At 40.5% G+C, this 59,951-nt stretch overlaps 3 protein-coding genes and 1 pseudogene across 5 annotated transcripts; 1 reads left to right on the plus strand and 3 right to left on the minus strand.

Moving 5' to 3' along the window:
* Window positions 1–2,071: 2,071 nt before the first annotated feature.
* Window positions 2,072–19,903, plus strand: slc35f1 (solute carrier family 35 member F1). Of its 3 annotated transcripts, XM_085432974.1 has the most exons (9): window positions 2,072–2,489; window positions 4,290–4,465; window positions 7,331–7,458; window positions 9,200–9,359; window positions 9,602–9,758; window positions 10,894–10,946; window positions 12,596–12,750; window positions 18,254–18,310; window positions 18,635–18,690. In XM_085432974.1, exons 1-8 carry the CDS (start codon window positions 2,401–2,403, stop codon window positions 18,266–18,268), a joined length of 933 nt encoding a protein of 310 aa, XP_085289100.1. In that variant the 5' UTR covers window positions 2,072–2,400; the 3' UTR covers window positions 18,269–18,310; window positions 18,635–18,690. The 3 variants fall into 3 exon arrangements, with proteins under 3 accessions (XP_085289100.1, XP_085289099.1, XP_085289098.1); XM_085432973.1 differs by having other exon boundaries at window positions 18,254–18,702; XM_085432972.1 differs by lacking the exon at window positions 18,254–18,310 and having other exon boundaries at window positions 2,091–2,489; window positions 18,635–19,903.
* LOC146692787 (uncharacterized) lies at window positions 16,756–18,233 on the minus strand (annotated as a pseudogene).
* A 1,786-nt stretch (window positions 19,904–21,689) lies between the features above and the next one.
* Window positions 21,690–32,540, minus strand: serinc1 (serine incorporator 1). The gene is made up of 10 exons (XM_085432970.1): window positions 32,393–32,540; window positions 31,696–31,857; window positions 28,940–29,133; window positions 27,322–27,401; window positions 26,965–27,102; window positions 26,501–26,670; window positions 26,123–26,213; window positions 23,272–23,413; window positions 22,911–23,135; window positions 21,690–22,664 (listed from the first exon to the last, which is right to left on the minus strand). Exons 1-10 carry the CDS (start codon window positions 32,429–32,431, stop codon window positions 22,526–22,528), a joined length of 1,380 nt encoding a protein of 459 aa, XP_085289096.1. The 5' UTR covers window positions 32,432–32,540; the 3' UTR covers window positions 21,690–22,525.
* Window positions 32,541–38,875: 6,335 nt separating this feature from the next.
* Window positions 38,876–58,813, minus strand: hsf2 (heat shock transcription factor 2). The gene is made up of 12 exons (XM_085432976.1): window positions 58,439–58,813; window positions 57,934–58,042; window positions 52,224–52,351; window positions 50,785–50,909; window positions 49,958–50,033; window positions 49,556–49,617; window positions 48,284–48,362; window positions 46,846–46,976; window positions 45,406–45,693; window positions 41,789–41,891; window positions 40,890–40,956; window positions 38,876–40,207 (listed from the first exon to the last, which is right to left on the minus strand). Exons 1-12 carry the CDS (start codon window positions 58,529–58,531, stop codon window positions 39,873–39,875), a joined length of 1,596 nt encoding a protein of 531 aa, XP_085289102.1. The 5' UTR covers window positions 58,532–58,813; the 3' UTR covers window positions 38,876–39,872.
* Window positions 58,814–59,951: the final 1,138 nt, after the last annotated feature.

The raw sequence follows: 59,951 nt of genomic DNA on the forward strand, positions 1-59,951 counted from the left end.
TTTCACTCACACAGACACACCACCACCATCAACTTTGCTAAATTGCTAATGAAAAACATTGATCAGGCAGCTGTGACTGAGCAGCAGTGTCGATCCAACTATTTTCACGGTTGTTGTGGTCGTGATCATTTTGTGATGCCACATCGAAAAGGCTCGGATGAGCTTTCCAAAGTTCTCCAAGTTGTGCCTCCGTCGCTTGTGTCCAGATCACACGCTGCACAGCCGTGCTGCTCCGTCTTTTTCACCGACGTTTACGTGTTTGCGCGTGAGCAGTGAGCCCCTGTGGTGACACCCTCACGAGCGATTGATGATCGGGAGCTGGTCGTGAGGTGTTAATCACTTCTCGTTACCCCACGTATACTACACGACGCACGATGAAGGCCAAAATCGGTCCGATCACTCAAAAATCGTCTCAAAATGGGCCTAAAACCGCACAGTGTGAGCCCAGCGTTAGAGCAGCAATGTTTGTTCCCCTCAGAGAAAGGGAAGAATGGGAAAAGGAAAACACCTGGCTGGAAAAAGTTAATATGGGCATGTGCAATGAATATCAGCGCTATGTGGCCAGAAGTGTGATAATATAATTTATTTTGTGTAATAAACAACTGCAAGGATAGATGATTACAACAAATTGATGACTAATACATAAAAGTAATACATAGATGAATAATGATGATGAGTTATGATGCGTAATCATGGGAACAAGCGGGTTTACAAACAGGAGCAGCTGATTAGCATTAGAAAAGCTGAAATAATACCTCAGCTGAAGCCAATTGTACTAAATGCACTAAATGTGCACTGTTACAAGAATATTTTTCTTTCTATTGTTTTCTATTATTTTAAGTTAAGCAGGACAGAGTTCTTTTAAAGAAAGATTTACTTATATTCTCAAAAGTTAAGCATGACAGGCTTCTGTTTAAGAAAGAGACCTGTTTTACTGTGTTAATGTTGTCATTTTGAGCTAAAAATAAATGGCTAAATGATCATTTGTTTCACATGTGTTCATATCACAAAGAATACACATCTACTTAAATCAAATTCAAGTCAAATGGTTAAAAAAATAATTTCACACACAAAAAAAGAGCTAGAAAATTCACCACACTGGGAAGGGTGAAGACAACTGGGTCGCCCGGCCCTGGCCACGAGGTGTCCCTTATTTATTTTTCAGGGAGTTGGCAACCCTAGACTTGGCCCATGTTATCAATGAATGCTTCACATACCATCTGGAGATCACACCTGCTATTTTATTATTTCTCATCACAGTAATTTTACTTAGTAAAACTTGATAATGAATGCAATATTCTAACCTCACTCATAATGTAACAGCAGTCTGGCGAGGAAGGAGCGGCTAGCCGGTCCAGCGGGCATGTGGTGTGGAGGTTAGCCGGATAACACGGAGCCAGTCAGTTAAATTAAACAACAGACCTTTATTCCTTGTCAGCAACATAAGACCATACAAGCCAGGTCTCCACGGCTCTACACTGTCCGTACATACATGTGCGGGGATCGGTAGTCGCTGAGGTCTATCCTGAGAACAGAACACGAGCAGCATGTAATGGCTGCCGCTAACAACTCACACACCCCCTAGGAGACTCCCATAGCTACTACAATAGTAGGGCAACCCCCCCTAGTGGTGCTATAACCCAAAAGGGTTGTTACAATAAGTAAGTAATTCGTTACTGTTACGTCTCCAAGAAAGTAATCCCATTACTTTAAAAAAGTAATCAGATTATGCATTACTGTCCCATCTCTGCTCATAATACACTGAAACCCTTAGTAACTCTCTAGGGTTACATTCAATATAGAAACAGCTTTAGTGAAGGTTACAAATGATCTTGTGGACTCATCTCTGCCTGTCATGCTAGACCTCTGTGCAGTGATCGAAAGTTGATCACATTTTATTACAGCGATTAGCGCCAGCTGTAGGCATTAAAAGGCACCGGGCTATACTTGTTTGAATCATTTAATAGATCTAATATGATCACGGAGATGGAGAGTCCTCTTCACACATTATGGAATTCCACAGGGTCCCATGTCAGGACCAATTCAGTTTACATTATACACGCTTCCCTTATTAGAAGGCATATTTTCATTACTATGCAGATAAAGAGCTCTGTCTGTCCACAAAGACGGATGACACACACCAATAACTTTTTAATAAATCTTAAAAGATTTATGCAGTTAGAGGTCAGCTCCTGGATGATCTCTAATTTTCTACTTCTAAATTCAGAAGTAGAAACAGCGTCGTTGCTTTTGTATCACCTGCGAAGTGCATTGCAACCTGTGCACTGCTGCCCGCGGGACGGAGACCAGTAGCTCCGCAGCTTCTCTGCCGACGCCCCTCCTTCTCCTCCGGTACTCCTCCGAGCACAATGCGCTGATATCCGCACGCTCGGTAAAAGAATGATTTCTTTTGTGTCGACAGTACAGGGTGTTCCCAGAGATACGGGCACCGCAAGCCTTTACCAGCGGATCAGAAAGGTCTTGACGAGGTAAGATGATCGTGATGGCGCTGAACAATTTCCATTCACTCTGCGCTCCAAACACAGGCTCTCCATCACACCCGTCAGATTCTGCTGCATACTGAGCAACAGATGTCATCGTAGCATCGTGCAAAGAGCTGTGTGTGTGGAGGGTAAAGCATTCGAGAAGGAGCGTTAATACATTTATAATACATTTCGTTTTATGTTGGTGTCCAGGGCTAGACAAGTTGTGTTGGGTCGGTGTCTGCTGCCGTGCTGCGTTTATCTTTCCGCTAAATTGCTGCTGTCCAGTCCCCGTGTCTGCTAAAGCCTCCGTCACCTCTACTCATTGGCCTCACTCACTGCATCCTTCAAACTCCCTTTGTATTTGCCTACTACATGCCTACCAATACCAATATGTAGGACTGCTCGCTTCCATTTTCGAAACATCTCCAAAATTATAAATATCCCTGTTCACAGTGACGCTGAAAAACTAGTAGATGGATTTATTATTTTTAGGCATGATTACTGTAATTCGTTATTATTAGAATGTCCTAAAAAACTCCCTGGAAAGCCTTCAGTTAATCCAAAATGCTGCAGCGAGAGTACTGACAGGGACTAGAAAGAGAAAGCATATTTCTCCTATATTGGTGTCGTCTATTAGCTTAAACTAGCTCGAATTTATGTGCAACACATCAACGTTTCAGCTGTGAAAACAACGTGACAAAGTGAAAGAGTCACTTGTAGTAACCTACAGAAAGGCTTAAGTTGATCCTTCTTTTGCAAGATGCGGAAAGTAATCGAATGGGTTCAATAGGTTCTTCCTTTTCTCATGTCCCACATCTCCACCAAGTTTAATCAACATCCTCTTGGTAATTATTGCACAAATAGTTATTTCTGTCTTGGTGGAGGAGGACCATTTCAGTTTTACATAGCTTTATGGTAAGTTCAATTCTAATTCTATTCTATTCTACTTCTAATTTTTAGCTGCCTTCCTTGTACTGTTTTGATTCATTCTCTGTCATTCCAACAGTGGACAACCTTATCAGACACAAACAGTAAGATATCAAGTGATGATCATTTTTGGTTTCCATGGCCGAGCAGCTACATTTAAGCATTACATCACTAAGTACAATATAAAGCATTGGATGCAGTGGTTGGTGTAAACTGGGTATTATGGTCTGGGGTTGTTTTTACAAGCTCCAGTGAAAGGAATTCTTGTTTGTTTCAAACAAACTATTTTATCTGTTTTTGTCTATTTGTTTCTACCTCCCCACCTGTTGTATTTTTTTTATTGTTTTGGTGTCTTGCCTGTCTTGCCTTAGACATCATTGTACTATTCCACATATAATGTAATGTCTGAAATAAAACAAAAACAAACAAACAAACAAACAAACAAACAAACAAACAGATAAAAGATTCACATGAACAAGAGGAGCCTATAGAGATTCTGTATAGCTGTTGTTGCAAAGGCAAAATGTGTTCGGCACCACCGTGCACTCAGATCACAATACTGACTGCAGGACAGGTTTTCTTTTTAAAAAAAGTTCACATACTTGTGAAGGCGGACAAGCGTATACTTTTGACAAAATATTGTGGGTCACTGTGTGCTTCTTGGTACATTCAAGTACTCCTGGTGGCCAAAAACGGTTATTGCATTAGTAAGTATGATTTCAGGTATTTAATTTTATAAGTCATCTCTTATGACAGAGAATGATGTAACAAGCAGAGAACGTTAGAGTATATTATTGCCTTATGATTATAATAATCCTTGCCATTCATGCTCAGTCATAAAACTGACTTTTTGTCCGTGTGTGCTGTCCTCCACAGGGACCTGCTGGTGACCTTGGCCCTGGGTCAGGTCCTGTCCTTGTTAATTTGCGCTTTAGGTCTGACAAGCAAATACCTGGCGAATGACTTTCACGCTAACACTCCAGTGTTTCAGAGCTTCCTCAACTACATCCTGCTGTTTCTGGTGTACACTACCACGTTGGCAGTCAAGCAAGGTAAAGCCACAAGCTAAGATGTGTGAGTGCATAAATCAATATCAATATTCTATCTAGCTATCTAATTATAATAAGAATGATAATAATGAAGATGAGGCAACTGTCTATGTCAATGAATACCAGGGTCTATACAGTCTTTTTTGTGTTGACTTTTAATTCATGTTCAGTTTGAGTACCATCAGGCCTGTTTTATGTTTTGTTTTTATGTTAATATTGTCACAGCCTGCGGAGACAGACTGTGTGGAGTGTGTGAGGAGGACCCAGGTGGAGACACAGATGAGGAACCAAAACTAAACTTGAACAAAAAGCAAGCCTTTATTTTGGGGCTGAAACTCACAAACATAAGACAAGGCAAAATGAGAGAAAACCGAAATTTACACTGGGCAAATTTTAACTATGACTTTAAACTATGATTCTCACTATGATTTTTAACAAGATAACTATGAAAACTGTGAGATGATGTGGGTAGCACAGACACAAGACACTGAAGTCAAGAAGACAGAGGGCTTAAATACACAAACGAGGAGATCAATGGAAGTGGAGACACATGAGGAAACAGCTGACTAGAATGAACCTAATGACACCATGGAACACAAGACCCCTTCAAAATACAACAGGAACTATAAATAGGACGCAGACGTGACATGAGCTTGACAACATGAACCACGCAGACATGAGACATGACAGACAGACACACTAACCAATATGGGAGACTTAAACACAGGGGTGGGACATAAGGGGAACGTGATAAGCCATGAACTTACACTGTAACCTAGGCATGACAGAATTTAACCAGATAAGCTGAAATGAAACTAGATTCGCAAATAAATACCAAAATGAAGAGCAGGGATCCAAGCACAGAACCTTGAGGCACATCTTGGTTAACTGGAGTAGACGTGTAACAGACTGGGTGGCTGTAGCTCAGGCGGTAGAGCAGGTCATCTGCTAATTGGTTGTTCAAACCCTCCAGTCTGAATCCTAAATATCCTTGGGCAAGATACTAACCCCAAGTTGCACTCCGATGCATCCACTGGAGTATGAATGTGTGCCAATGTTAGTTAGAAAGCACTTGTATAAAGTGCTTTCTAACTAACTGTCTGTGCAGTCAGCAAATATGCACTTTCATATTTGCTGACTGCAGGTTTCTCCAACTGTATATAGAGTAGAAAAGTGCTTTATGTCCATTTACTGTTCACAAACTATTGCGTGTTGGAGAGATAGGACTGAAAGCAAGAGAGTAAAGCACCGGTTAGTTAGATGAGAAACCGGTGTTGAAGGCTAGAGAAAGGTCCAGGAGGATGAGGATGCTGAGTTAGAGGTTAGTGGTCAGAGTCCACTCCAATAAGAGTGGACATTAGTTATTTTGATGAGAGCCACTCATTTAGCTTGGGAGTCACTTCACCGAGCGCTTCGATTACCACTGGGATCACTGTTACCTTCACCCTCCACATCTTCTTGAGCTCTTCGCTGAGCCCTTGTTACTTCTCAAGCTTCTCATGTTCCTTCATGCCTTCCTTCTGTATTGCTACATCTATCACTAAGGCCGTCTTCTTCTGCTTGTCCAACACTATGTCGGGTTGGTTAGCCACCACCATTTTGTCCGTCTGTATCTGGAAGCCCCTCGGTCATTCTCCACCACCCTTGGGGGAGTTTGCCATTTTGACCTCGGAACTTCCAGGCCATATTCGGCACAGATGTTTCTGTATACTATGCCGGCCACTTGGTTATGGTGTTCCATGTATGCCCTGTCTGCTAGCATCTTGCACCCTGCTGTTATGTGCTGGATTGTCTCGGGGACATCTTTACACAGTCTGCGCCTCGGGTCTTGCCTGGTGTGATAGACCCCAGCCTCTATGGATCTTGTGCTCAGAGCTTCTGACTACCTTCCCCTCTTTTTGTTATCATCTGACTACACTTCTCCAGTCTGAACTACATTCCGATGTCATTGCTGTATATCCTGGTGGTGTGGATCAGTGAATCGATGTCTTGTTCACTCTTGGCATACAGCTTAATGTCATCCATGTAGAGGAGGTGACTGACAACTGCTCCATTCCATAGTCGGTATCCATAGCCAGTGTTGTTAATGAACTCACTGAGGGGGTTCAGGCCTATGCAGAACAGCAGTGGGGACAGAGCATCTTCTTGGTACATCCTGCACTTGATGGCGACTTGTGCTATGACTTTGAAGTTGGCCTCTAGTGTTGTCTGCCACGTCCCCATTGAGTCCCTGATGAAGACTCTTAGGGTCCTGTTGATCTTTCACATTGATGTGAAAGACTCACTGTCACTTGTTGCAAACTTCTGTGTTGCAAGATCCTAACTTTATTTGATAATGACAAAGTTGTGGAAATGACTTTCATATTTGATCTTATGGTATAAACTACTTGCACAATTTTCACGAAATATAAACAGAAAATAATATTTTTGGCTGACTGACTAAATAGGACATTTGTAACTTTGTGTGTGTGTGTGTGTGTGTGTGTGTACACAATGTTTACATATATTTGTGGGGACCAAAAATTTGAATATTACTAAACTTGTGGGGACCAGTAGCCCTTATGGGGACAAAATGCCTGTCCCCAAGAGTTTGAAGTCTTTTTGACACTCAAAATGTGGTTTTAGTATCAGGGTTACAATACGTTTATGGTTAGGTTTAGGCTAAGCAGTTAGGGTTATCCTTCATTTGTGATGGTTAGGGTAAGATGCTAGGGAAAGCATTAGATGTCCCCACTAAGATATGAAAACACGATTTTGTGTGTGAGTGTGTGTGTGCACATGTGCTGTAATGGAGTGAATTCTTGTCCCTATGTTTGGAATACTGTTGTGAGATTCTTTCCTTTTGTCCCTTTCTATGTTTCTCACCAGGGGAAGGGAACTTGCTGGCCATTCTAATGCAGCGCTGGTGGAAATACATGATTCTGGGTGTCATAGACATTGAGGCCAACTATTTGGTCCTTAGGGCTTACCAGTACACTACACTGTCCAGTGTACAGGTTGGTATGTGTGAGTGCTTCTGTGCGTGTTTGCAGACATTACATCAAAGCCAGCTGTCCTCATAGTACCCATAGAGTTTTTGTGAAGTCTGACAAAATAATGTTGATGTTTATGGTACAAAGCTTGTTTGAGGTTTTTTGTTTTTTTTTTAAATAAAAAAGCCCTTGAGTTCCATTATGGAAAATCAGTGAAGAATCAGGATACCTTGACTTCTGCTTCGCCAGTGTGGCATGGTGGTGCCATGCTAGGTGTTGCTGCATCAGAGCAAGCAGGTCCTTGGTTGGATATGTGGGATTTGCAGTTCAGAATTTAGTTACTCTGGCTTCCTCCCACATTTCAAAGAAATGCATGTCTTTGAATTTCAAAGACATGCATTTCTTTGAAATGTAATAAGTGAATTTAAATTAGCACAAGGTGCAAGGTATGTAAAGTGCTTAAAGTGTATAGAATAAAGTAGGGCTGGGTGATGAGAGGAAAATCTAATATCAAGATATTTTTTGGCCCTCTCATGATACACGATATATATTGCGATACTCAGGAGGGGAAAGTGGTGCTCTACCTGCACTGTGTATAGTGCGAGTGGAGCACTGCCGACTTCAGTTGAATTCAATTTTATTTATACAGCACCAAATCACAACAACAGTTGCTTCAAGGTGCTTTATATTGTAAGGTAGATCCTACAATAATGCATACAGGGAAAAACCCAACAATCATATGACCTCCTATGAGCAAGCACTTTGGCGACAGTGAGAGGGAAAAACTCCCTTTTAACAGGAAGACACCTCCAGCAGAACCAGGCTCAGGGAGGGGCGGCCATCTGCCGAGACTGGTTCTGGAGAGGGAAAGAAGACAAGAAAAATCATATGCTGCGGAAGAGAGCCAGAGATAATAAAAGTATGATTCAATGATGGGTGATGTGAAGGAGATGTGAAGGAGAGTCCGTAGTTGGATACAGGAGGAACAATGCGGCTTTCATCCTGGTCGTGGAACACTGGACAAGCTGCTTTGTGGACTTGTGGAAGGCATTAGACTATGTCCCTGGTAGTGTCCTGTGGGAGGTGCTTCAGGAGTATGGGGTGTCATAAATGGAAACTTTAACGGCCTTTGAGCCTGTTACCAGCTTAGGTGGGTTGCCGAACTGGCGGTGAGGTGACAGTGAAGTTGGCCATAAATAGCCTCCATTGATTGTCCAGATCTAACTCTAGGTGCGCTGTCCAGTTGAGAGAATGGTAGGCCCGCCCCAAGGTGGTTACAGGAGGCAGGGATCCACACCAGCTACACCCACCTGCTCAAATGGACACTTCTCTGCTTAGGCTGCTGCTCCCACGACCCAGATCCGGATAAGCGGAAGAAGATGGATGGATGAATAATTATTCCTGCAGTCTTACTATTTATATTATATTCCTGCAGTTTGTGTGGGTCACCCACAATTTCATTGTACATCTACAATGACAATAAAGGGCTATTCTGTTCTATTCTATTTGATTATTAATCTTTGGGTCTCTTAAACATTAAATTGGTATCCTCTGACAGTGATGCGGATCTAATCTGCATTGACAGACCACTAGGAACTCTACTGAAATCACTTATTGCATTGTTTAGAATACACAGTAATGGAGCCACTAGTCAACAGTAACAAAAAGATAAGTCTGATTAGAATGAAACAACACTTCCGGTGTGAACGAAAAAGAAATCATCACCCTGTTTATTTTTTTCTCTGTGCACGATTCTTTCTCTCAGCTCTTAGACTGTTTTGTCATCCCAGTGGTATTGCTGCTGTCCTGGTTCTTTCTCCTAGTGAGATACAAGACTGTCCATTTTGTTGGGACAGGTCTATGTTTGCTTGGCATTGGCTGCATTGTAGGAGCTGACATTCTTCTTGGTGGACAGCAAGGCTTTGGCAAGTACCAAGTACACACTGTCAAGTACACATAAATACTTAAAAGATGACACTCAACAAATTTACATTTGATTGCAAGCAGCTCATCAAGGCACAGATCCACTGGTAATTTGATATGATAAAGAATGCATTATTGTGGCCCACTAAGGGTGCATGCATGTGTGGGTGCTGTGAGTTTGTTGGGGTCTCTTGGTCATTTGTGAGTGTTGATTCCTCCTCTCTTTCTTCCTGAATCTTTCCAGGAGAGCAGAAGCTGTTTGGGAATCTGCTAGTTCTGGGAGGAGCTATGCTGTACGGAATATCCAATGTATGCGAAGAGTTTATTGTAAAGAACTTGAGTCGTGTTGAATTCCTGGGCATGTTGGGACTATTTGGATCCTTCTTCAGCGGCATTCAGCTGTGAGTTTGTGTGGAGGAGAAACATGCTTCATAAATGCAAGTGGTCAAAATTTAATAAGTAACAAGCTAGGTATATTTAGCACAGTTTTGATGTAGTTTTCTTTAATTTCTAAATTTAAATTTAAATTTAATCAAATTTTAGACATATTGTACTTTTAACTGAACTATGTGTATTTTACAGCATTTGTTATTAGCCTTTAAGAGAATACATTTTACCTTTAAAAAATTAAGTATTAATGCATAATGATAACACAGGTACATTACAGGTACAAATGGTGAGAGGATGTAAGAACAACACTTTCTGAATGTAACTTATAGGTAGGCTCAGGTATTTTAGACAAATTTTCACCAGGAAATGAAATCTAAAACTTTGAGGCACATGGACTAGTTCTTATATAGAACTTCTTTTACTCCACCTGAGCACTCAAGCCAGTTTATACAACTTAACTTATTCACCCATTCACACAAGCACTTTTTTAATGTGTTTTCTAAGTAAGTGCTTTCTATCTAACATTCATACTCCAGTATATGCATTGGAGAGAGCAACTTGGGGTTAGCATCTTCCCAAGTATATATGGCATGCACAATAGAGCAGCCAGGAATCAAACCACCAAACCTTCCAGTTGGTATGCAGATTACCTGCTCTCCCTCCTGAGCTACAACCACCCCATTTATCTGCAATTTGAACCTTTACACAAAAAGCGAAACACCACTGAAAGTGTCTTGATGCATGGTCAATCATCCAGGTAAGGAAATCCCAAAAGGTTCATTCTGTTCATTTGAACATAGTGTTTTCAGTGGGAGAAACGTTTTGTCACTCATCCAAGTGACTTCTTCAGTCTCTGCTGACTGCAGGTTTCTCCAACTGTATAATGAGTACATTTGTATAATGACTGAAACTAGCACCACTGGCAAACAATGGGCCATGAGGTCAGTTTCTTGATCATTAATATGCAAATTGTTATGTTACGTCCAGATGAACAGAATCAACTTTTTTGGGACCACTGAAAGTGGTTTTGGCCATACTAAACTAGAATAAACATTCTTTGTCCACTGTGCACCAAGACCCTAAAGGAACTCTGGTTCTGTAAAAATAAGCCAGTGCTATTAAATCTCTGTGTATGCTTTGTTGCAGGGCTATCATGGAACACAAAGAGCTTCTAAGAGTATCCTGGAACTGGCAGATAGGTGACTCTGAACACACACACACACACACACACACACACACACACACACACACACACACACACACACAGTTGTGTGCGTGTGTGTGTGTGTGTGTGTTAGTTGACCCTCGGATACAGGTGGAACAATGCAGTTTTCGTCCTGGTCATGGAACACTGGACCAGCTCTTTATCCTCTTGAGGATACTCGAGGGTGCATGGGAGTTTGCCCAACCAGTCTACATGTGTTTTGTGGACTTGGAGAAGGCATTCGACCATGTACCTCGGGATGTCCTGCGGGGAGTGCTCCGGGAGTATGGGGTGTCTGGCCCATTGCTACGGGCCATTCAGTCCTTATACGACCGCTTTCGAAGAGCTTGGTCCGCATAGCCAGCAATAAGTCGGACTTGTTCCTGGTGGGTGATGGGCTCCGCCAGGGCTGCCCTTTGTCACCGATTCTGTTCACTATTTTTATGGACAGAATTTCTAGGCGTAGCCAAGTGGTGGAAGGCTTTCACTTTCTCAGGATCTCATCTCTGCTTTTTGCAGATGATGTGGCTTTTTGCAGAGATGCTGACCTACAGCATCTCTGTATTGACCTAGAGGTCAATGAAAATGCAGTTAATGCATTTACTCACACTTCCAAGCACATGGGTCCTCGTATTGAAGTATGTAATGAAGCTCATCACTTAGGAAAACATGGGAAACCATCACTCAAGGATAAAAAGTCAAAGCATTTGTTTCTCAAACTTTATCAGACTTTCTCAAGCTTTCTCACAAATAAGACTTCAAAGATTTGCACGCTCTTCAGCTCCCTTCTGTAAGTGACAGAGTCAGAGATGGAACCAGTGTGCTTTATCAAGGGATGGGCTTCTGAGAAGAAATTTTCAAGCTACATGCTTGCATTATAAGGTAGCCCTCTCTAGTGGCTGCTGCCAGTCACACAAGATGGCATTTTGATGGTAGGTACATCAGCCATAAAAGAGGAGGCAAAACACCCTGAAACCTCTCATTCTCAGATCTGCTCACATGGATCTTGGTCAAAGTGGCAGGAATCACATTCAAGTTAGTTCAATTCAACTGTATATGTGTATAGAGACTATTTACAAAAGTCCCTTAAGGCACTTCATTTTAAGATAAAGACCACATAGTATTGGAATCAGACAACCCCCTATGAGCAAGCACTTAGAGACTCTGTGAAGAAAAAACTCCCTTGTAATAGAAAGAAACCTCTAGTAGAATCAGGCTAGAATTTAAATATAGATCACATTGAGGCACCTGTTGTTGTGATTTGGTTCAATATAAATACAACTGAACTAAAATGAAAAATATTGGAGAAGTACCCTGTTCACTTACAAAAAGACACAAAATGTGTTAGGAAATCCCATAAAAGTTTTTTGCCTTGGTTTGTCTGGAGAAAAGGGCTTGTGACTATGCCTCAGTATGTAAAAAATGTTGGTACACAAATGTGTTTTTCTGCATCTCTACAGTGTAGGTTGGGAATGAAGAGTTAGCAATAACTCATAGCATGATCCATAAGATCACAATAACCACTTTTATGGTAAATGGTACATAGACTGGTTCTTATATAGAGTTTCTCTACTGTATTTGAGCACTTTATAATGAAATAAAAGTAAATCCTATTAAAAACGATACCTCTTTGTGTGTTCACAGGTCTTCTTTATGTTGGTTTCAGTGCCTTCATGTTTGGCCTTTACAGCTTCATGCCTGTTGTGATGAAGAGGACTAGTGCCACCTCAGTCAATCTGTCTCTGCTCACAGCTGACCTTTACAGTCTCTTCTGTGGCCTCTTTCTCTTTCACTACAAGGTAATCAACTGCCAGGAATCATTTATGTGATGATGTGCAGTTTAAAAGATATATATATAAGAGTAAAGCACTATTTAGTTTGACTAGACTAATTGATTTAGTTGATTAAAACTAAAATAACTGAACTGCATTGTGGTATAAATGATGTACACTGTTGTGACTTATGAAAATGCTAATGATACTTGTGGCACTTAGAAATATTTTTTTGCTCATAAAAAGTGATATAAAGTTAAGAATGGATGAGGTGAACACAAAAAGGCAAGAGCTATGCTGGCAGGCAGGTGGCACAGGTCTGATGGTGGAGGGTGAGTGGGTTTGGTGACATGGGCAGCAGGACATTCACACAGGCTCCAGAAGTAATACAAGGAAAACGGAGTTTATCTTTACTGTATTCGGTGATGCTATAATGAGAAATGTATCTTCAAAGCTGAGAACTTGAGATGTGTTGTAAAAATTTGTCAAAGCATATTTTAAAATGCCACCTAAGAGTTTAAACTGAGCAGATTTTCTGGAAACTGTTTTCTTACAACCTTAGAAAAAAAAAAAAAAAAAATTTTTATAGTAAATTTTTATCGGAAGTCTCGTAACTGACGGTCTTTATGCCACATTTATTTACGTTGTAGCTTAGTTGTAGCATATAAGAAACTATCAATAGCTTAGTTGCCATTAACCATGTCCACTAGAAGGGAAAACAGGTAATCCCAAAACTGGGAGCTGAAATGCTTAAATAATGCCTTTAGAGAGTTTATTTGTCAGATGATTGTTTTAGCACAGTATAGGGGGTAAAATAAGTATTGAACGCTTCATCTATGTTCTTAGTAAATATATTTTTAATGGTGCTATTGACATGAAATATCACTAGATGTCGGTAACAACCCATACAATCCACACATGAAAAGAAGTCAAGACATTGTATATGACCTCAAAAACGCCATCCCAACACCGAAGTTTGGAGGTGGGAACCTCATGATGTGGGGCTGTTTTTCAGCATAGAGCACTGGTATGCTTCATGTAATTGAAGAAAACATGTATTGAGACGATCATGATAAAAAGCTGCTGCCATCTACCAGGATGATGATGATAAAATGAAGGTGGATGTATAAGCAAGAGAATGATCGCAAATACACAAAGTGTGGAGCATGAAATTGTCTAAAATGTCTTGGTATGCTGAACTATTAAGAGTTCCTGGGAACTAAGGGGCTAAGCTCACTTCCTGAAAAACACCCCCACACCATATTTCAATTCAATTCAATCTTATTTATATAGCACCAAATCACAACAGCAGTTGCCTCGAGGTGCTTAATATTTTAAAGTAAAGACCCTACAATAATGTAGAGAAAATCCCAACAATCAGATGACCTCCTATGAGCAAGCACTTTGGTGGCAGTGGAAAGAAAAGCTTTTAACCTCCAGAAAGAAACTTCCACCAGAAGCAAGCTTAGGAAGGTCATCTGCTGCAACTTATAGAGGTGAGAAAGACGGGACAAAAAAATGCTGTGGAAGGGAGAAAGAGATGAATAATAATGCTTAATTAAATGCAGAGTGGTGTATAAACACATAGTGAGTGACAAGGGTTGAGAGAAGGAGAAATACTGGGCCTATGGCGCAATCACTAAGGGAGGATTCAGGGATACCTGGTCCAGCCCTAACTATAAGCTTTGTCAAAAAGGAAAGTCTTTAGCCTAATCTTAAGTTAGAGATAGTGTCTGTCTTCCAAATCCAAGCTGGGAGGTAGTTTCATAGAAGAGGGGCCTGAAAGAAGGCTCTGCCTCCCATTCTACGTTTCAATACCCTAGGAACAACAAGTAAGTTTCCAGTGTGAGAGTGATTGGGGCTGTTGGGGTGATATGGTACTATGAGGTACCTAAGGTATTTAAGATAACATGAGGTCTGATTTTGGTCAAAATCTTTTGACTTATTTGAGCTACACTGCCAGTCAATTTGTCCAGTTTGTTATTGAAAATTATCCAGTTTAATGTCTGATTGAACTCTGAAAGGAAAGCACAGTACAAATAAGTATTCTAAACTGTTGACTCGTCAAAGTAGCCACCCTTGCAGATATAACAGCTGAACACACCTGTGGCATTCTTTCTACAATACAATCAAATATTTGTCAGAAAGTTCTTCCCATATCTGTTTTTTTTTTTGTTTTTTTTTCAAGTTTTCAAGTCAAGTTGGCTTTATTGTCACTTCAACCATATACAGTTAGTACACAGTGAATCGAAACAACGTTCCTCCAGGACCAAGCTGCTACATGCAACATAAATTTACAACATAAATAAACAGAAAACACTAAACTAGCTAACTAAGAGGCCTAGTTAGCTGGCTAGCAGAGACAAGACAGACTGACCTAACATGAATTACAACATAAATTAACAAAAACTAACTATCTAACTATCTAAGGAAGACTGTTGCACAAGTTCCCATAAATGTGTGGCACTTGTAGGTTACTTTGCTTTCACTCTTTTGTCCACCTTGATGGGGTTTAAGTCTGGAGACTGTGCTGGCCATTCCATGTTTTCAAGCTTACCATCTTGTTCTTTTTTCTGTTGTGGTTTATCAGTTGTGGCTTTGGGTCTGTCAGACCTCTTCCTGTCAGAGTGTTCAGAGTGAAAGGTTGGAACAGCTGTAGGAATTAGTATGAACAGCTTTCAAGGCTTGATGAGCCTCTATTGCTGCAGAACAGCTTTAAATTGTTAACCCATTTTGTGTTCCCTGAAAAAGGCATTTTTGTATAATTCTGAAATAAACATTATCTTTCAGTTTTTGGTAACCTTACCTTTTTTAACCTCTGGCAGTTCACCACTTACCCATTCATTAGACTTGAACGACTTGAATTGTAAGAAATAACTGGAAAAATTGGGGTGTTCTGAACCTTTTGACCTGTAGTGTACCTTACTAAGTACTGATGTACTAAAGAGAGGACATCCTATGCTTTCCATTGATATGTCATGTGTTTTTTGGTGGGTACTTTTAGTTCCCCAGAGGAAGGAAAACACAAAAAAAAAATTCAATGGGAAGATTCTACTAGTTATTACTAGTTAATGTTAAAGCTCAACAGAGCTAAGTTATCTTTTTCAGAGGAGCCAGAGTATCCAGGGTCATACTGACCAAAGATGTAACATTATTAACGAGATAATCGACCACTGTGGGAGTAGAATTTAGCTAGCTGCTCTCTGTGTTGGTATATAACATTGAAGAGAACGGTGGAGGAATTCTTTCCGTACTTACCAGACTTTCAAAAAGACATCTACTCTGATATTCCCCTACTGCTGTGTAATCCATTAATCTAAATTTAAATGTTATTAGGAAATGATCAGACAAGAAAGGGTTTTCTGGAAACACTTTTAAACGTAAAGTTTCTATGCAATATATTAAAACAAGATCTAGAGTGTGATTAAAGTGGTGGTGGGTTCTTTTAAATTTTGAGAGAAGCCAATTGAGTCTAATAACAGATTAAATGCAATGTTTATGCTGTTATTTTCAGCATCTACATGGTTGTTAAAATCACCCACAATATAATTATTTTATCTGAACTGAAAACTAAATCAGTAAGGGCTAGGGTGGACAATAGATAACAAATAAAACTGTTTTTTGAGTTTTCCAGTTAGGGTGAAGAAGGCTAAGCATCAGGCTTTTAAATGAATTAAAACTCTGTCTGGGTCTTTGGTTGATTAATAAGCAGGAGTGGAATATTGCGGCTGCTGCTCCTCCTCCTCGTCTTGTGCTTTGAGGATTCTGAGCTAGTATAACTCAGGGGTGTTGATTCATTTGACCAGTTTTCTGTAACGCAGGGTACATCAATATGCTGATCAATTATTAAATTGTTTTCTAGCCTGGGCTCAGAAAGACAGACCTAATGCTTAATGATCCACATTTAACAGTTTTACTCGTTGGTGCAGTTATAGATACTAAATTGGTCTTTCTTTGTGATTTGTTTATGTTTAAGTTGTCTTTTGCTGAGTTTTGGTTTGTTTTTTGTTGGACTGGGAGCAGATACAGTCTCTAAGGGGATGGGTTTTTGGGGAGATAACGGGAGGAGAGAAGCTGCATAGAGGCTTTTAGCACTGCAACTCTGCTTCCTGGTCCCAGCTCTGGATAGTCATCTTTTGGGGGCTTTAATACATTTCTAGAAATGAGAGCTGCTCCATCCAAAGTGGGATGGATGCTGTCTTCCATGCTAAGATCAGGTTTTCCCCTGAAAGTTTCCCAATTATCTATAAAGCTCACATCATTTTTTGGACACCACTCAGACAGCCAGCAATTTAAGGAAAATATGTGACTAAACATGTCATTCCTGGTTCGACTGAGGAGGGGACGAGAGAAAACTACATCTACGTCTGACATTGTTTTGGTAAAGTTACACACTGGTTCAACATTAATTTTACTGACCTCCGATTGATGTATCTAGGTTTTAATTGCTGCCGATGTGAATTAGAATTTTACCAAATCTGTTTATCTTTAGCCAGCAATTTCAGGGTTCATTGAATGTCCCTGCTCTGGCCTTTGGAAGACATGGTGTTTGTAACGACACGTTTCTCAAAACAGAATGACCCAAACCAGAGTTTGTTCCTTGGCGGGTGTGCCACAGAGTGGGGAAAAATTTTAGATGTGAATGGTTGGTGTACTAGGGGTTTCTGTGTAGGACTACTTGGACTAAGGTGCAGGAGGGACAGTTGAAGACACTGTACTGCTAGTAAGTTGGCTAAAAGCTAAGCTAATGTAATGAATCCCTAAAGACACGGTGAATGAATACTGTAAATATAATTAGCCAGTTATTCAACAAAGAGTGTGCTTTGAATAAAGCTTTGGGACACTAGGAAATAAGTCATTTTCCAACAGTTTTTACTTAAATGGGCTACACAGATAAGCTACACCATTGTGTAACAGGAACAGGAAGTGATACTGTTCCCAACACTGGACCAACACCGAGTGAGAATGCCACCACCCTCGACCAAACCTTGGCACAGTACAGTCAGATCTTTCTCCTGGTAACCACCAACCCAAATTCATCTATCCGATTGCCAGATAGAAAAGCGAGATTCGTCACTCCAGAGAAAATGCCTTCACTCCAGAGAACAAGCCTTCCTTTCACTGCCTGCACTGAAGTCCAGTTGTCCAGCATGCTTTACACGACTGCATGCAGGTTTTGCATTGCGTTTGGTGGTGTAAGGCTGGATGCAGCTGCACAGGAATCTGTTCTTGAGCTAATCTGAAGATCACATGAAGTTTGGAGGTCTGTAGTGATTGACTGTGCAGAATTTGGTGACCTCTGCTCACTATATGCATCAGCATCTGCTGACACCACCAATTTGTGAATAAGTTACCGTCTTCCCCAGTCACTTCCAAGTTGTTATAATACCACTTACACTTGACTTTGGAATATTTAGTAGCAAGGAGATTTCAGAACTAGACTTGTCGCATAGGTAGCATCCTACCATGGCACCACACTGGAATTCACCGAGTTCCTGAGAGTGACCCATTCTCTCACAAATGTTTGTAGAAGCAGTGGCCATGAAAGCACCGTAAGTGGGACACTTGAATTTGGTGATTTGGATTGGTGAGTGAATACTTTTGGCAATATAGTGTTAATACCAGCAGCAGAGATCTCACTTTGACACTGCCTTCTTGGATAATACTGATTCCCTACATTTTCTACCATGCACTATCAAATAAAGACAAATATAATAGATTTTTATGAGACTTTAAATAAGATTTAAATAAAAGACAAGTCAGGACAACCAATCCCGATGAACTGTTATTAATCAGCATTATCCTAAAAGAAATGTGCATCTTTACATTAGTTTTAGAATAGGTTGAAAATAAAATATTGCATGTATGCATATATTGAACGTCACATGATAGCTCTGTCTCTGTGTTTCAGTTCTCGGGTCTCTATCTGTTGTCATTCTTCATTATTATCTTGGGCCTGGTTTTTTACTCCTCCTCGTCAACCTATGTGGTCCAGGACCCACGAGTCTACAAGCAATTCAGAAACAAAGACAATCAAACACCATATGAACCACCTCCACTTTGCCCTAGAGTCTTGGAGCCCACTGTCATCTACACTACCCTGAGCCCTGAGCAAGGAGACGAGTTTCCTGTTAAAGTAGCCTAAGAACTGGGACAGAGTTAAGTGCATTAGCCTGATAAACTTGTGAGTCAGGTGCAACCCCCAGGTTTCCCTTGTATACAAATGAATAGTGCTAGGCTTTGCCCAATCTGGTAAGCAGGATAGCTGGGATCACCCAGGTAAGTCATGGTATTCATTTTATGGTCTGAATGGAGAAATGTCTCCATGCTCATAAACACAAATTCATTTAGCTACATATTGTATGTACTGAGAAATGACTGACCAGAATGTAATTTAAACACATAGCAATGTGAGTTGAGTTCACGGTCATCAAAGACTGTGCATAGAGTATAGTAGCTGTATATGATGATGTAAAGAGATGGTATTGTAATTTTTATGTTATCACGTATTTCTTCTAATATTTGCAAGAGGATATTGTATGGATGTAAACTATCGTCTGCCCAATATTGCTCTTATTTCAAAGAAAGAAGTTCAATAAATTTACAAAAATAAGTGCACATTGTATATAATAAGAAGGATTCTCTGTAGGATCTGATTGTTTGCAGGCTGAAAGAAGGATAACTATATTCTAATGCCCTGTTTTCCACAGTGTAAGTATTAGTGAGGCGTGAAAGAGATTTCAAATTCAGTGTTATATTTGTCATAGGCCCTAGAATGTTGAATTCAGGATCCAGCAGATGTTTGTGAGGTACATTTTGGTTTTTCAAGAGATGCATTCAGAGGAGTCATGTATCATCTGGACTGCTGTTACAGCTGTATGCTGTTTTGAAAAATACAGGTCATTGTTCAAAATGTTTTTGTTGGTTGCTTTGAAAAAAAAATGTACAGTACATACAGTGAGATCAACCTTAACTGAGTTTTATTTATCGGACACGGTTTTTATGTATAAATAATTGTATGCAATTGGAACATAAAAAACGAAGGTTGACAAAACATAACTTAATTGCGTGCAACCAATGTACATTTTTTTTATGTTAATCCCACAGGTAATTTTTTTCAGTGTACTCTAGTGGTGTACATGACAGATGATTCATTTCAAATAATAAAATATAAAAGATGTCCATTTGTTGGTGTTCATAATTCTATTTTTCACATCCCAAATTTCCTAAAAATAATTAGAAAACCATTTCTGAAATGCACTTACTCAGTAGAAACAATAATACAGACATAATACTGCTGAATACTGACTGACATTTTTAACAATATGTTGCGTTACTACTGAGTCACTCATATTAAATGAAACCCATTGTGGAGGAGGGTGTTTCTTCTTCACTCACTATGTGTTAATAGACCTCTCTGCATTGAATCATACCTGTTATTAATCTCTGGCTCTCTTCCACAGCATGTCTTTTATCCTGTCTTCCTTGTCTCACCCCAGATGGCCCCGCCCCTCCCTGAGCCTGGTTCTGCTGGAGGTTTCTTCCTGTTAAAAGGGAGTTTTTCCTTCCTACTGTCGCCAAAGTGCTTGCTCATAGGGGGCCATATGACTGTTCGGTTTTCCTCTGTATGTATTATCGTGGGGGTACCTTACAGTATAAAGCACCTTGAGACGACTGTTGTTGTGACTTGGTGCTGTAAAAAAAATTGAATTGAACTGAAGTAAATACAAATAGCAATTTAAACGATGACTTATTTGTTGAGGAATAAAAATATCCAATCCTACTGGTCCTGTGTGAAAAATAGTTGTAAGTTGTTAAGCTAAAGATTAATCATAGAAAAATAATTTAGGTTTAAACCGAATGAGAAAATGTAACATGTGAAATAAAGTGTCCAAGCATGCCAGGAACATGCTTGAATGTAGTTATGTGGAAGTATAAAAGTGCTGAGCAGAGAAGGCAAACTGTTATTCCTTGTTTCAAGCTGGTGAGCAGACGGGTGACTGATCTGTGGGATCTGCAGTAGAAATAGTTGAAACGAGGAGCGGCAGGGGAATAGCCAAATCCCAACCACTGCACGTATCTACTCTTTGCCCCCATTATTGTCAGAAACCCATCAGAGACAGGTTATATTTTTACGCCTTAGTTTAGCTTGTGTTCATTGCTTATTTTATTTGACCTCTGAATGTACTCGAGTATTTATATATTTTTGCATTGAAGTTACATTTAACTAGGGCACGTAGACAGACGTAGCTAAAATGGAAATTTTCACCTTTTGAATATTTATTATTGTTCATTAATAAGAAAATGATTTATCTGATTAATTGGTGGAATACTCAATAATTACTTGATGAGCTCTACACCTCACTGCAACAAAAGGAATCCTTTGCAAATGTTGACATACAAGCACTGAGAAGAGATGCACTTTATTTGTCCTCTATTTGATACATTCCTTTATTACAGCAGTTGAAATTAATATCTGCAGAGCGCAGTACTGTATTATAGATGAAGATTATATTTGGTACAAAAGATTTCCACCTGAATCTTTTGGTACACGGCCTGCATAAACTGAAGAACACTGCAAGATATCCAGAAAGTGGAAAACTGTCGTTGATGAGCACTTAAAAAAATAAAATACAGGTCTAACTGCCTGGACGCAAACTACAAAGAAGTGAGCAAAATTGAAGATAAATGTAAACGCCTATAAATAGAAAAATAACTTTAGAGTTTCCTGCCACTACCCTGGTGGTTTTTCATGTTACTGCCATCTCATCTTGTGATTTCAGCTTGGATTTAATGGTATTAAGCATGATGAGATGAGATTTCCTTTCAGGAAACAAATGACTGAACACTGTGTGACACATTACCACAGGAGACCTTTAGGTTCAGAGCTCAATGAGTGTTTTGGTGGACCTACCAAATAATGGTGAAGCTGACAACTGTGTACGACCCAGCTAAACAACAACAAATTAGACTTGACTCCCCCCGCCCATATTTCTTTTATTAAATCAGTTACAATATACTGTTAGGTCAAGAAGAAAAAAAAATATCACAGATGAGAGTCAAACACATCCACAATATGTCTGAAACAAGCTAATGCGCTACGCAAGAACTTATCAGGAAGCTTGTCAAGCAGTCAAAACCACAAATGTTATCAAAAAGCAAGTCAGAAGCAACAAAAACAAGAATGCATCTTGTTACTCAATTAGCTGAGCGTGTGCAGACATGTGCAATATAAAGAAGAACTATCTACACCAACACATATGCACAACACTGCTCACGCAGGGTGATGGAGCCAGTGGGAACCTACTCTTGCTTCTAAATGTCACAGCTGCTCATGCACAACTCAAAAGAATAAAAACATTTTTTCCCTTTTTTAAACAGGAAACAGCATACAGAACATTACAGTGCAGAGTTGATGTGCACGCAGGATCATAGGAACCTTTTCAGATACAACTACTGTTAACATCACGTCGAGTTTTCAAAGAAAAACGTGCAAGTCGTCACTGGGTTTAACAGGATATACTAATGACTGCAATGAACTGTTAAGGATTCATGAGAATGGGCTGAAGTCACAGCTGGAAAAAACAAAAACAAAACAAAACACATGAACGTCCTGACTAGTTCATCACCTTCTGGTTATGTAGCTACACTCAGCAATACAAGCAACTCACCAGAGCCAATAAACAACCATTCCTTCAGCACTGACTCATGCAATGTTATTTAACTACTAAGTTTCTTAATTTGCAGTAACAAAACACAGGTGAAAGCTTCAATATTTGGAGCAGTGGGACAGTGTGCAGTTTCAGTCAAAGTCCCTATTGACCAGGACCAGTGGAGCCACCAATGTCCACACATAGAGTGCGATGCAGATCCAGCTGGAGGAGATCTTCACCCACACAGACGGCCACTTGCTGGTGATGGCCTCATACTTGGAGTCAGGGCTGCGGACACACACAAACAAAGTGGACTAGTTGCTTCTATCCAAATAATATACCTTAGCAGAAACACAAAACGTGCCTTATTTGGACCTAAACCCCACATATGAGGTAAGAAATCCAGAGCAAAGGTAACGTCTCTGACTATGGAAGACTGCGCAACTTTAAACTTATTGTGGACAAAACCCATGAAATAACAAATATAAAGTACAAAGACAGACTTATACAGGTCTCCTACAGCGTGAAACCTACCTATACCAGTTGGTGAGGGTCATCATGATGTAGAGCGACGCAAGGAACAACATGAAGTGGAAGAAAGAGTAAGAATACGTGACACCATCTTTCTCATTGTCCACAGCTCTGTTGGGGCCGTTTCCCTCCTCAAAGCTGTCCGTCTGAGGCCCATCTTCAATGAGAGCAGACTCATCACTGGTCAGAGTCAGCTTGTTGACTTGGGCATTGGATGAATTGCGGATGCTGACGAATAAACAGAGGGCTACAGTTAGAATCGTGCTATCCACAAAGAGACAGCCTGCGGGTTAGTAAATGAACCATTTAGTTGTCTGGGTGTTTGCAAGTTTAGAATTACAAAGATAATTAAGGAGTTCCATACCTGGAGTAAAGGACACACATGAGGAAAAGGATCAATCCCACAATCCCTTGGGCATCCCACCACTGAACCACATGGTTCTGACTGCCAGGACTTGTGGTGTTTAGCCCAATAATGCCCAGAAGGCTTGGGTTACATTTCCTGTCTGAGAGACAAGAAGAGATTCTTTAATTATCTAATTACCGTCATCTGCACAGCCACTGAAGTCTATTCAAATGCACTACATGTCAGTGGTATCAGTAGCGTTTAGCATTCAGGAAGGTGTTCTATCCATCTATATTCTTAGTGTGCTCCTGTACTTCCTTTCCTTCCTGTTGCCACCAACCCAGTGAAGAGGTAGAAGACAGCAATGCCCTGCAGGAATGCTCTGACACTACAGACATGTTCTGTGATCCAAATGGAAATGATAGCTATAGCATCACAGACTACATCACTGACTGTATACATTTCTGTGAGGATCGTCCCAACCAGGACTGTATGCAGTTTTCCTAACAACAAGCACTGGATCACCATCGACACTACACTGGTTGGATGTACTAAGGGTGGGCAGGAGTCAGAGTACAGAGAGCTGGTGAGGAAGAAATCCCCTCGTTCTGAATGTAATCAAGACAACAGAGATGGCAGTTGACTTCCAAAAGAAAAAGTCTTCAGCTAGGCCCATCAACATCATGGGTGAGGAGGTGGAAACAGTGGAGAGCTACTGGTAGTTTACATTGATGCTGTTTATAAGAAGGGGAAGCTCAGATCCTTTAATGTGTTGGAGGTGATCTACCAGTCTGGCCATCTAATTTGCTGTTGTCTGCTGGCGGAAAGCATCAGCGCCAGAGTCCGTAGGCTTTGAGTCGGTGAGGGACAAACTGCTCTCCATTATGGACAAGCCAGCATCACTCCACACTTCGAAGGCAGCAAAGCTCCTTCCTTCATTCTTCCTCAGTGTGATTCAACCCCGCTGCCTCAAACAACACTACAGAAACTCATTCCTACTGTTTTATAGAGAACAGTACAGTAACTACTTGTTCTACGACAGCAGATCACACCTATTAGCCAAACCATCCCACACATATTTTTGTATTATACCTTCATGCAGCAGTTTCTTAGATTAATAGTGGACATATTTATCAACACAATTTGCAGTACTCTGCAAAACGTCAGTCTTAATTTTACTGTTTCTTTTAAACCAACTTCGTTGCTACTTTTTTAAAAATCACTGTTGTATTTGTAAATCTTTGCATGTGCATTTATTAGCGTCCGCACTAGGCATCTGTGGCACTCTGTTTATTGTACACTGCAGTATTTTTATTCTTTGTCCAGCTGCTCTAACACAACAGTTTTCCTTGTGGGATCTATCTGGACCAATAGAAACACCCATATTCACAAGTAGAGTGTGACCATGTGGAGAGAATGGAACTGATAAATCACACAATAGATCGATGCAGCATGAAGCATCCCAAAAATACACAGGCCCACATTAGATAAAAACTATTATTGATCAGTTTGAGAATAAAGTTGAAATCCGTTGGTGTCAAACTGATTCTCAAAGCAGCGTTCCGGGATCACTGCTGGCTTTGGGCGGGCACCTGTCCGTTCACGTCAGAGCATGGGGTAGATGTGGACGGACGTGTATCTGTGTGTGTGGGGCTAGGCCTGGGTCTGGGGGTCAGTTATGGGCACATACCAGTAGGGCTGCTCAATTAATCGAATTTTAATCACGATTACGATCTGGGCTTTCAACGATCATTAAAAATGACTGAGCCTATTATTAGCCCCTCCCTCATTTATCCGCGACACCTTAAAGGCCGGTCCGTGAAAATATTGTCGGGCATAAACCGGTCCGTGGCGCAAAAAAGGGTGGAGACCGCTGATTAAGAGGACCCGAGGGAAGCTCGGAAAGCTAAGCAGAAGTTATTTGGAGAGTGACTGCCGTTGGTTGAAAAGAGAGGTGTGAAACTTCAGTGGTGTTGCACACTATTTTATATTATTTTTTTAAAGTCATTGTTAACCCATTAAAGCCGGTCAAAGCAGCACGCTCCGTTTTGTGTAACTATTTTTAAATCCCTGTAGAACCTGAACCGTGTAAGCTAGCGCAATAATTTGTTTTGCATATGAAACCGGAGGAGTTGTACTTACATCTTATGCCATCAGCTTGTCCTCGGTCACGGTTTCGTTCCACATATAGCTTTGCAAAAATTGCATAAAAAGCGCTTGCAGGAACAAAAACATAATATTCCAGAAACACGCTTTGCCGTTCCTGTCAGCTGTTCGTAACACTTCCCACAGTGAAATGATGCACATGCTGTTTTCGTTGCAAATTTGCATCATAGGATTGTTTGTTTTTCCTGCAGTATATAAAAATTGGTGTATCTCCAAAATAAAACTATGAAGACACTCAAAATAAATTTCTTGTGGTGGGAAACTATTTTTTGCAACTTTATTGTATTTAAAGTTTTGAGGGATAAACCTCTTAAATTTCTCCAAGTAGAAATATATGTAAACAAAACAAAAGCGATTTTCAATTTTTTTTGTAGTTTATTGCACTTTTTTGCAATTTATGTAATTACTATGGACTTAATGCATACATATTATTAAAATATGGGCTATAACAGTTGTATTGATGTATAGCAACTTGAAATGCTCCCACAAATGGCACTACAGCATGTAAAAAAAATAAAATAATATAAGCTCTGGTGGACTTGGTTCTATAGTAGGTCTTAAAGGGTTAAATAAATATCGTCAAATAATCGTGATCTCAATTTCAGTGAAAATAATCGTGATTATCATTTTTGCCATAATCGAGCAGCCCTACATACCAGTACACTGCAAAACACAGCAGGCTGAAAAGCTTTTGTTTTCTTACCAGGCTCATTGGTCATAGCAGACCAGGTCAGGTACATGGTGTACAATGTCACCAGAGAAGACTGCAACAGGCCAGACCTGGGCTGGGACTCCTGTACATGACACACCACACATCAGTTATCTCTAATTTCTAACAACAACTTTCATACATGACACATTCTGAATTATATTAGGCGACACCTCCATGACTCCATCATCTCATGTCTGACTCATCTTGCTATAATTCATGCCATTATTCTTTTAGTGTTACATTGCATAACATCACTTCATAATAAAGCCCTACATATCCTGTCATGTTAATATGATTAATGCATCTTACTACTACATATAAAAGCTGAACATGTCGAGTCATCTAATGTACACAAGAAGTGGTGTGAACCTGGATCTGTGGCAGGATGGACATGACGGAGGCAGCGATGCAGAGGAGCATGTTGATGCTTATGAAGACCTTGTTTTCAGTGCAGCCATCAGAGTGGGTGTAGTAGACATAGAACATGACCAGAGACACCAGAGACAGCAGGTAGCTGACTGTGGTGACTGACAGCAGAGCTGTGAACATACAAAAACAAAGAAACCTCATTAACATAGAGTTGTGTTAATCTTTTCCAGCTGATGGAAACACCACCTTGAATTGTTTACTTGTCATATAAAACAAATACACCCAAGCGTACACCTAATTATTTCTTGTGACTGTTGTAATTAATAACATAAAAATAAGTCTTAAGTAAATCCTATTTTTCCAGCTATGACCAAAACATTTTTGTCTGCACTTCAAATCTATTAGATCAAAGACAGAGCTCTTTAGTCATCTCCACGAGTATCCTCTATCACTTGTCATCATACCTGCATACCAACAGCGAGAGTTGCCCTCCTCCATCTTCTCCACCCAGGACTCGTTCCAAGAATGGGCAAAGTCGATGAGTAAAACAAGCTGGATAAGGATGAAACAGAAGGCCCCCGCCATACCGATGTAGAACCACACTGTGGATCAGAGTGAGAGAAAGAACGTCACACAAAGGACACTAATATAATGAAACCTCCAGTTTAGTGTGAGATGAATAGAGAGCTTTAATCTGGCACATTCACATTTCTTTATTCTTGTCCTTTAATGTGCACTGTAAAATGAAACAAGGTGTGTGTGTGCAATCAATGATCAATGTAATCAATTGGACTAAGTGAGAGTGAACCAAAAACAGTTACCAGTAGTGAAGGGCCCTTCTGAGATGAAGAAGGATCCAACAGTGATGGCAACAGCTGCTGCAAACTTGAAGAACCAAAACCTGACAAACAGAACATAAAGAAATTAACAATCAGATTACTGCTGAAAACGTTTGCAGATGTTGTCATTCAAGTACATTAATGGTAACATGTTTTAAACGTGCAATGATGGACATCAGGAAACTGTGAGCAACACATCTGGTGCTGTGCTATTTAAATAAAACTGAATTTAATTGAAAATGCTTCTTATATTCATGAAAATAATCACTAGCTGCAGTCCTAAGTGGGATGTTCCGCAGTAAAGATGGCCTTTCACTCCCTGCTGCTAGTTTTGATGTGAGCTATAACAACAACACGTTCCAGCTTGTCACATGTTCTAATAACATGATATGTTTGGCATGTTTAAAGCAGGTAATCAATAGGGGTGGGTTTTTATAATCGATTTATTGATTAAAATCGATTCTGGCTTGGATAACGTAAAATCGATTCATTAAAATCCTGAATCGATTTTTTAATATTAATGTATTTTGCCCGAAGTGCCAGAATCTCAGGTGAAAGATCACAAAATTTCAACAACCACCAAACAGCTAAGACAGTAAATGAGAGCAGGAACACGACTTCTGCACAAAGATGTAAACACACAGCGGGACCCGCGGATCAGAATCAGTGAGATGTCGCCTTTCTCACCTGACGGCACGGACACGGTCGGGGCTGAAAGCCGACGGCTGCTGATTCTGATCCGCGGGTCCGCGCTGTGTTTACGCCCTTTTTGCGCTGATCATATGGCTGTTAGTTTTATCTCTCTCCAAACAATATTGACCGAACCAGCAGCAAAAGAAGATCCAAACTACGCTTCACATAAACATCGTCATGAATTCCCTCTGACTTTTGCTGACTTATCAGGATAAAAATCACACTTCATGCACAGCTCTCTCTCTCTCTCTCTCTCTCTTCTGCATTATTCGCTTGCTTGTTACGCACAAGTCTACCGTTGTTTACAGGCTGTCAGCCGACGTTTTTTTTCTCCCTTTTACTTACTTCCGAAAAGTAAACCTAATTTCTGCTGTTCAATACTGAACAAATTTAAACTTTTTAAAATTAAGCAAAATGCAAAACGCTTAGCCGTGTCTCTAATAAAACAGCTGTAACTTCAGAGGTAATGTTCATGTGTTGATTAATGGTTTTCTTTCGTTTTTGATGCACTGCAGAATATTTTTTATAAAATCCCAGGCCAGGAAAATCACCTTCATGTTTTTCTGTGTTTTATCTTCAGCTACTTTGACACAAAGGCCTCTGCTGTGATGCTCACACCTTTGATAAAGTCTTGCGTGTGTCAGCTTCCTTTTAATAGATACAAAAATATGTAAATGTACTGATCTGAATTATAATATTTCTGACTGTCAAAATTTCCCAGATTCAAATCGAATCGAATTAAATCGAATCGTGGATCGAATCGATTCGGGACCTTGTGAATCGGAATTGAATCAATTCTAGAAATCAGTGACGATACCCAGCCCTAGTAATCAATCCATCAAATCTCAATAAAACCTGACTTTGTGTCATAGCAGACATGATGTGGAAGATGGACATGCTGACTCACCCGTTGTGGAGTGCAGCACGGGGGTCTTTACTGCTCTTGACTTTGATCATGAGCAGAGAGAAAAGCAGGAAGAACATAGCCATTCCGAAGCAAACACGGTACACGGCCTTGTAGCCAACCAGCACATCACAGTTCACATGTCCCTCCACACCAGGAATAGACGAACCCCTCCCTCCTTCACAGAAACCTGGAATCTAGAGCAACATAAAAAGAGACAATGTATACAGGTGTGTCGTAGTGCAGCACCCGCCACGAAAGGGCAAAGGAGCCACTGGATGCAACAGAGGCACTGTACTGCGAGCCAAAGAAAATCCACAGAGATCCCACAGGTCAATTATCCACCTGTCAAGTGCAGGCTGGACATGAGCTAGCCAAAATTATCCTTTAACATGTTGCATTTTGTACTCAAACGACGTGTCGGTCATACAAACACCACCACTGGATACATCAAAGCTAATATTTGCCTCTTTTCTAACTTTTCTTTTGGTCAGATATGTCACGCTTAGATATTTTAGAGCAAACACATTTCAGTATTAGACAAAGATAACCTGAGTCAATAGAGAGCAATTTAAAATGATGATTTCATTTATTAAGAGAAAAGTTATCTGAACTGAATCTGTTGTAGTTGCTTTTGTTTTAAGACAATTAGTGTTGCTTAATGTCACTAACACAACTGCTTGCACAAGGCCATACAAAGCTATCTTGAAAATGGAAATTGGTCTGGTTCTTATACAGCGGTCAAAGTGCTTGAGCACACTTGGGTTATGCAGCAGGACAATGACCCAAAGCACAACAGCAAGTGGTGGTTCCATCTCTCCAGTCTGCATGCCAAATATCCGCATTCATTGGATGCATGTGTGTAAATGTTAAATGGAAAAAAATAGAGCTAGATAGATCCAGCATAGAAAAACGTAGAAAAAAGTGCTTGGGTGAAAGAGACAAGTTGAATAAAGCACCGAGTGCTCAGGTAGAGTACAAAAGTGCTACATAAGAACCAGTCCAATGATCATTTGACTAGTCAAAGCCTGGACTTAAATTTAACCAAGGTCATGAACTTAAAATCCTCCTTTGTCGCTGAATTAAAACAATTCTGCAAAGAGGGGGCAAAAGTTCCTCCACAGTGATGTGGTACACTCACCGTCAGTTATCACAAAACAAGGAGGATGCAATCAGTTATTACGTTTGAGGGGCAATAACTTTTCCATTAGAGCATTTGTAGCTTTTCCATTAAATCAAATTATCATTTAAAAAAATTTACATTTACTTGGATAATCTCTGTCAATGTTCAAATGTGAAAAATTAGTGATGTTTGCGACTAGCCGACTAATCGTTGTCACTATTTGGTACCAGATTTGATGCCTAATGCTGGTAAATTGTTGGATCATAAATGTTATGCAGCCATCTGCCACTAGATGGAGCACTGTTGAAAAAACACCAAAAATCTGTTATTCTAATAGTGATGGCCTGGATTGAGACAGCTATACAAACGGCGGACAATGGCTTTCTTCGAAGGGCGGATGGTCTCTCCCTTTGCGAGGCTGAGGAGTTGGATCATTATGGAGGAGTTCAGAGTAGAGTAGCTGCAGCTCTACACAAAAAGGAGATGGCTAAAGCTGTCACCTCCTGGGTAAGGTGTCTAAGCTGGGCGCGTCATATCGGAGGAGGCCGCAGCGCAGACCCAGGACACACCAATGGCTGGATGTTTCCCCGGATAACCTCGAGGAGGTGATGAGAAGGAGGTCTGGGCTCCCCTGCTGCTGCCCCCGCGACCAGACTTCAATAAACGGAAAAAATGGCTGCAAAATTTGTTGTTTTCTTATTTTTAGATTTGAACTTTTATTGAAGTCGTTGTCATGAATTTTCAAACAGTGTGCATCGTTCATGATGCAGTGCCACACTGTTCAGTTACAGTTTTAGTTTTTCAGATGTTCATTTGTCCTATTTTAATAATTCGTGAACATGTTTCCATAACATATTTAACATTGGTTTATCGGAAGGGTTTTTCCTCTTTGGTGTCTATTTTGAGTATAACGTGTTGATGATGAATGACAAGAGGTGGCGCCCATCTAAACAGCACTGAAGAATCGGATTAATGGTTTGAAATGCCTTTTTATTCGTTTTTGACATTTTCCACTAAACTGTTCTCAAATGTAACATATTATCTTAGTGTTTCTGACTTGTCAGTTATTCTAGTATTAGAGTGTTGTCTCACTTGCTTAGTTGAGAAACAAAAAAACCCCCCAAAGAATGAGGTTTTTCACAGCACTGCAGCTTCCAAACACGGCCGACTGAACACCGTTAAAACTTTTTTCCAAACATCCCACCAGATTATTTTGTTATAGCCGATATTATACAACAAAGCTGCACAAACAGAAAAAAGGGGATTGAGGCCACTGTAGGGATCAACATAAAAACAGTTACCACGTGAGAGGAAAGATCACAGTATTTTCACAGCCGTGTATAGTTCTCTTGGTGTGAATATCACACATATTTAAGTATTTAACAGTTGGAACGGGCAGGTATGGCTCATTAGGAGAATACGGTGATTAACAACTGGTAAGCTACTTAACAGCAAACAAGGACCATGTGTCTTACATAATTAGGAGCAATGAACCAAACTATATTTACTCTCACTGCAGAATCCTGTTAAAGCCTTAACAAACTAAAATATCCATGAGAGTGTTTTCATAACTTGTGACATCTCTGTGCTGCAGGAGATATTCCAAGGCTAGTTTTATGTCAGGAACACTGCGTACCTTCTTGAGCTGGCCCTCCATGCCAGGCATCAACATGATACAGGCAACAGCCACTCCCAGAAGCAGGAAGAAGGCATAGATGAGGCGAGTCACTGTGGAATTATTTCCACTGGGGCAGCATCGACATAGCAGACAGGGGGCGCTGCCACAGAGACACGGGATCTACATACACACATGGGAACAAGTCGAGTATTAGAGTTAAGCACAGATATTTCAAAGCTCATTGGTTAACAGGAATAACGGTAATCATTTAGTTCCTAGAAGCACCTCGTGTCTGTAAGTGTATCTGTCCGTTTCACATGACACGAACCTGCTGCGTGCAGCGGATACCGCACTGTGTTTACAAGGTTGCGCTAACGTCACACCCCGGTGTTTTCATTTCACGGACAGTGTGTTTACGAGCCATCACTGTAACATGAACATCAACAGGCCTGCTGGATGGGAGGTAGTACGGCGATGGTTCGCATAATCGGCTCCGTCTAACTAAAAGCGCAGTAACACGCTCACAGTAACTGAATCACTAAAGTGTGTTATGAGCCAAACGGTGATGTTAGTATGTCTGCGCCACAGACGCTCATCGTGTTGGCCTGACATTTTCCTCCTGCGCAGTCACTGCAACATTTGTTAAATCGAGGCAGCTAAAACGTCCTGTCGCTGTTAAAACTGTTCTCACAGTCAAATGAAGAATGATACTGACCCAGCTTGCCATCGAGCACAAACCCAAAACAGCTCCCATGATCGCTGTTGTTGTTCTTTTGTTGTCCAACAGCAGACCGCTCCAAGAGCTCGGTTGACAATTTAAGAGAAGATGGCTGACGCCCGGACACTGGCTTCTTTTGCGTCATAAGGCGACAGTGTCGGTGCCGTTCACCGCTTGGCTGCCCCCTACAGGACAGTTATAGAAAACAATCCAAATCAAAACGGAACTCTAGAAAAAGGAAGAAAAATACGCAGAAATAGTCTGATAGCCCATTTCTTACAAAGAACTGTACGTGGAAAGTATTGGCTAGGCCTAATTACTTTAATCCCTCAATCAAAGAAAATATTTTCTATCATTAAACAGTTGGCTACCAATATTAAATCATGCTTTTACCTTGCAACAGACTGACCGGGATTCATGGAAAACAGACACATTTAAGTCTGAGCTTAGACATTTTTACTCTGAACTTGTTACAGAAGACAGCTTTAGTCTTTTCTTAGGCCTCTTTAAAGCATTTCCTCAGTATATGAGTTTATGGCTTGATGTGTTCCTTATAGCAAATTTGTCAAAGCCCCAGTGGTTGTCAACGTTTTTACATCATTCACTACATGCAGGAGGAAAGATTTTCACGCCACAGACAAAAACAAAACAAAGACAGAAAAGCCTAGCTGCAACTTTGTTCTGATAATAAGCACATTCACAATGAATTCTTCATTCATTTTTCTTTTAAACAAACAATAGAATAGAATAAACATTTATTATCCCACGAATTAGAAATTTGGGTGTCACACAGCTCTTATAGCAAGAGGAATATAGACACAAAGTAGTCCTATATACACAGCAACCGAAATTCGTATGCACAGATATACATACAGAGATATGTACATAAGTGTGGGGGGTGTATAAATGCTCCTGGTGAAATATACAGTGTACAAACAAGCTGCTAATGAGTAGCAGCAATTAAAAACATATGATATGTCAATTAAACTGGTGATGAGTGAGATAACCATGTAATAGAGGCTGCTGTAGAGGCTGCTCAGTACAGTCTCATACAGGGGGTGGCAGGTGTTGTCCATGATGGATGTTAGCTTAGACAACATTCTCTCCTCGCCAACCTGCTTGATGGACTTCAGTGGACAGTCCAGGACAGAGCTGGCCCTCTTGATCAGTTTATTAAGTTTCCCCCTGTCCCTCTCTGCCATTCCACCACTCCAGCAGACCACAGCATAAAAGATAGCAGACACCACCACAGTGTCGTAGAAGAACGCCTTTAAAAGAGTCCTGTTCACCCCAAAGTATCTCAGCCACCATAGCAGGTGAAGACGACTTAGACCTTTTTTGTAAAGGGGAATTGTATTTGCGGACCAATCCAGTTTGTTACTGAGGTGAACACCCAGGTATTTGTACTCCTCCACCATTTCAATGTCCAAACCCTGGATGTTCACTGATGTAGGGGGGGACTTCTTGCTGAAGTCAATCACCAGCTCTTTCGTCTTGCTGGAATTGATATGAAGATGGTTCTGTTCACACCAGCTGACAAAGTCATTGATGATGACCCCCCTGTATTCCAGTTCGTTTCCCTCTGACGCCTAGTCCACAATGGCGGTGTCGTCTGAGAACTTCTGGAGATGGCAAGTGTCTGTGTTATAACTGAAGTCTGCAGTGTACAGGTTGAAGAGGAAAGGGGCAAGTACTGTTCCTTGTGGGGCCCCCCGTGCTACAGACTACCACCTCAGACTACAACAACTTTCATTTCAAACAACTTTGCAACTTTTGTCACTAGACTGTGTCATTAGTCTGCACCACTTCTTCAAAAAAGCAGCAAGTTACACAGAATGTGAACTTTGCCAGAAATGCAAAAATAAAGTTCAGTCTTAGTCTTATGAAAAAAGAAATCCAGAAACTCATGAACAGAGATGAAAAAATATATAATTTAGTGAGAGTTTAATACTTGTCACTCGTAGTGGCTGCACTGAGCCTGTGGTTGCAGGCTTGATACCGCCATTGTCAAGTCATGTTCAATGTTCAACCTAGATCTATACTTTGTTTTCAGTGAGGCTCACTCCATCTCACAGAGGTAGGACGTGCCAAATGGAAGCAGAATGCCCACAGCTTTCTATCCATGAGTGGATGCTCCCTCTCCACACCAGCCAGACTCACTCGGGGTGGGTTTCGATGATAGATTTTCTGAGTAAAATCGATTTTAGTTTGAATAACGCGATATCGTTCATTAAATCCTGAGTTCATTTTTAAATATAAATGTATTTTGCCAGAAACGCCAGAATCTCAGGTTAGAGCTTTTATTTTTTTTCCTGCTGACGGTAATCTCCAATTTTCTTTGAAAGAAGTCAAGTGTCTTATGGATGTCATTGGGGTGTAATGTCTCTGAGTGTCTTATTAATTTGTTGGGCATCATACTGTCAACTGCCAGAGTTCTCAAACATAAAATACACACCGGTCTCTTTTCATCTCCTATCACATTCACCGTGAAACCAAGAGCAAGATACACTTCATCGTATTTCCTTTTTGCCTTATTATCAGCATTTGCCTCGTTTGTCTCAGATGCAACGCATGTTTCTCGTCAGATATCTCTCCATTTTAACGACCATCCAAACCTGTGGCTGCAGCAGATGCGCATATTATTATCGCAACTGCGGTGAATTTCTTTGTTCCACTGTGAAAGTGATTCCGATGCCCTTTTTGACCTTACAGGTCAGAGCCGTTTCAGTTGTAGGTGTTATTATTGCAGGAAAGGAAATCTCTATCAGCTGGGTGGCAGATGACTGATAGAGATTTCATCCTATTATTCATAAAAGCCAAAATCTTCTAACTGGTTACAAAAAAAAAGATTGTCCCTTAGGTCAAATCTGTTTCACCTCTCACTAAAGTGTGAATGCTAACATTGGATCACTCTTACAACAGAAGGTGATCTCAGTTCCTTCAACAGTATTTCAACAGCATGACTTTAACATCATTCTGAAGGAGGCTGGAGACAATAAGCTGAATGGACCGTGCTCAACACCTCCATTGCTGAGGCTGTTGCAAGGCACTGTGGTTGTAAGATGGTACCTGACATGGCGATAATCCATGCACTGGATGGTGGACACCAGAGGTGAAGGGTTCCCTATCAAGAATCTCATACCCAGATTCTGCTTCCTCTACAGAAGATGTCATTGGGATTAAGGAGGTCCTGGAAATTTTCCTTCCAGTCAATTTTCTTTCCAAGCTCCTTAGATTAGTGATGGCAAAATGAAGCTGGTCTTGAAAAAGGGTTTGTTACTCGAAGCTTTTCGACACCGTCCTCGCTGGTGGCATCTGGTGGCCAAAAGTATGAAGAGCAGTGCAGCTTGAATCTACAAGTTGAACTGCTTCATTATGATTGCCCACTGTACAGAGCTGAGTTGACAGCTTCTGTTTAGCATCATGTGACTGTGGCGTGGGTGTGGTCTCTGGCCGGCTGCAGAGGAGGGATGACGCAGTGAGCTCCCGGGGCGGCGCAGGGGCGGGGTGAACAGGTGTGCTGGGAAGTGAAGGTGATTGTCACTCTTTATATGTTCGCAGTGACAGTCAGAGGCGGAAGAGTGGACGTGACAGCAGAGAGCGGGAGTGACTGTGTCCCAGTGAACCTGAAACCACAGTATTAATGAAGGTATTGCTGTCCCCACACCCGTGTCCTGTGGATGCTTTACAGGACAAACGTTACAGTGACAAAACAGTGTGATATCGAAATCTATCACTTCTAGGCTTGAACATAAAAGCCTTGCTTCATCTGGTGTGGTGTGGAGGATATTTTTTGGCACGTACCAACTGAGTATCATTTAAATGTCACAGCCTGAGTATTGTTGCTGAACATGTCCCTCCTTTTATGATTGCAGTGTATCCATTTCAAAAGACTGCCTCCAGCTGGATAACACGCAATGTCACAAAACCTTAAATCATCTCAAACTAGTTTCTTGAACATGACATTGAGTTCACTGTACTCAAGTGAGCTCTACAGTCATCAGTAGTGATGGTGACTATAGAGGCCAGTAGTGTATGAAGCAGAAAACAGTGACTCCCCGTATCACTGCGTGTATCGCTTTAAGAAAAACCATGAGACTGGTGCAGCTGCTGTGTCATACTGCAGTGAGGTGCCAAATTGTATAGGAATTGTGTAGAAAGCACAACTAAGATGATAGGAGACAGCCTTTAGTGCTTACTTTTTAGCTTGTTGTGGAAGAACTCCGAAGCAACTACTAATGCCATCACCCAAGTCCAGCAATATCTCTCAGAGAGCAACATATCCAGAACACAGGATCCTCTAGTATACTGGGAGTATCAGAAACATTTACCTGTACCTCTACAGATTTGCTTTAAATTTTGATGTTACTAAAACCTCTCATTCTGTAGAAAAATTTGTAAACCGTGCCTTCTGCCCTCAGATACAAATACACAAACACTCCCACTGTCACAAGCACTTCTATTTCCTAAACAAAACCTTGGCTTTTATTTCCTGTGTTCCCACTTATACTTGCTTACAAAAAAGATCAGTAAATTTAGCATTTGACAGACTATTAGTCAATCATATGTAGTTCTCATCTAATTAATGTGAATATATACACTTCTATTTCATCATCTGCTGGTTATGTAAAGACCATTCATCACTCATTTAGTCCAGATGTTGTAGTTTAGTCTCTAAGCTTTATCCAGGTTGCCTGCAATGAATATTTAATCCAACAGATGGTGCTATTGAACACCTACACTCTTTCAGAATCAGAATAGTTGTTATTGTAGCAAAGAAACACTGAAGAAAACTTAGGTGCAATTCTCAGCACAACAGAAGCATGGTATTAGCATGGTATCTTCACTAGCCAAGCAGTATGCATTTCCCAGATCAGGTCCTCCCTGACCTTAACTCCCAAAAAGCAGAAGTCTGAGAGCCTCTCAACAGAAAACCGCTTGACAGTCAATGCCAGGATATAATTGATTTCTTCCTGAAATCAATGATCATTTCTACTTTTCTCATATTCTTATTTGTCTTATTGTGTACAAAATGCTAAAAGGTTAAAATGCTGCTGGCCCTCAGTCTCCCAATAAATAAGGTGAGCACTGTGAGGGTCATGTTTTTTGACTTTTCCAGTGCTTTCAACACCATCAGGCCGACCCTCCTGGGTGATAAGTTAGCAGCGATGCAGGTGGATGCTTCTCTGGTGTCCTGGATTGTTGATTACCTGACAGGAAGACCACAATATGTACGTCTCCCACAGTGTGTGTCTGACAAGGTGATTAGCAACACAGGGGCACCACAGGGGACTGTCCTCTCCCCCTTCCTCTTCACCCTCTACACCACAGACTTCAGCCACTGCACAGAGACCTGCCATCTTCAGAAGTTTTCTGATGACTCTGCGGTGGTTGGATGCATCAGCAGGGATGATGAGACAGAGTACCGGGCTGTGGTCGACTCCTTTGTCACGTGGTGTGAGCAGAATCATCTGCAGCTCAACGTGGCAAAGACCAAGGAACTGATCGTGGACTTCAGGAAGACCAGGAAACACTTGACCCCTGTTTCAATCCAGGGGGTCAGTGTTGACATTGTGGAGGACTATAAATACCTTGGAGTACACATTGACAATAAACTGGACTGGGCTAAAAACACCACAGCACTTTACAGGAAGGGCCAGAGTCGTCTCTATTTTTTGAGGCGACTGAGGTCCTTCAACATCTGCCAGAAAATGCTGAGGATTTTCTATGAGTCTGTGGTGGCCAGTGCGATCCTCTATGCTGTTGCATGCTGGGGGAGCAGGCTGAGGGTCGCAGATGCCAACAGACTTAATAAACTGATCCGTAAGGCCAGCAATGTTGTGGGGATGGAGCTGGACTCCCTCAAGGTGGTGTCGGAGAGGCGGATGCTGTCCAAGATAAAGACAATGTTGGATAACACCTCCCACCCACTCCATGACATGTTGGTCAGTCACAGGAGCACGTTCAGTGAGAGACTGAGATTACCGAAAAGCACCACTGAACGACACAGGAAGTCTTTCCTGCCTGTGGTTATCTCCCTGTACAACGCATCCACTTAACACACTGTTTGCTGCTACAACTACACGTTTCTTTTCCAAATATTTATTTATAAGTGACTTATGTATGTATGTATGTATGTATATATATATGTATATATTGTACTATTCTTAGTTAGCGTATTGTCTGTCTTGTCTTAATGTTGGTTTAAAATGGAGCACTGTAACAAAAAATAATTTCCCCCAGGGATCAATAAAGTATTCTGATTCTGATAAATTTAAAAATGGTAGGTGGCTTCTTTCTTCAGTTAGCACATTCACAAAATGTTCAGAAAACTTGACCTCTGTCACTGAATTTGTAGTAGGAGCACCAACTGTACTGTGCCTCATTTTGGAGCTACTGTCTGCCCGGCCGGGTGATGATAAAACAGAAATCAAACTTCTCTATGATCTATGACCACCGTTCCAAAAAACACACTGACACTTACAACAACTCAACTTTATTGTTATATACTGCTAAAGGAATGCAGGACAGATTTCGCAATATATATTTTGTATGTCTCGTGTGTGGTCGGGTGGACACAGCGCATTCTTTCCACATCTATCATATCTGTAGCATGCACACATGCTAAAGCCACTCACATATTATCATCAAGATTTTTTCTGTCTGCAGTTCTGAGAATGAAAACTATGAGCTGACTGAAGGATTGAATATTATCCTCTGTTTCCGTTTTTAATCCAGTGTTTGCCCCAGTCCTCCAGAATTCAACTGAATGTAAATGTACAAGTTACTTTCCGAGGTGTTCCCTAAACAAAACACAATCCGCAGGAATGTTGCTTAATGAAAAGTCTAAGCTCTGTGCACAAACATTAAGCCAAATATAAACAAAAACTAGAATAAATAGATTATTAAATTATATACAACAGTTTACTGTTCATCCTCACTAAAGTTGTAGAAGCAAAACTGAAGCAGTTTTCTTTAGACTACAAAGACGCTGAAGGAGATGGAACGAAAGCCAATGTATTCTTCTGTCTGTGGATCCAGCAGCACAGAGATGAACAGAGCTTATACACAAGTGATTACAATGCCTCCACTTTGTGCCTTATTTTTACATTTGAGACCTTTGATTTGAAAAAAAAAATTCAAGTTCTAGAACTTGAAAGTAAAATGATCAGGTTTCAGAAATGTGGAAGTTCATTTAGCTCTTTGTGCCCCTCCCACAGATGACGAACACACCTTCCAGGATTTTCCTGGATTGTTTTCCTTACAGAACACAAAGAGAATGAGTATGGAGTAATCAGATGTGACTTTTGAGTGACTGACTATTACCCAAAGCCAAAGTCATAAATCTAAAAATGTGTCCAAACTGCAGCCGCGAAGATTTTCGCTTCATTTTCTGCTGTTTAAAAGAACTCCAGAGATGAGAGGAAGTATTAACATAACTGAGGGATACAGTCTGTGATTGAAGCAGTCTCGGTGTTCACACTCTGCTAAGCTGAACTGAATCAGCTTCAGGCCCAGCAGGACTCAGTTCACATAGGTAGAACAGGGTCTCCTCACTAGCTTCTGCCTCTGTCAGGGGCTCCAGGCGAATCAGCGAGCTGCGATGTGCCTGCTTCGACTCCAAGCTGGTGTCCACTATCTCTGATGACTTCTCAGCATCAATAGAAGCCACAGAGCTGGAAGAAGGCTCATGTTGGGTGCTTGAGGAGCCTGTGCTGCTGCCGTCTATGGCTAGATCCAGGTCTGGAGGAGGAATACAGCCATCGAGGAAAGCCAACAGAGGGCAGGTGGTGTACTGGATCAGCTGCTTATCTTGTGGGGGGAGCAACAAAAAACAAACTTTAAATATATCTGGTTCAATGAAGAAAAACACGTGAAACATCCTTTACTTTTCCTAACTTTATTAACAACATAACATTAATGATCATCTGCTCATGTCATAAAGAAAAGAGCTTCAAACAATCAACACTAACTAAACTTGTGAAATATTTGAATGTCTGCTCTCTGACGCCGATTTGGAGACACAATGTTGCAGGTAGAGAGAGTTGTTAATTAATTGTAATTTTAGATATTACTCCAAATCTTAATCAGCTGCTTATTAAATAAAACCAGCAAGTTCACACCACAGTGTGGGAAATAAAAGCTTAAATGGCATTATATGAAGTATCATTAACCCTAATAAAGTGTAATGTTTCAGTAGTATCATACCAAATTAAGTACTAATCTTAGGAAGATTGTTTTGCTTGTAACTGCTTATAACAGTCTGTATTACAGATTTACAGCACAAAACAGTGACGACTTTATAGCATTAACAATCAGTAATTGCCTACAGGATACTGAAAGTACATAGTTACTGTACATCTGTTGTATTGTAATTTAGAAAATAATGACATCCATATGCATCTAACTCATTTCAGCAGTACCTTTTGGATTTGCAATATATCCAATGGCTAATTTAAAACTATCTTTGGTTCATTGTGTAGTTTATCCTTACCTGTGTTATCTTCCTCACTCCTCCCTTTGCTCACCTCTGCTGTGCTCCCTTTGGAGGGCACATTCTCCTGAAGGGTGACATCACAAGACAGAAGCTTTAAAACAGACAAAAGCTAACAGCATAGATGTAAATTAGAAGTTAGAGAACAGATTTACATGTTCAAGAACAAATATTCTTACAGACAGGGAATGAGCTGCTGCCATATGTGGAACACTTGCAAGTGTCTCTGAGAAGAAAACTGGCACGTGCAGACTGGTGCAGCTGCAGTCTCTTCTTGCCGAGTGTGCAATCGACGCTATTAGTTTACCAGTCAATCTATGTTGCCACTCTCATCTATGGCCATGGCTTTTTGGTAGTGACTAAAAGAATGAGATTGTTGATACAAGCAGAGAAAAGAAGCTTGCTCTGTAGAGTATCTAGGCCAGATAGTGAAGAGGTTAGCAGCTTGGTCATTCAGGAAGGACTTAAAACAAAAGTCCTCCCTCCAATTGAAAGCCCTGAGATAACAGAGTCAGACACTTGACTAGAACCACCTCTTAGGTGAGGTGATTCAGGCATGTCGAAACTAAGAGGAGACACACTGGCAAGACTATGTCTCAGCCAACTTGGGAATGCCTCAGCGCCCCCTCCCCCAGAAGAGCTTGGAGGAGGTTGATGGGGAGAGGTAGGTTTGGCTTTCCTGCGTCCCAGAGATGGACAGGCAGCAGAAAATGAATGGGTGGCTCCTTCCATATTTTTACCTCAAAATACTCCCATTACATTACCTTTATAGCAGTGGAAGTACCAATGGTCAGCTTATCCAGTTTTGGATAACACATCTGATCAGTTTGACTAAGGCTAGAAACCACCAATGACCTAAGTGGGTGTTTATGATGTGTGTGTGTATAATGCTATCTTACCTCTTGAGTATCAAAATCAATGCCACACTGTTTTCCATAAAGCATGGCCTGGAAGTCCTCTAGACTGCAGTCAATACTATCCAGATAGTCCATGAGTTCCACCCTAACAAAAAAAGACAAATTCACACACGTTAAATAAAATGAATGAAATGGAACACCATATTCACATGATCACATGACCAACATGGAGTTGTAGAGTTAAAATGTGACAGCACTAGACACTTAAATGTACTACATGCCTGTTCAGCTGTCTAGAATTTGGGGAATTTGTGGTTCGCATACTGCACACAGCACACAGCACACAGCAAAGTATTTAAAATACTAAAAACAGCAACGCACATGCAATGCTTTTACAATGTTACATATGCATCTTGTGCATAATCAGCCCCCTTACAATGTTGCTTCCATGACTCTGTACAGACAGCATAAACACAGCAACATATACTGTCAGTATGGATGGGTCAATCCAGCTTGGAAGGTCAGAGCAAGGGTATGTGCTAATTAGCTAAGATAAGGTTCAGTGTAATCAGTGTTCTTGGGAAACTGTGCCTGACCAGTCTAACACATGACATTAACCATAACTGATTTCCAGTGAAAGTTTATATGGCTTGCCAAAAACAATCTGTGATTTGTGCTGCCTTGCAGAAAGTGGTACTGTTGTAGTGAAAGGGTTTGGAGAACTAAGTGGCTAATCCAAGGACAGGCTGGCTATGCAAGACACATCTCCTGGATGCACTGGTACGCATCTTCTGTGATGTATCCTCAGGTGTTTCAGGTCTCGCAACATCATACACCCTCGCCCAGGCGACCCAGCCGGGGGTGATCAGGCCCCAACTTGGTACCAGTAGCTGCCCATGGATCAGCCCTCTCAATCCACAGCCACCTTGTGGCTTTCTCTGCCGCTTTGTTCACAGCCTGGATGGCCCTCTTCTTGGCTGCCCCAGCCACTCCCAGTCGGCCTAGGACTTTGCAGAGTGATTGTCCTGCAAAGCCCCTACAACCCACTTCTATGGGCTCATAGATAGGGATGGGTATCGTTTAGGTTTTATCCGATACCGGTGCCAAATCGGTACTTTTGAAACGGTGCCGGTGCTCAAACGGTGCTCAAACCGGTGCTTAAAGAATGGAGAACACAAAATTGGTCCAAAAACCTCTCATGTTCAGCTGGTTTTTTGTAAAAAGATAACAATGTGTGCCTTTTCTGCAGCTATGGGGCATATATGGCATCACTCTTAGCTGGAAGCAGTGCTTAAACAATGGAAAAAACACAAACTTTGTCCTAAACCTCTCATGTTTAGCTGTTTTCCACTTTTTCTTTGGTCATTTTAGCCTTTTTGGCCAGGGTGAAGGGAGTATCTGCCATCAAACAAGAAGACAGCCGCATGTAGCTATGATGATGTTTGCTAGTTCACTTTACATGCATTAATGTAATAACGTGGTTAGCCTACTCAACGTAAATTACACACGAACATGAAGCTACTCACGCAGAGAAGAACGGCTGCCGCTGCATCATCATCCGTCATCATTTCTGCTACACTGGCAGGGCTAGGGGCCAGGACTCTCCTCTTCGGGGTTTTTGGGGGATATTGCTAACTCCGGGTCAGATAACAGGCAACCCACGCACAGTAGATGTGCTCGGTGTGAGGTCTCGCAGCAAGCTATCATACGGCGCATTTCTGGACTTTTAAAAAAACGCTATGCGTCGCCAGCTGTTTCATCGGATTTGAGGTGTTACCTCCTTTGACAGTATCACAGTATCAGCTTAAAGCACTTGTTGCAGGCTGCTGAGTTTGCATATTTTGCTGTGAAGTACAGCCAGACTTTTGACCGCTTCGCCTTGGACATTTTAATCTGTAGCTCTGCTCTAAAAGAACGCACGTACCTGGACCCGCCTACTATCCTCGGAAACGTAAAATTATTGGCTAGAAGTGTATCACAGCTCAGGAAAAAAAAAAAGCACCGAAATAAAGCACCGAAATGTGCGCTGCTTTTCGGTCTGGTTACTACCGTACCCATCCCTACTCATAGAAAGTCTTGCAGCCCCTTCCCCTGCAGTCCTGCACTAGTTCCTGGTACTTTGCGCGCTTTCTCTCGTTGGCCTCTTGGATCTGCTCTTACCAGGGCACTGTGAGTTCCAGCATGATCAGATGTTTTGAGGCATCAGAAATAATGATCATGTCTGGCCAGAGGGATGTTTTTACAATGTGCCGTGGGAACTTTAGCTGGTAAACAGCTAAAGAAACCCAGTATAAATAACTAGCAGGCAGAAAACGAAAGACTTTTTTTGGCCTCCACATGGACATTTCTATAACGCCTTGTTAAAGCTAAGACATTACATGTTACAAACATGGGAAGGGTGCATTTGATACTGCACATGTAATCCAATGATAGCTTTTAAATGTAACTTCTCGTGTAGTTCTCACTTGATATTAGGCTACTCGATATTTGGCTAGCAGAATTCCAGAGTTCATTTAAATTATTTGATTACCTGGGGCAGACCTAGCTTTAAAGCGTAGTTTACATATTTCAGAAACGTAGCGATCACTGTCCCGTGGAAACATCCAGTTGTGTGTCAACTATTTAGCTATTTTTGCACAGCCTGCTCCTGGGGTCTTGCCTGGTGTGGTTAACCCCAGCCTCTATCTACAGTTTACATGTGACGTCAGAGCTACTGGTGAGAAAAAAAACCAGTATCGTGCTCCTTTGCCCTCTAGCCATCCTTTGAACATATTTGAGACTTAGCCAAAATGCCAGCTATTGGATGGCCAGTGGAGAATATCTGGTTTATTCTCCTGGTGACCATCTCTCCGCTTCTTCAAGCAGGTGGCAAAGCCTGTGAGTGTTTGTTTGGCAGCTTCCAAGTCCTCAGGTATAGACAGCTTGCTGAACTTCTTAACAAGTGCACAAGACAACCCCAACAAGGTGGTTTTACAGGTGGTAGACACAGACCATCCTTCCCGACTAATTTTACTTGAGTTCTGCTTCTTGTTAAGTGTCCATTTCACTACTTGTAGCATGAGACGGTACCTGCAGCCCAGTAAAAGTGCTGTCTCATCTTTATATACACCATCACAAGACATTTTGATGTCACCCAGCATAATCTCAAGAATGTGCACAAGATAACAAAAGACAGCCCCCCCCCCCCCCAAAAAAAAGCATCTATCCAACGGCAAGACCAATGTCTGCTTCTTTGTGCAAAGAACAGGAGGAGCACTGCCAGAGGCCGACAAAATGACCTCTACCTGGCTACTAACATTCATGTTTCTTACCAAATCATCAGTAAAAGACTCACGAGGGCCACAAGGGTCCAACAACATTAGAGTGACCCATATTCACACACCAGTTTAACTGACTATGCATTACACTACAATGATCCCCCGCGTAGTTTGGAAGATCAGTTTTTCACACAGAAGGATCTGGGTCACAGAGTATCTTATAACCAAGGGATGACCTCAGTGTAACCAGTCAGCCATCAGTTCCACATCAGCTCAGTGCTCCATTTAAATGTTTTGTAAACATCTGAAAGGGATCGATAGTCTTATTTGAAAATAAAAGTCTCACAATCTAAACAACCAATGAAGCATCAATATTCAGTGAGAATTTCGGTTCAAACTTACTTCCCCAACAGGTTGATGTTCTGTGATATTGCTGCTCCATTCTCATTCAAGATGGAATCCATCATTTTCACGGGGTCCTCAAGACTCAGCACTGAGGGTTTATTAAGCTGTAGGGCACTACTAGTTGTTCCACTGCTGTCTAGAGTGCTGCTCCTCTGACCGTCATCTGCTGCGGCTGCCGACACAGCTTCAGTGTGTTTGAGGCCTTCTGTAATGGTGGTGCACACCTCTGTTTCAGCTGGAAGCACTGGACAGCTCTCGAGCTCTACTTCCACAATTTCGACATCGCTGAAGGAAAACATATAGAATATATTTAACTATATGAATATATTTAAAACTTAACCTAAACACAACTTTCTAAAGTCAGTGTATTGTCATTTTACTTAACTGGCAAAGACTTTATGGCACTGGTTGCCATATACATTACCAGTCTTTAAAGTAAAATATTTAGTGGGAAAATTAACACCACAATGTTGCAATAATATGCAAATTATTTCAAACCTGTATTGAATTGAAAAATGAACAAATGTTGAAAGTGAAGTGTGTTGTTTTCCTCTTTTTAAAATTTATTATCATTATTTAAAAAAATTTTTTTTTAGCAAAGCAACAATAACACAAGACAAGGACATACAAAAAGGAAAACAGGACGAGGTGAAAACGAGCCACAAGTGAAAAACCTCAATTTTTGGGACAACCAAAAGCAGCTGGTCGACTGATCCAAGGGCCCGCGAAGGAACAGAAATACATCAGAAAGATTTGCTAGGTATTTACCTGTTTTTCCTAATTGTACTGGAATCTGTGGACCTCATTTTTAACAATGAGTTTAATTCCAAATTATTTTCCTTATTTCACAAAGCTTTTTCAAACTGATTGGTTGCAAATAGATTTATAGTTCTGTCATTTTGTGCTTCACATTTGATTTCTTGTTTGGTGTGTTTTTTATTTGATGCATATGAAGCGATCATGCCATGCAGAACTGCTTTTTTAGTTTCCCAAATAAGTATTTGGGGAATCATTTATGTCCACCAAAGGATGTAATTGATGCATGCAATGGTGCATCACTCTTTACACTTTAAGTGTGACAAACATATTTAAAAAAACAAACAAACAAACAAACAAACAAAAAAAAAAAAACGGGGGGGGGGGGAATCAAATAGTTTTTCACACCACTGTAACTACTTCACAGCTACAAAGAGCTCAGCAAGTATGATGGGTCTTGTTTGGTAGCAACATGTCATGTAATGACACTATATAGATTGTATTGATGCAAACTGACTATTCCATTGTTCAGTGTAGCAGGTTGGAGTACCAATTCAACATCTTCAAAGGCACTTGACAGAGCAAAGCACACCTCTACTACAGCTGTTAAGATGTTACCATCTGATGTTATAAGGGCAGAATGCTAATGCCTTTCAAGAAGTCTTAGGTAAATCGTCTTACCCTTGCTCGTAGGCTTGTGACTCTTCTGTGATCTCCGACGTTACCTCTCCATCATTCTCAGGCAAGTCACAGATAATGACATCATCAGACAGCTCAGAACCCTTTACGCCATTGATACTACTGACAGAGGACTTAACACGGGGCACAGAGAGATTCATGACTTTAGAAAAGATTGTTTACAGAGCTCTTACAAGATGATATAATCAACATGCCAATGCTCAACTTTAGGACCACACACACACACACACACACACACACACACACACACACACACAGCAAGGTGAACAAAACCCTTAAAGCGGAACATTTCAACTTTAAATTGCAAAGAATTTGGGAATATCATCATCTGTTGTTCATAGTCTTAGATGAATGAAATCTGTACGCAGAGAAAAATATAAAAGCAAATTTTGAATAGTCAATAACTTTAGGCACTTAGAGCCACAGCCTCAAGAGTAGACAGTTCTGCTGTGGCAATCACTGCCTGCACAAGCACATCTGTGACCAACGGTCAGGGGCAGAGTTCTTCACTGCATCTACAAATACAACTTAAAACCTTAGTATGCAAAGAACAGCAAAACTGGGATCCATCCCAAAAAAAATAAATAAAACAAACTGTTTTGAATTTGTATTTGATCATTTAGTGTGACTACTGCTCAGGACGTCCAGCACACTTTCTATTAAATTAGAAGGTGAGTGATTCAGTCTGGCTCCTCTAGTTTGAGTCCCTGAACTACCCCAAAGCATCAGTTTATAGTGAGTGTGAGTGTTTGTGTGCTTGGCAAAGTACTTGGACAGAGAATGAAGTGCCTGTATGACAGGATTTGTGAATGGATGAATGAGGCTTGTAGTTATAAATATACTTCTCTTACTCTAATTTTACCAAAAAGTTAATAAATACATTCATTCTTACATGGAAAAACTCAGTACCTCTCTAAATTAATCAGACCATCAGATTAATTGAATTACAATCAGGACTTTCAAACTAAATGCCAAGAACCTGTGTCAACACAGGAAGCCAGTCGCTTGTCTTGTATTGCTTTGGTTTGGTTAGTTGCTGCAAATCAGCTACAGCAACATGCTGAAGACTAAGGCCAGCCACATAAAAAAACTACATATTAAAGAGACCCACAAGAGCAGCAGCTCGTGATTGACTTGTTAATGAGATAGTACTTGGTGTTGTTATCCTGAAATACACGTTACCATTGTGATTGTAAAATTAATTATGTTCAGTTAGATAAAATATTTGCAATGGCTAACATTATAGAAATTTTCATTTTTCTGCTGTGGTACAAAGTTGGGTATTGAGTTCAGAGTTACTGTATTGGTAATCATACAGGAAACATTTCTGGTATCACTAGACTTCTAATTTATTTAAGGCAGCACTTAAAAACAATACTTTTGAAAAGCATAATGTGAACAGTAACCATTCTTTACTGACCTGTTCAACACACACTTTGTCATCATAGATCTGGTGAATGAATTTGGGCTTCTTCCCATTGCCATTCATAAGAATGGGCCTGTTTAAAAACAAAGACAAAAACTGTGATATGGTAGTCCTTTGGAAAACATCTTTATTGTTAAAAGTTCTTATTTGTTGTACCATTGTATTTAATGGCCAACCCTTTGTTGAAAACCAAACTAATATTTTATGTCACTAGTAATCAATAAAAAAGCAGCTTTATCATTTGTATAATTTAAACTCACAAAAAGTTACACTTTGAAACACCTACAACAGTAACTTTATTAGTATGATATTAGTGTTATACTAGTGAATTATTTTTATCACATACGCCTTACATAAAACTGACAACCCCACTTCCAAAATGTAATTCAATTTTCTTTTGCCTCGAGGCGCCTTGTACAGTAAGTATAAATGCCCTACAATAATACAAAGAAAACCCCAACAATCATATAACCCCCTTTGAGCAAAGCCCTTTGAAACAGTGGGAAAGAAAAACTCCCTATTAACGGGCAGAAAACTCCAGCAAAACCAGGCTCAGGGAGGTGTGGCCATCTGCTGCGACCGGTTGGGATGAGGGGATGAAGACAATATGAAGACCAAAGATGAATATAACTAATAATTAAATGTAGAGGTGTATAAACACATAGTGAGTTTAGTCAAAAAGAAACCCTGCATCATGGGAATCCCCCAGCAGCCTAGACCTTTAGCAGCTTAACTAAGGAAGGATTCAGGATCACCTGATCCAGCCCTTACTATTGTATACTGTCAAAATGGAAAGTTTTAAGCCTAATCCTAAAAGTAGAGAGGGTGTCTGTCCTCAGTAGTCAACATCACTACAGGATTAGTCGTCTGCTTGCCCACCACTGGTGTCTCCAGTTGGTTAGCCATCACCAGTCTGTCTGTATCTGTAAGTACCACAGGATCCTAGCCTGGGGACCCTTACTGGAAACAGACGCCCTTTATCCACGAGCAGTCTTACTTACCGCTTACCACACAGTTTTTTTCCCCTCCCTAAATTACATCTTGACCGTTACTTTTGTTACTATTTATTTATCTTTAACACACAAGGTTTTTGGCAACTTATTAGTATAGGGGTGGTCAGGGGTGATTCCTTACTGTGCCAGTCTGCATGGGCAAGATACTAATTCCAAGTAAGCACTTACAGCAGAGCAGAAATGCATTATATCAGAACCAGTCCATTTACTATGTATAGCTACTTACTGTAAAGAATTAACACTGTAAACTCACCTTTTACGTTTTAAATTCAGGATGCGGTTGTTCTGCACCAATGTAACAATAAAATGGAGCAACTGAAAAAAAGACCAGTATGAAAAATTCAAGCCTGACATGAACACTTCATCGCTTTTCATCTCTGTATTTTTAATACATGCTGATAAAGGTTTTACGTCTGGCTGCTGAAAAATTAGGTGGTAAAAGAAACGGGATAAATCACTAAAAAACTTGTTTAGCTTTCAATGTACCAAGTAATTAGAAAGAGTCTTTTAATAACATATCAACAACATAACATGAATAATAAGGCATAATATTATGACATTTATTACAAAAGAAGTTCAACTTTAAATTCAGTATAATCTAATGAAGATACAATCATAACTTATGAATACAGTTCCAAATCATATGACTGCTGACCTTTTTGATGAGCTGTTGTTGGTGGGCATGTTTCTGTCTCAGATCTGATAACTCTCGCCACAGAGACTCGTTCTCTCTGAAAAATACGATTTTTGCAGTCAACAGATTGGACTACAGGACCAGCTGTCACCTGTAAGATTCAGTATTCGATTACACAGTCTTGCATTCATGTAAGAATTCCTTCCTGATACACTGATCAAACACAATCGGGTTATTACATCTCAAATCAGCACGAGCTTACTGCTCAACTCTCTCTGATCTGCATAACAATTTTAATGGAACATATATAGTTTATCTATTTTAACTTCAAATATAAAACACTTTAAGAGATGTGTTTTCATGCCTTTGTTCTGGCACAAACAGGAATATCTCAAAGGTATATTTTTTGACTTATTTCTCCTAAATTACAGGTCCTGGTGCATTTTGATAGCAGGAAAGACGAGTGAAAATTACAGGCTTTTATGCGCAATGGCCATTGAGATGTTCACTTTGAAACACTGCCAATGTGCAAAAAAGAAACAATGTTTTAAAAGTGGATGGAACAATTTAACTTTCTGGTGAGAAACCTGTTATTTAGTTGGGTGTTACTTTAACATGTAACTACCACTTCATCCAGCAGGCTACACGACCAAGCTCTGTGATTGACGGTGACCTGTTCAGAACATACATAGTGTCAGGTGTGATAGGTTTCTGTATTTTTGTTGTGTTAAAAAAATGATACCAATAACAATAAGAAATACAAATGACTATTTACTGACCAAAACCTTTACATGCAACTTCTCCAGATGTGTTGGTTTGCATCTGTTGGTTTAAAGCCCTACACTCACCTCTTGAGTGTTGCCAACAGGGCATCGATGTTCTCCTGTTTGCTGTGAACACTTTGAACACTTGCCAAAATCTTGGTCAGGTCTTCCTGTCGAATCTTGTTGTCCTCTGGTCGAGCATTAGAAACCTGAAAAACATAAAGCATGACTAAGTCTTGTGCTTAAAGGACAGCAAAGTTGTGATCTGCCACAATGGATCAGAAGACTGAGCAGATGGTTTCATCAACAAACTCTCTCTGAGATGATTTAGCACAGCTGAGACTATTTGCGAAGTAACAGTTGTTACTGTCGTCCTTGTAATGACACTAAACAAATAGAGGGGTCCAAATGTGACTGTGGTATAGGCTAAATGTAAAAAAAAAAAAAAATTTTGGAATGACATTTGAATTTTCTGACTGAAAATCATTTTTTGATTCAGAAAAAAAGGAAATGGTTTGCAAAATACTTTGTTCCATATTTACTTCCTAAAACAAGGCAGCATTTCAATCGACTGGAGCTTCTTAACACATGGTTGTGTATGATAAATGGAAATGGACTGGTTCTTATATAGCGCTTTTCTACCCCGAGCACTCAAAAACACAACTTGCCTCATTCACACCAGCGCCTCTTTCTACACTATCAGAGTCTGGCTGCACGTTGCATTACCATTTTCTGGAAATCCCCCAGAGATCAGGAAAAAAACAAAACATGGGTGCTGGCCAGCGGTACTCCTCAGCCTCCTAGTAGATGCACCTATGGTATCAATTTCAAAATCTTACATCGCTTTGTTAGCAATCACCTGATTTTCAGAAAACTTGAATTCTGACCTTGACCTTGAGGTCGAGGTCACTAAGATTTTAACTGCTCCATGATTTTTAGTAGATGCATCTATGGCATCAATTTCAAAACCCTAGGTGACTTCCTTCTTGGGTTATTGCATTCACAAATTGGCGTGTCCATGTTGCCAGCCTGCCCCGCAGGGTGACAATATCACATGAGCTTTTCACAGCTGAAGGGTAAAAACGTTTGTTCCTTATGCTACTAAGGATTATACCCTCTTATGTTACTCTTCACTGTTTTACAGTTAGTGGAAAAATGTCAGAACTCTCATATCATGGAACTGTAGTTCAGCAGCCTCAGTTTATCAGTAAGAAGCACACAATTTCAAATGGACTAAAACAAATTCCCTGACAAACTTGAAAGTGTCTTCTCTCAACCTAACTAGAAGACAATGGAAGCTGTCATTTGCATCTTACATTTAGACTCCTAATGAAATTGTATACATTTGAAAAATATGATGGTGAAGGTCAGGAGGTTTCCAAGGAGCAGGAGGATGTTTTTGACAAACAACAATCAATTTTTTAAGTCATCAAGGTTTGGGACTCATAGATACTGGCAGCTGTCTGAATCATGGGGGTAACTTTAGCTACATTTTTACATGACACAATGGTGGAAGACACCACCTTCCTCTTGATGTTCTCCAACAGATCATCTTGTCCTTGTCTGAAGTAGGGGTGCTGAAATTCCACTGGACCGTCTCTCTCCTGTTTCACAATGCCTGTATCAATGTGCATCACCTTACGGAATCCATCTACACACAGACACAAAGAACAGGGAAGAAAAACAAACAATCAATTGACCCTGGATTTCAAGTATATATACAGTATACTGACACTTGTACAGTCATACGATCAAAAACCAAAAACTTAAAATTATATCATAGATTTCAGTGTTTTGTGACTTTTGCCCCCTCTAAGTCCATAGCTTGTAGTCACGTGACTGACTCGATGCCTGGTGGGAGCTCCACTAATTACCCTATTATTCTAAGGTATTTACCTTACAGTATAAAAACAAAAGCAAGTGCTGCTGTGATTTGGACGATAGAAATAAAATAAAATTTTGTTGAATTTATTAAAAGTTAACAGTTTGAAAGACAAAATATTTTTACTATATGAAGGTGATTCTCAAAGAGCTATGAGCTGAAAAGTTGGCAGGATCGGGTGCAGCATTTCTTTTAAGAATAAAAAAAAAAAAAAAAAAAATCTAAATTTGAGAAAACTGGACAAGTGACCCGAGGACACTCGCTCAGGGGAAGAGCCACCACTGAGACCCACAGGAGACCCGCCCAGTTCCAATAATTCACTCCATGGATGATACACTCAGCCTTTGACCACGTGATGAAAACTGATGGTCAAACGGTGCGCCCTGATGGAACGCTGACAATGGCCATATGGCACATTACAACCCAATGGCTGGTTGTTGTTACAGCAACACGGCCAAGCGTCCCTTGATGTTATTAGTATGCGACACAAACGCTACAACAAAGGTGGACGTCGAGGCGATGAGTTACCTGCTGCTCGCTATGTGGCTTTTTGTCAGATGACCACAGCATTGTTTTTCTTGCCATTTTCCTTGTTGCTGGGTTTCAAAAATGGCAGCTTTGATTTTTGAGAACAAGACTCTCTCATGACTCATCGAGTGACGCCACTGATTAGCCAATGGGTGGCATGGAGTCTTTTTACACCAGATTTCAGTACCTTCTCAGATCACTTTGGAGGTACTATTTTAGTACCTGGTACCAGGTACTATGGCCTAACCCTGAATACAATGGCATTTAGAAACATGCCCTGCCCTACAGGTTAAAAGACAAAACATAAAAGACAAAACTGTTCAGAAAGAATTGGTAGAAATGCTGAAAATGGGAGTCACAGAACTGTCACACAGTGCCTGCTGTAGTCCCGTGATTCTAGCCAATTTTATTGTTACATTGGTGCAGAACAACCGCATCCTGAATTTAAAACGTAAAAGGTGATTTTACACTAGGGCTGGGCCATATTATACCGTTCACGGTAATACCGGTATAATGTTAGACAACGATAGGAAAATGAAGTATCGCGATAGAATATGAGTAAAACGCGCATGCGCAGTGCCTTTGTTTTCATACGCACATGGCCGATTGTTGAGTGAAACAGATGAACCAGAATTGGTTTGTAAAAATGGTGCAACTTCAGTGATGTGGAACTGGTTTGGTGTTTGTCCGTCAGATACACGACAAAGCACATTTTTTTGCAGAACATGCAAGCGGCCGTTGTTATTGTCGTATTTGTCGGACTAAGATGCTCTTTAGTCTGGTAGTAATCTGAGTCCTAAACTCCGTATGCTTCAGGTCAAACAACACTGCAGCATCACTGAGAGTTAAAAACTGTCTAAATTCTTTCATCTTTAATAAAACGATCAGCATTGCTGCTTTACCAGGTGTAACTATGAAGTTTAACTTCCAGGCATCCATGAAAACAAAAGTTATTACATTTAACGGAGTTAGAAGTTAGCAGGAAGCTAGCGGAACTTAGCTCGCTAGTTACCTAAGCATGATATTGCATGTTCTGACTGAGAGATTTCTGAAAAAATTCAAACGTACAGCTCTGCTATCACTTCCAACATAAATGAAGACAGGAAACTAAACAGCAGTGACGTTTGTAGGGTTACTGAAGTTGGGCTAACTGGTATATAATGATGTGCTACGTGATCGCTAGCGACACAGCTATGTTAGCATAACATAAACAGTGAAGCTGGAGGACGAACACTAACACTTTTCCACTTATAAAAGTTAACGTTAAAGTTCCTGATAGTTAGAGACAAATGCAATCGCATGGCAGGATGCTGTAAATGGACCAAACTTCAGTCAGGAGAACAACTGAGATAATTCATCCACAATACGAGGTTAGTCATTAATATACTGCAACAACATGGGAATAGCGCAGCTGCCAGAGAATTCAACATTAATGAATCAATGGTACAGAAGTGGAGGAAGCAAGAAGAATGAGTTTAATAAAGTTTGATTTATCTGACTGCTTTGTTTCGCTTAATGTGCCTTATAATCCCGTGCACCTTATGGTCCGAAAAATACGTACTGCACACTGCAGTTTAATGTTGCAAAGCACCTCTTTTTAACTTCAGTGAATATTATACATGGTTATGCTCAGGATATGTCAGCCCATTTCTACTGGAAATGCCTTTTGGTTAAACTTTCAGCAAGGAATTTGCATTTGCACTGTTAAATTTTTATAAAGCTTTAATGTACATAAAAACCAGCTTCTTGTTTAAGTGAAAATAAATGGAAGGTTGTCTTTTTGTGCTAGTAATGTTGTGGAGTTGTATTTTGTCTCGCATCAATTATATCGTCAGTTATATCGTTATTGCAAATTTTCAAATATATATCGTGATAAATACTTTTGGCCATATCGCCCTGCTCTAGTTTACAGTGTTAATTCTTTACAGTAAGTAGCTATACATAGTAAATGGACTGGTTCGGATATAATGCATTTCTGCTCTGCTGTAAGTGCTTACTTGGAATTAGTATCTTGCCCATGCAGACTGGCACACTAGCCAGTGACTGAGCATGGCACTGAATAGATTGTCTCCTAGGAAGCAGGTAATACTTGCAATATGCCATGTGGTTACTATACTATCCAGCAGTCTCTAAAATTATCCCAAGTGATAAGGAAATGAGACTAGGAGTGAAATAATACATCATACTGATTGCTTTTGCAATAAGGTCAGGGCTCGCAAAATCGCTAGCCCGACGTCCCAGGGCTAGCGATTTTTCCAGTCGGGCTACCAAAATCTCTCTCTGCCCTGCCCGTTGGGCTATTGTAGGAAGGAAAAATATATGTCAATGCTTTTGCATTCTTTCGGAAATGTAGCTGGGTAATTATGTCATTGGCATCGGTGAGCCACTGTCAATATGTGACATATTGAAATCGCGTTTGAATTTGCGCTTGTTTTTTGCTTTCACTTTGCAATTGCGCGAACTGTGTATAGAGAGCGACAGTACTGTTTGGTGAATGACGATAATTTGCGCACCAATTCCTCTGACATCGTCTTATCAATCGTTAGCTTACTATGCAAACATGACAAGTGAAATCTCCCGCAGCTTAAACATGTGCACAGAGAATCGCTGAGCGTTATGTGAGTGCGTGTGTAAAAGCAGCAGGATATATATTTTAGTTCTGCTGAGCCAAATAAGACAGGTCAGGGTGAAGAAGTGACAGCCAAAGAAAAGCTTACCACAAAACGGAAAAGTTATGACAAATCAGACTATAAGGCAAAAAAAAAGTGCAGCTTTATGGTTTCATGGACAAAAGAATTTCTGTGGCTGCAATATGACAAGCTAAATAACCAGGGGTGCACATAAGTGGTCCGCAGGTGCGCATTCGCTGTCAAAATAAAAAATGCGCACAAGATAAGAAGTTGCAACGCGTGTTTGCGTACATAGGATTTTCTGGAGGAGGACAGACATTTGTTTAGAACTCTTAAAGATATCGAAGAAGCTCCTTTAAGATAAGATAAGATAAGATAAGATAAGATAAGATAAGATAAGATAAGATAAGATAAGATAAGATAAGATAAGATAAGATAAGATAGAACTTTATTAATCCCTCGGGTGGGTTCCTCTGGGAAATTCGACTTCCAAAAAGCACAGCAACGACCGAAGTCATTTTTAAGCAATTACTGTGATGTTCCTCCACCTCCAAAGAAATGTCAGAAGGAGTCCGAACCACAAAAGAAGCACGTATTCTCGGAAAAGTGGTTGCAGGAGGTGAGCTGGCTTCAAACAAACGATGAACGCACAGAGATGTGGTGCAGAATGTGCCGTGAAAATCCCACTCTAGCGGACAAAAACAGTGCTTTTTATATGGACGCAAACGCACGTTGCAACTTCTTATCTGGTGCGCTTCTTTTATTTTGACAGCAAATGCGCACATGCGGACCACTTATGTGCACCCGTGTAAATAACATAATGTTCTGCCGGGTGTGTTGTTGGTTTTCCCTCGATTTCTGAGTCGACAAGCGCCTTTGTTACTGGGACCAGTCATTTTAAGAAAGGCCCCCATTAGAACCCATGAGAAATGCAAGAAATGCATTATTGCTCAGTCTGCAATATCTTTCCCAGAACAAACACCAATTGCAAATAACATACTAAAAATAAACCTGAAAATCAGTTTAAAACAGCGTACTATGTTGAAAATAGTGAACTACCACTGGCAAAATTTAGCAGTCTTTGCAAACTTCAAAAAGCAAATGGCCTAGATCTTGGTTCCACTTGCCTCTTACCCGTGACTTCAGTGGAAATGTCAAATTCAGGATCTGACACAGACTGATTCATGTCCTACACAGTTCTTACAAGTTCATAGAAGTTTCTGTTCAATCAGAACCAAGTATTTGAGTTGATGATTGTAATTTTTATACAATGTTGTAATTTGTGTTTCAACAATTTTTTGATTAATGTTTTGTTTCCTTTACAATATTATACTTTAATGTATAATATTGTAAAGGAAACAAAACATCAATCAAAAAATTGCTCTCTTTTTTATTCGGGCTACTTAAATTTATTTTGGGCTACCAAAATTGAAGAGTCCCTGCCCGAAGGGCTACCAGGGATTTTGAAATTTTGTGAGCCCTGAAGGTCATGGATAAGATGAAGCAAAATACGTTGTTGTTGTTTTTTTAATGCAACTGCTCTAAAAACACTACCCTATCAGTTTCACTTACTTAACACTTCATTAACCTTTATAAGGGGGTACCTACAAAAAAGGAGGACAAACGGAATGCCGTCATAAAGCTATTGTGATATGTCACAGAACAACAGTTTCAGGGACAACTTCACCAACAAGGTGCATGGAGTATCTGAAAGACTGAAGCTCACGCTACACTTGTAGTGAAGCCAACAGCTTTATTACGACCATGGCATGTGACTCTGATAAATGCCACAGGACATAAGTTGATGTATCGCAGCCTACTCCATGGTTCCCACCCTAAATCTGACTATAATAACTTAAAATGTGAAAAAACAAAGGCATATAACAAACAACTGTGAAAGTAATCTACAAATTAGTTGTAATCAATGGCGGTCTTGATATTGTCCATGCATTTTTGCTAGGTGGTCTAGTGGATGGGTGTTTAAACAATAACCTGATTGTGATCTTTGCACAGAAATGAATGAAGTGAACTGACATGTGTGTTACTACTTACAAAGCACCTGCGTAGCTGTCTAATACACAAAAAGCCAAATTCAAACAAACTTCTTCAGCAGAAAAAAGGACACCTTTCAGAAGCAGAATGCGTTTGCTTTGACAGCTACGGACCAAGATGAGGTAACGAAAGCATTCTTACACATGTTGAGCTGCCTGATGAAACTGGCCATGTTATTGTGCTTGAAAAACTTGGGGAGGATCTCTTTGGCGAAGCGCTGCTCATCCAAAACTAGAAAGCTGTTGCCCTCCTGGAAAAAAAAAATCAACACTACGACAGTGAGAACGCACCTTCAAGGACAACTGGAACTATTTTAGCGTGTACGTAATTACACACAAACACAATTATCAACCTGTAGAGGCCAAAATTTGAAACTAATCCTCGCATGCAGGGACTGGTTCTGTATGCGTAGGCTAGCTAAGCAGCAGACACGCAGCAAAGAAAAATTACTGGCTAGCTAATAGTTTGTTTTTAGCTTTGCACAATGCAATTTGTCGAATACATGTTATGAAAATCAAGGATGATCACATCCTGTTGTTAATTTTGATTACCGTTTTTTAAATTAAGGTTATTCTCGCTAGCTAAATGTTTTGTTTGCTTTGGCATTTAAAACTAGCATGCTAGCTGTATGCAGCTTTAACTTTACCTGACTCCAGCAAATAAATTCATTGGTGTCTGTGTCCTCGACCAACGTCCACAATTTAGTGAGGAAAGCTGGGACATTCGAGTTGTGTTTCATATTGCCAATTTAACGACAGGTACACTTCGAAATTTAAAAACCGTAATATAAGGTTTGTTTTGTAGCCTATAAAAACGCTGGTCAAGTCTTGCTTTAAGGAAAACGCCAATGGCGTACAACTTCCGGTTCTAGTAAGCAGGAGCTGATTGGTCAAAAACGATTTTACGTAAGCCTTCTCACGTGGAGTTTCATGCAAACAAAAGAGAGGCTTTGCACATCGGTCTCCGTCAAGTCCCTCGTTTACTTTTTTAAGGGGGGGTTCCAGACTCTACTCGGAAATCTCGATTGGTCCCGCAAACGTGTCCGTCCATGTACACGTTTCCGATAGGACGGGGAGGGTGCGGGGATCACCCAGCCCGTGCTCACGTGCAATCCAGCGGCGGAGCCAGGAAATTCTCAGTGGGGTGGTCAGGATGGATCGCTGGCATACATGTTTCACAACCACCACACACCTGCAATATTTGGAATGCAGGTAGTGGTGAAAAAGATCAAATAACTGTTGTACTTATATCGTGCAGATAAAATAACAAAGAACCATGCACTATACAAATGTAGCACAATTTACAGACAGTTGTAGTGTGTGTGTGTCACTACTGTTCTGAGAGGAGATTTCCTTAAAGAGCAATGAAAAGTTATTCATTCATTCACAAACAAAAAAGAAAATCAAAGTACATTCTGGTATCAGTACCAGAATGTACCTGAGAATAAATGAATAAGTGTCATGAAACATGGTGTATTTTGATTAATAGTACTACTGTGGTTGTTGCATATTATTGGAGTAGATGTTTATACGGCGAGCTGTCCAGGGTGCACCCCACCTCTGACCTTATGGCAGCTGGGATAGGCTCCAGTTGTGACCATGAAATGGATAAGTGGAAGAGAATGGATGGATGGAAGTTATGTACTTGATTAATCTACAGCATTACATCATATTTTATAAGGACGTTATGTGCCTGTCTCATCTTTGCCAGGTTGGTTCCTGCTTTTTTTTCTCTCCCAGTGTAAAGGAGTGTAAAAACTGGCTCAAGGCTGTCTTTGTTGGAACATAATTACTGCAAGACTACAGTTAAAAACACAGATTTACAGATGAATGGTCACCAGTGATAAAACTATATAAGAATAGTAGATGCCTCTTATAGTTCTTTGTTTGTACTTTCTTGTTTGTTTGTATTTTTTTCCTTTCCTGTCCTCCACTGGTGATGGTACTCATGAAAAAAACATTATCTATACAAATGGGAATCAATAATTTATAAATAAATTGATATAATATAGAAGGCTTGGTTTTCTAACCAAGAAATTAAATTGAGAAGTGTTTTAAGGGTTGTATATGTTTATTTTCATGTTTTGCACTTTCTTTATGTTTGGTCATGTATGTGGATGAATGAAGTAAGTTAAAAATAAATTCTGCTCTGCCTAGTCT

Source organism: Copadichromis virginalis, linkage group LG15, assembly GCF_057382275.1.
Source record: "Copadichromis virginalis isolate Kocher_CV1m ecotype Utaka linkage group LG15, C_Virginalis_male_GT1.1, whole genome shotgun sequence".
In the NCBI taxonomy this organism is placed as follows: Eukaryota; Metazoa; Chordata; class Actinopteri; order Cichliformes; family Cichlidae; genus Copadichromis; species Copadichromis virginalis.

Coding starts and splice junctions, on each gene's coding strand:
- slc35f1 (XM_085432972.1), top strand. CDS start 2,401: ATGATTTCTTTTGTGTCGACAGTACAGGGTGTTCCCAGAGATACGGGC. Junction 2,490..4,289: donor ATCAGAAAGGTCTTGACGAG/GTAAGATGATCG, acceptor TGTCCTCCACAG/GGACCTGCTGGTGACCTTGG. Junction 7,459..9,199: donor CTACACTGTCCAGTGTACAG/GTTGGTATGTGT, acceptor TCTTTCTCTCAG/CTCTTAGACTGTTTTGTCAT.
- serinc1 (XM_085432970.1), bottom strand. CDS start 32,431: ATGGGAGCTGTTTTGGGTTTGTGCTCGATGGCAAGCTGG. Junction 31,858..32,392: donor TGTGCTCGATGGCAAGCTGG/GTCAGTATCATT, acceptor GTGTGTATGTAG/ATCCCGTGTCTCTGTGGCAG. Junction 26,214..26,500: donor CCATCCTGCCACAGATCCAG/GTTCACACCACT, acceptor TGTCATGTACAG/GAGTCCCAGCCCAGGTCTGG.
- hsf2 (XM_085432976.1), bottom strand. CDS start 58,531: ATGAAACACAACTCGAATGTCCCAGCTTTCCTCACTAAATTGTGGACG. Junction 52,352..57,933: donor CATCAGGCAGCTCAACATGT/GTAAGAATGCTT, acceptor GTCTGTGTGTAG/ATGGATTCCGTAAGGTGATG. Junction 50,910..52,223: donor TGGAGAACATCAAGAGGAAG/GTGGTGTCTTCC, acceptor TATGTTTTTCAG/GTTTCTAATGCTCGACCAGA.